Source organism: Staurois parvus, unplaced genomic scaffold, assembly GCF_062004578.1.
Source record: "Staurois parvus isolate SC_StPar_1 unplaced genomic scaffold, SC_StPar_1.0 ptg000965l, whole genome shotgun sequence".
NCBI classification, from domain to species: domain Eukaryota; kingdom Metazoa; phylum Chordata; class Amphibia; order Anura; family Ranidae; genus Staurois; species Staurois parvus.
The window spans coordinates 1,206,733-1,278,821 of record NW_028318761.1 but is presented as its reverse complement, the minus strand read 5'-3'; the positions used below and the strand labels follow the sequence as shown (position 1 = coordinate 1,278,821).

The 72,089-nt window shown below is 42.2% G+C and overlaps 2 protein-coding genes across 2 annotated transcripts; both read right to left on the bottom strand.

Annotated features, from left to right (window-relative positions):
- Window positions 1-26,355: 26,355 nt before the first annotated feature.
- On the bottom strand, window positions 26,356-38,522 carry LOC149441633 (uncharacterized). The gene is made up of 6 exons (XM_089657124.1): window positions 36,113-38,522; window positions 35,903-36,026; window positions 35,689-35,786; window positions 35,403-35,609; window positions 34,860-35,001; window positions 26,356-27,888 (listed from the first exon to the last, which is right to left on the bottom strand). The coding sequence occupies exons 2-6, from the start codon at window positions 35,985-35,987 to the stop codon at window positions 26,642-26,644; spliced, it is 1,779 nt and encodes a 592-aa protein (XP_089513250.1). The 5' UTR covers window positions 35,988-36,026; window positions 36,113-38,522; the 3' UTR covers window positions 26,356-26,641.
- A 4,019-nt stretch (window positions 38,523-42,541) lies between these two features.
- Window positions 42,542-49,506, bottom strand: LOC149441632 (uncharacterized). Its single transcript, XM_089657122.1, has 8 exons — window positions 49,432-49,506; window positions 48,038-48,179; window positions 46,850-47,647; window positions 46,670-46,756; window positions 46,515-46,583; window positions 44,065-44,129; window positions 43,905-43,970; window positions 42,542-43,354 (listed from the first exon to the last, which is right to left on the bottom strand). Exons 1-8 carry the CDS (start codon window positions 49,504-49,506, stop codon window positions 42,581-42,583), a joined length of 2,076 nt encoding a protein of 691 aa, XP_089513248.1. The 3' UTR covers window positions 42,542-42,580.
- Window positions 49,507-72,089: the final 22,583 nt, after the last annotated feature.

Sequence of the window (72,089 nt, the reverse complement as noted above, 5' to 3'; positions counted from 1 at the left end):
CCCTGACACAGTGATTGGGGTTGTTCTTGTGCGCCCTGGCAAACTGATGTGGTTATTGTGGCCCTGACATTTGCTGGGGTAATTTAGTAATGCTGCCACCAACACCAACAATGGGGCTTATTTTACTCCCACACTCTCTTCAGTGTACCCCAAGGACAAGCTGTTCAGTGTACCCCAAGGACAATCTCTTCAGTGTACCCCAAGGACAATCTCTTCAGTGTACCCCAAGGACAATCTCTTCAGTGTACCCCAAGGACAAGCTGTTCAGTGTACCCCAAGGACAATCTCTTCAGTGTACCCCAAGGACAATCTCTTCAGTGTACTCCAAGGACAATCTCTTCAGTATACCCCAAGGACAATCTGTTCAGTGTACTCCAAGGACAATCTCTTCAGTGTACCCCAGGGACAATCTCTTCAGTGTACCCCAAGGACAATCTGTTCAGTGTACTCCAAGGACAGTCTCTTCAGTGTACCTCAAGGACAATCTATTCAGTGTACCCCAAGGACAATCTCTTCAGTATACCCCAAGGACAATCTCTTCAGTATACCCCAAGGACAATCTCTTCAGTGTACCTCAAGGACAATCTATTCAGTGTACCTCAAGGACAATCTGTTCAGTGTACCCCAAGGACAATCTCTTCAGTGTACCCCAAGGACAATCTCTTCAGTGTACCCCAAGGACAATCTCTTCAGTGTACCCCAGAGACAATCTCTTCAGTGTGCCCCAAGGACAATCTCTTCAGTGTACCCCAAGGACAATCTCTTCAGTGTACCCCAAGGTCCTATTCCGCCTCTACCATAGCAATACACCAGAAGGGAAGGTGGCACCATACACACCATACCATGTGAAGCAACACCCAGTTTATTGACTATGGCCACTTTTTCAGTCATGCCCACAAGCATGTATAGGAAGCGTGCTATGCCAGCCAAATGTTTTCTTGCTAATACCTTACAAAGCAGTGGGCAGCAGCATGCATAGGGCACCACATTTCTCTTTCAGTTCCTTCAAGGCGTTGCTCTTGCACTTGGTGACCATCAATGTTAGGGATGCTTTAGACAACTGCCCTCGGTACACACCTAACAATATTCAAGAGGGACCGTCTTCTCATTGCACTGTGAATGGTTTCTACATAACATTGCTTTGTTCATTTCTGACTAAGCCTTTCCATGTATTCTCCAAGCACCAGCATAGCACCCCCCAAAAGATGCCTGGAGCCCCCCCCCACCATGCACAAGGCTCTATGCTGCAGGAATCAACTTACATTTCCTGATCTGGAAATTCCACAACAACCTGCCAAGCCCTTTCCATTGTCAGCAATGTGTACCTGTAAAGTGAGCCCCTCCCCCCTTCACCAATCAAACATTTATCCCAAAGGACTCCTATATTCTGTTCACTACACACCCTGAGAGAAACATGTGACCCCCCCCAGAGAGAAACATGTGACCCCCCCAGAGAGAAACGTGTGACCCCTATAGAGAAATGTGTGACCCCCCAGAGAGAAAAAATGTGACCCCCCAGAGAGAAACGTGTGACCCCCCCCAGAGAGAAACATGTGACCCCCCCGAGAGAAACGTGTGACCCCCCCAGAGAGAAACATGTGACCCCCCCCAGAGAGAATCGTGTGACCCCCCAGAGAGAAACATGTAACCCCCCCAGAGAGAAACATGTGACCCCTATAGAGAAATGTGTGACCCCCCCCAGAGAGAAACGTGTGACCCTCCCAGAGAGAAATGTGTGACCCCCCCCCAGAGAGAAACATGTGACCCCCCAGAGAGAAATGTGTGACCCCTAAAGAGAAATGTGTGACCCCTATAGAGAAATATGTGACCCCCCAGAGAGAAATGTGTGACCCCTATAGAGAAACTTGTGACCCCCCCAGAGAGAAACGTGTGACCCTTATAGAGAAATGTGTGACCCTGATAGAGAAATGTGTGACCCCTATAGAGAAATATGTGACCCCCCCATAGAGAAATGTGTGACCCTCCCAGAGAGAAATGTGTGACCCCTATAGAGAAACGTGTGACCCCCCAGAGAGAAACTTATGACCCCTATAGAGAAACGTGTGACCCCTATAGAGAAACGTGTGACCCCCCAGAGAGAAATGTGTGACCCCGATAGAGAAATGTGTGACCCCCCCCAGAGAGAAAGGTGTGACCCCTATAGAGAAACGTGTGACCCCCCAGAGAGAAATGTGTGACCCCTATAGAGAAACGTGTGACCCCGATAGAGAAACATGTGACCCCCCCCAGAGAGAAATGTGTGACCCCGAGAGCTTCACTACCACAAATCTTCATCTACAGAAATACTTCCAGAGATAAAGAGACTGAAAACCACAAACATTCTTCAGGTAATACTGATCTCTGAGCACAAATACAGTTATATATACATATACCAGAGCGCTGTACAGAGACCACTGAGCCAGAGGAGCTTACACTCTAATGTCCCCTCCCCCCAAATCATATCAATCTCTGTACCAGAGGAGCTTACACTCTAATGTCCCCTCCCCACAGTCACATCAGTCTCTGTACAGAGGAGCTTACACTCTAATGTCCCCTCCCCACAGTCACATCAGTCTCTATACCAGAGGAGCTTACACTCTAATGTCCCCTCTCCCACAGTGACATTACTCTCCATACCAGAAGAGCTTAAACTCTGATGTCCCCTCCCCCACAGTCACATCGGTCTCTGTATCAGAGGAGCTTACACTCTGCACCAGAGAGGTTGTGCTGCAGTTGCTCTCCCTCTCCAGGCACTAGGGGGCCAGGCCTGCTCGCCTGGCCCCAGAAACATGGCCTCTTCTGGGCTAGGCTCAGACCATGCTCCCCCTGAGGGACCCAGCTTGCCTTCCCATACTTTACCAGCACCTGAAGACCTTGGCTGTGGCCCTAAAAGTGGGGAATCCCTCCCTGTCTTTAGAGAGCGGGTTGCTGATTATCTGGTGAGAATCGCAAAGGAGGAGGAAAAGTTGGTGAGTCTGAAAACTGACTACAAGAAGAAGAAAGTTCTCCATGATAAGTCATGGAGCAGCAAGAGGCAGAGTCTGAAGCCGGAGATGAAGGGTTTGGAGGACGTCATGAAGCAGCAAGAGGCAGAGTATGAAGCCGGAGATGAAGGGTTTGGAGGACGTCATGGAGCAGCAAGAGGCAGAGTATGAAGCCGGAGATGAAGGGTTTGGAGGACGTCATGGAGCAGCAAGAGGCAGAGCATGAAGCCGGAGATGAAGGGTCTGGAGGTCGCCATTAAGAAGCAGCAGAATCTGGTAAAGACGCTGAAGGAGAAGAGTGGAGCTTTCAGAGAAAAGTTCCGGAATGAGGAAAGGTTCAGGAAGATGAAGGGAGACTCCGGTAAGGATTCAGCATCGGCGGTGGCAGTACGGGTGGAGAGCGAGGAGGGGGTCCTGGATGCTGCCCCTGCTATCCCATCCACCTCAGGATCTGCTTCCCTGGAGGAAATGTCAGCCTCTGCTTCCCTCCCTCCACAGCAAGCTGGAGGATCAGCACAGGAGGTAGAGGAATATGGCGGAGGGCTGCTGAAGTACATTGAGGAATTGGAGTCTTCCCTAATTGGAAGAACTTTCCGCTTTTCTGAGGACTCTGAGGATGAAGATGACGGTGAGGACTCTGTACCTGGTCCTGTAAAGGAGAAAAAAACAGAAAAGCCACGCTTTATTAAAAGTGCCAGTTTGGACTCCAGTGTGGACAGCCATGTGCACTGCAGTGTTTTGGAGGGAAATCCTCCTGTGTGTGCACAGAGCTCTGCAGGGAAGATGGCTGCTGTGCCTGCAGGACTGCACTCTGCTGGGACTGAGGACTCTGATACCAGGAACCCTGGGACTGTGGACTCTGCTGGGGGAAAGGTAAAGGGGGGATCTGACACACTTGCTGGACAATCCCTGCTGATGGCTGCAAATGCAGCAGAAAATGGTGGGAGGGAAATTGTCAGCAGCACTCTGAAAGGTGTTGCTGAAACCCAGGGGAGAGTGACCAGGAGTGGAAGGCTTTTACCTAAGAGGAGTATGTTGGGGGAGGGGGAGACAGGAGCATCTGGTGTGAGTGGGCCTGCTGGGAGCAGTAGTGCCACGAGTGAAAGGAAACATATGGATAAGAGTGCTTGCAATGCTGGAAAGGGGAATGCCTGTGTGTTGGTGGATGGAGTGACTGCTGCTGCCTCTAATGGTGGTTTGCAGAGCGGGGGCTCTGAGGTTCCTGCAACCAGTGGGCGGGGTGCAGCTTTAAGGTCCACTACATCTAATGCTGCAAATAAGACCTATGCTGGGGCTCTGGCTGGGAGGAGGGGGTCACATCATGTCAGCTCTGGGGGGAGGTCTGCTGCAGGTCTGCCATCTGCACCCCTGTCCTTCAGGAGGAGGAATTTGGTGCAGCTCAGATGGGAGGGTGGGGGTGCTCCCCCGGTCAGGATGTTGGTGGTGGACAGGATTTTGGAGATGGGGTTTAGGGCGGATGACATCTTCGCCTTGATCAGCCCTGTAGGATCCTATGAATATGATCTGTCCTTTGTGCGCCCCGAGTCTCTGGATATATTCTGGGAGAAGTATGAACACATGTATAAGGGTCTGCCGGAGTGGAAGGGACTCGTCCCAAAGGTTGTCTCACGCCAACCTCTAGTGAAGACGGTCACCATTCTAGTACGGAATGAGTCCATTCCTTCTGCTGACTTGGCTGTCTGGCTGAGGAGATTTGGGGAGCTACTTGCACCCCTGAAGAAGATTGTGGATGAGAGAGGGATATGGACTGGTGGGTGGTCGGTGCAGATGAGGTTGTATGTGTGTGGGAATGTGGTCCAGCATCTGCCCTCCTCAGCCTTCATTGGGAAGGACAGGATTGTGGTGTTCTACCCTGGACAGCCCAAGCTCTGCAATAAGTGCGGTTCTCGGGGTCACTTCGCCTCCTCATGCCCACAGATGAAGTGCTCCCTATGTCAGGATCTGGGGCACCTGGCTAAGGATTGTAACATCATCAGGTGCAATCTGTGTGATAAGGTTGGCCATTCGTACAACCGGTGCCCTGAGGCCATGCACAACCAGTCAGCTTTGGTGGAAGAGTTTTTTCGTCTGGACATGGAGGAGGCAGAGGAGAGGGAGACTGGGCCAGGGGTCCCCAATGTCTCTGTCCCTGTGGTCCCAGTGTCTGATGGTCCCTCTAATGTGTCATCTCCTTGTGTTGTGCCCCCTGAGTCAGTGTCCGTGGATGTTGTGTCTGATCCTCCTGTGTCAGTTTCCCCAGAGGTAGTGGGGGCTGTGGAGGGAACTGGACCAATGTGTATGGTTGCACCGACCCCCCCTCCCCGGCGTCGGAGGGTCAGAGCGCGTGAGGCGCTGGGGGGTGGAGTGAATGATGGTGGGGGTATTGGGGTGAAGGTTGGGGGGCCTGCTGTGGTGAGTGGAGAGAGTGGGGTGGATGATGTTGTTGGTGATGGTGGAAGGGAAGGGGAGGGGGCTTTGCGGTCCGGTTTATCAAATGATGATATGGAGTGGTTGGAGGCAAAAAGGAAGTCTGGGAAGAAGAAGCGGAAGAAGGATGTGCCTGTACCTGACCCTGGGAGGGTGGAGGTGTCAAACACATTTGATGTGTTATCTGAGGTGGAGGATGAGGGATCTTCAGGGGATGAGTCTCTGGTTTCCATGGAGGAGGAATCACAGAGGACTATGAAACGTGTAGGGTCTCCAAGTAGGGAGGGGGGTAAGCAGGCTAAGAAACGGGTACCTCGATCATCCTGATGGCGGTTCCCACTCCTTTGAAGGTGGCGACCATTAATGTCGCCAGCATAAAATCAGTAAGCGCTCGTAACATGGCCTTATTTTTGCTCAGCAGGTTTGATGCTGACATTTTCTTTTTGCAGGAGACCAGGTTGTCCAGTTTGGGGGATGTTCATATGGTGAAGAAGGAGTGGAGGCGCGGCCCCTCCTTCTGGTCTCTTGCGGCCGAGCCTTACACTGGAGTTGCGGTACTTTTTTCCGGCATGGTAACCTGTCGGCGGATTATTGAGGTAGAAATGGGGAGATGCATGGTCTTAGACGTCTCCATGGGGGGGCAGGACCTGCGCCTGATTAACATCTATGGGCCCCAGACAAAATGGGACAGGAAATGCCTCTTCATGAAGATCAAGCCTTTCCTTTTTACAGCCCAGCAAGTTGTCTTCGGTGGTGACTTTAACACCGTCACTAGGACTAAGGACAGGAGAGGGACCGGAGTCAGGCTGGACTGTGACGGGTTTTTTTTAAACAAAATAGCTAGAGAGGCAGGTCTGGTTGATGTGCACATTCATTGCTGCCCAGACGACACGGGATTCACTTTTCAGCGAGGTTCTAGTCAGAGTAGAATAGATAGGTTTTTTTTAAAGGGGAACTCCGCCTTCTCGGCACCAGTGTGTCAGGCGGTGGAGTTTTCCGATCACTGTATTCTGTCTGTGACTCTGAGTGGCCCCGATACACCACCTAAGGGGAGGGGTACCTGGAAGCTGAATTCGGCACTCCTGGACGATGAGAAGGTGAGTCAATCCTTTGAGGATTTTTTTCAGGCACAGGTATCAATCATGGACTTTTGCAGCAGTAAGTCCGAGTGGTGGGAGCTTACAAAACGAAGGATCGTTGGGTTTTTCAAGGCCATAGGAAGGAATAAACAGCTTGATAAGTATGTCACCTACCAGCGTCTGCGGAGGAAGCTCGATCGGCTTGTCTCGAATAATGGAGATCCAGAAGCGATCTCTGAGGTTAAACTCTTGCTCAGGCAGTGTCAATATGACAGGCATGCCTCTTTGGTTCTGGAGAGGGATTATGGGAAATATCACTCACCCGACCCTTACCAGAACTGCAAACAAGGTAGAGCAGTTAAGTCAGTTGTAGGCCTGGTTGACAGTACGGGTTCCCTGACAAAGTCCAAGATGGGGATCCTGGAAACCTCCAGGTCATATTATGCTGACCTCCTGGGTAGGAGGGACCTCGATCGGGCGAGCATGTTGGGTTTTCTGGACTCTACTCCAGGACTGGGAAATGGCAGTTCTCTTGTGAGTTTGACAGAGGACATCATGGCAGATGAGGTGGTGAAAGCTATTGATCAGCTTGCCATGAAGAAGTCGCCTGGGCCAGACGGATTGACAGCCGAGTTTTATAAGCACTTTAAGGTGACTCTGGCCCCATATTTGGTGGAGGTGTTTAATGGCTGTCTGAGAGAGGGTTCGCTCTCTCCCTCCATGCGACAATCTGCAGTGATTCTTCTGTCAAAGGGTAAGGATTCCTCGAGAATTGAGAATTGGCGGCCCATTAGCCTTCTCAATGTTGATAGGAAGATATTGGCAAAAATTATTTTCTGGCGTTTATCGTCTGTTGCGGGCAATTTACTTTCTCGCCATCAGCATTGTTCGGTTCAGGGAAGAAGCACTTTTTCAGCGGTGTTAGCTGTCCGGGAGGCCCTGGAGCGGTGCAGGGCTGCAGGCTGGGGAAAGTTCCTGCTGGCATTGGATCAGGCCAAAGCTTTTGATCGAGTCAATCATGAGTACCTATGGCTGCTTCTTGGCAAGTATGGCCTGGAGGGGGGCTTTATCGATTGGCTAAAGACCTTATACAGAGGGGCTGAAAGCTTCATGCTTGTGAATGGTTGGATTGGACGGCCCTTTGAGGTTGGCTCAGGTGTGCGTCAGGGGTGTCCTTTGAGTCCTCTGCTATATGCGTTTGTAATCGATCCCTTCATTCGGAGGTTAGAGAGCGGACCATTGTGTGGAGTTCCTTTGGGCATTCCTGGGGAGCCCCCTCTGAGGGTCGTGGCCTATGCTGATGACGTGTCTGTTTTCATCTCCGGGACGCAGGAGGCAGAGGAGGTGGTCTCGGTGATGGAACAGTATGCTGAGGCATCTGGCTCAAAGATCAATCAGGATAAGAGTGAGGTTTTCTGGATGGGAGAGGAAGGCGAAGGCTTTACCCTTCCGGACGCCTTCCCAGAGCCCCAGCAGGAAATTAAAGTTTTAGGCATCAGATTTGGTCCCGGTGATTACGGCCTTGCAAATTGGGTAAGCAGGCTACAAGATGCCGATGCCAAGGTGGCCAGCTGGAAGGATTGGAAACTCTCTTACAGGGAAAGGATTGACCTGATTAAAACTTACCTTATCCCGGTATTTCTGTACGTCAGCTTTGTCTGTGTTTTGCCAGTGTCTCTCTATGCGAGGATCTACAGTTGTTTCTTCCAGCTGTTATGGGGGCACAAACTAACGGATGGGTGGCCTAGGTATGGTCAACCCGGTGGTTTTCTTTTCTCTGATGTTTTTGAAACATAATTTTGGTAGCATGCTGGCAGAGGAACCGCCTGGGTGGGTTGGTATTTTTCAGTCCTGGTTTAGGCCTTTTCTACGGAGCTGGGAGAATGGTGGGCCAGTGAAAAGCCTGAGGGTCCACCATGGTAAGCTCCCGGCTTATGTTGCCCCTGTGGTGGTTTATGTAAGGATATATATTATTTATAAAGGGCGTGTCCCTTTCCCTTAGATGAAATATTACAGTGCCTCCAGCCGTTAAAATACGGCAAATATTTAGTAAACCAATAATTTGGACACCTTGATAATTTGATCACCACTTATTATTATACCTTGAATTCTTTTAGCCAATATGATTTCGTACCATACACACAAAATTTGCCTTATAATAGATAAATATAAAAATTTATTTATGTACAAAAATTATATATATATTAACACAAAACGTAAAAGACTGGTGATAAATGAATATTGGTACACACAATCAAAAATATATCCTACCAATGTAAGACACAATAATAAGGTTTCTAACTAATTACATCAATATCACAATTTTTAAATGATATGATTATTTATTAAATTTATTAATAATTAATAATTTCGAATACATCAAAGGTTATATTCTCACAAGCCGTGGCCATAGGATTGCAAGAAGCAAGCCCTTGATATATGATACTCTGGTTATTAATATTCAATAAATTTGAAATATGAAAAAAAAATTATAATATGGCAATAAACAATTTTTAACAGTAAAACAGGATCTCTCTACATATATCTAACTACCCAATATTGTTGTGATACACTAAGGTAATTTTATGATTCCACACAACGGAAAAAATAAGTAATACAAAATCAAATAAACATCTCACCACACCCGGAATTCAGACTAGGCAACTCTCCCGTGGATTTAGCTGGCAGTGGAACGCCTTTAGACTGATATTATAGGGCAAGTGATAGATTCAGTAGGGGAGAATGTAGGAAGTTATAAGGTTAGAGGTTTAGAAATTTAGTTAAAGTTTTAGGAAGTTTGAAAGTATGAAAGAGTAGTTATTCAGCAGAGATCTTCTTCAGATGTCAGGGTCTTCTTGTGATGAGGTCTCTTCTTGAGCTTTTTCTTGATGAGCTTCCTTTGTTAAAGGTACAAAGGCTTTTATATCCACTAATCCATTGTTCTAAGATACCTTCCCACCAGGCTTCTTGATTGGCTAGTTGAGAAATGTGTGTACATAAGCTATTTCTCACCTGCCCGCCAGGTGGCGGTCATGTATCACAGAACAATTTGAGTATTTGAGATGACTCATACCTTGGGTGGAATCTTAAGGTAATTTCAGGAATCAAATATACGTCTTTTTCCAGATATAAGTGATCATACCTATGATATTCTAAATAGGGACCATGGAATATAGGTGTATATTCAGTTATTCCTTCTTGAAATACCATCCTGTTTGTTTCCTGATAAGACATGTAACTAATGCTAGTTTATAATACATCTTACTTCCCATCATCTCAATACTCAAGTTAGTGATATATAGTTCCCATTTCTGAATATTTAGTGGTGTGTAAAATCCATAACATCTCATTTATAATATGTTTTTGTAATATATTTTTGTAATTATATACAGTCAACTTTTAGACTTTATATACAGTCAACTTTTAGACTTAAATGTCCTAAATTTCACCCCTTTGTTTTAGAATCAACATTTTCTCTGTGTAGGAAAAAAAAACTTTCTGTTTGCCTGGTCCTTGTATTGGACTCATGGTAAACAACTGTTAATGCTTTCACCCTTGGTGAACAATAGTATATTTCAGAGGTCTGTTGGTTCATCACACTCTGCACGTTTTGGTTAAGCTTTCAACCAGTTGAGTTCCCGTCTCATTATTGTTAAAATGTTTGAAAGTCGAAGTCCTATCTGGCTATTTGTTTGACTTTCTGTATCTGCATTCTTCTCAACCTCAATATACAAATAGTCCTTGTTGACAGTTCAAACAGTCTTATTGTCTTGGAAAAGTCTCACTTCCCCCCTTCTCCATTTCTTAACTAGAATCCTTGATGGTTCAACCAAGACAAAATTAACTCTTAGCATCCGGCTATACTGAGCTGTTTGCCATATAATATTATGTCTTGATAAAGTCATATTTTTGAGACATAATTCAAAAGGTCCACAACAAATCCCCCTTTTTTTTGGGGGTACAGGCACGTGTAGAGGGGTGTCTGTATTGAAAAACACGAGTGGGACTTTTGGTTAGAGTGGTCGTTCGTCTTCTCCGGTGAAGTGAATGAAATACAAAAGAAAAAATATATAATTTTTTTTTTTTTTTTTATAATAAAATAGCAGCGGTGATGCTGGTTGGTCCTCAACTTGACTCGGCGTCTTTAGATGGACACTCCTGATGACGATCCTGGTCTTGTGATGAGGCCGGCCTGGCCTGGCACATCCACCTTGGGGTCCATGGGTCCTCCGCACGACAGGTCTCTTAGACGGTCTCCTAGGCGGGTCTTTTCCTCTGGACTGGCCCTTGGTGGCCTGGGACATCAGGTTATCGTCTCCGGATCGATCTCTGGCATCTGGTCTTTCCCACAGGACATTATAGCTTCCTTCTAGGGTCTGGTCATTGACACCTCCGATCGCCGGTCTGATCATAGTCTGGGCCTTCCTTTCTAAATTATTAAAATGAACAGTTTAAGTATCGGATATACATAAAATTATATTACTGGATCCTGTAAGGCAAAAGATGAGTAATATGTTCAAAGGAAATTTAATAATGATCTCAATATCTCCAGATAGGAACTGGTGGGTTAGTCTTCCAACAACTGCAATTGAGACTTTGGATGGCAAGCACGTAATTGGTTGATGTGCACCCATCTATCACTGATTTCACCATACCGGGTAACCTGCAATTTAGAGAGATTTTATCAATGATAGAGAACGGACCTTTCCAAGATGGAAGGAATTTCCGTTCCTTGATCTGGTCTCTTGCAAAGTTGTATAGATAGACCTTGTCACCAATCTCATATTCCTTCTTAGAGGTTTTGAGATCATAGTATGTCTTAGCACTAGTTGCAGCTCTTTCCAAATTTCGCTGGGCAAAGGCAAAAGCATATTGCAGATGTTTACGTAGATCCTCTATGTACTGGTGTGTGGTGGTAGCATTGATCAAATTTTGATCTGTAGTGCGATACAATAAGTGCTGGGGCAGTACCATCCGTCTACCTGTCATCAGTTCAAAAGATGACATTTTTGTAACTGTATTCGGAGTAGCCCTCAACGCCATCAGGACCAGCGGGAGTTTGACATCCCAATCTTTGCCTGTTTCCTTAACAAATTTCTTAAGGACATTAACGATGGTCTGATTGTATCGTTCTACACCACCACTAGAGGCTGGCCGATAGGCGATATGCAATTTCCTTTTAACCCCCAAAATTTTCCACAATTTGGCCATCACTTCGCTAGTGAAGTGCGATCCTCTATCAGACTCTATCCTCTGTGGGAGACCAAAACGAGAAAATACATGATTTATTAGCAATGCAGCACATGTCTCGGAGCTATTATTTGGTGCTGGTATACATTCGACATACTTGGTGAATAAACATGTAACTGTTAACATATACCGATTTCCTCGTGAAGATTTTGTTACTGGCCCAATAAAATCCATCTGAAGGTCTGACCAAGGCATACATATCCCCCTCTTCTGGAGAGGTGCTCTGTGAGTTGGCTTGGTAGGTTGAAATTGGGGACATATTAGGCAACCTTGGCAGTACTCCTTCACATCACGTAACATATGAGGCCAGTAGGCATAATCCCGCAGGATCTCATACGTGATCTTCTCTCCACGATGACCGGAAGTGGGAGCATCATGGGCATGCTGTAGCATCAAACCTCTAAATTTAAGTGGGACGACCCATTGTTGTACGCCACCCTTTGAGGTTCGTATCAACAATCCCTGGTATAAAGAGAATTGGGATTTGGATTTCATTAAGATACGTAAATCCTCCTTCCCACTACATACTTCCTTATTTATGGGATTTTGGTTGGGATCTTCTATATGACTATAAAATAAGCCAATTATTGGGTCTTCTTTTTGGGCAGTAATTAAATCCTCACTAGGAGAATCGTGACTCCACTGTAATGCATTCGGATCACCAGCTGTTCTGGCCTGTTTCCTGGTGACAGCTTCAACCTGTACGGTACCTAAAAATTGGTCAATGTCTAACAGTTCACCGGTGATTGCCCCTTCCTTGGCTAGAGAATCGGCCAGATCGTTCCCTTCTTTCTCGGCACCTAGAACCTTGGAGTGGCCTTTGGTCTTCTTGAAGTGCAGGGTGAGATCATTTGACCTTACCAGTTCATCGATGTGACAAAAGAGCTTACCATGTTTCACGGGTTTGTGATTACTCTTGTTCATGTTGTTTCGCTTCCACCTAGGGAAATACTCCACAAAACTATTCCTGACATAATTGGAATCGGTTATGATGGCACACTCTCTGATGTTGAACTCTATAGCCATCTCAACTGCTCTAAGGATTGCAGTAAGTTCAGCAACCTGACTGCTTTTTGGTCCAAGTTTGTATCCCACAGAAATTGGGGTGACACCTTGGGTCCAAACGATTCCAATACCTGCCACTAGTTGGAGCTGTTCCCCATCCTTGTGATGAAAAGCACAACCATCCACATATACACACGGCAGCTGTTTACAGTATTCTTCATCGTAAACCTTGTAGGGAGAGAACAGTTGTTCTTCCAGAAAGTCAGTGTCCGGGGCCTCCATAGCAGGCGTAGTTGCGGAACAATCATGGAGCTCGGCTAGGCCCTGGGCTACTGGACTTTCCTTGTTCTGTTTGTACCGAATTTCAAGAGGCCACCCTTGCAAAGACAAAGTCCAAGCAGTGATGCGGCTATTAGACACATTTCCTCCCTTGATACGTTCACTCTTTAAATACTGTAAAGGCTGGTGTGCCGTTTCAACAATGATTCTCTCTCCCTGAATGTAACTGCAAAAATTCTGTAATGCCCACACGGTGGACAATAGAGCTTTTTCACAGTCACTGAACTTTACTTCAACCGGGGACAAAGTTTTACTGGCATAGGCAATCACCTTACTGACATCATCACGTTTCTGGTAAAGAACAGAACTCATACTTACCTGCGTAAACCCTGTCTCTAGATAGAAATTTTTACCCCCTTCGGGATATCCGAGACACGGGGCTTGTGTGAGACGTTCCTTTAATTCCTTCATGGCGTCCTCCTGTTTCTTACCCCACGACCATCCGACATCCTTCTTCAGTAGGTGAAGCAACGGCTTGCTTATCTCGGCGTAGTTATCAATAAATTTACGCGAGTAGTTTACCATACCTAGGAATGATCTCAATTCTTTAAGGTTAGTAGGGACTTTACAGTTCAGAACCGCCTCAACTTTCTTCTTTTGTGGGTTCAAACCTTCAGCAGTAACTTCATGGCCTAGGAAGTTTACCTTCGTGCGACACCACTGGGCTTTTTGTAAGGACAGTTTAACTCCTGCTGCTTTTAATTGGCCCAGGACATGCCGAAGTTCTGTAATATGCTTGGCCATATCAGTACTTTTGATCAGGATATCGTCCACATATGCCAACGTCCCCCTTTCGAAGGCGTCTGGCATGGCCTTGTGCATGAACACAGCAAATTCATGTCTGGAATTTATGAATCCGAAAGGCATTCGCACCCAACAATACTGTCGATTCCCAAAACTGAAAGCCAGTTTGTATTGGTCTTCCTCACTCACCTTAATGGTCCAATACCCCTGTGCACAATCCAAGGCTGTAAAAACTTGGGATCCTTGGAGCTGAGCGAGACATTGGTCTATGTATGGGACAGGCCATCCTGACATGTACACACGCTTGTTTAGCTGACGGAGGTCAGCGCACAAACGCCATTGTCCATTGGGTTTTAAAATACCCAGGATCGGGTGGTTATAGGAGCTGTGGATGGGCCTAATTATACCCCTTTCATGTAACTTCCTGATAATCTCAGCTAGAGATTCATAGGAAGCTAATGGCAACCTATACTGTCTTACGAATACTGGTGGGGCATCTGGATCTGTTTGGATCCTAGCGATGTGTAGGTCAGTAGTCCCACAATCGTAGGAATCCTTGGCAAAGATCTCTTGGAATTCAAGGAGAAGCTCTCGGAGCAATTGTCGGTCAAGATCACTGGAACACGCATCGGCGAGGGCCACCATCTCTTCCACTAACTCCTTGAATCCAGGAAAGCTTTCCGGCTGACCTATCTCATATGCCTCTTCAAGTTTTGTGCTGAGGTCATTGGGCATGTGATGTGTGTGTGTGTTCTCCTGCCATCCAGGTTCTTTGGGGTACTCTTGTTCTTTGATTGGGTGATCAAAGACAATGGATGTCTCTTCAATTCTACAGGTACCATCTTTAGAATCGAACGGATAAATGGACTCTACGGTGAAAATACCCTCTGGTAATGAATGGAATGTTTGTTCAATTAATTGTTCCTCCGACAAATATTCATCGGGGATGAGTCCAATCACCTGGTTAGTGACCCCAAAGGTGTAATATTCAGTCTCTACCGCTAGACCAATAAGGGTCTCCTTGGGTAAGACGATGTCCTGATTGGACAGATTATGTATGTAAATGTACATCGGGAATTGATGTGTGTTGACTAGGGGCGTGTGTGTAATGTTCAGTCCCTCCCCCTGCATTTTATGGGAGAGGCATACTAATGCATCTGACCCCTTCAGTCTATGTCCCTTTTTAACTTGGATGGGGAGTATGAAATTATTTATGCCCTTAGGAATTGTAATCTTTTGGGCTACCTGGACTTCAACAGCATAAGGCATCTGTTGCTGGGATTTTAAAGCTAAGTCCAGATTTTGGTATTTCTCGGGGTCCCCCTTTAGTCGACTCCATAAACAGTCATTAATTAGGTCGACTTGCACTGCAAAGCGATGTAATACATCATTGCCAAAATAAATTTTAGTTTGGGGATTATCCAAGACTAGGAACACATGGGTGGCTGTTTTGTTTCCTACAGTGACATTTAAGAGACACTTGGCTATTGAATTGTAATCATCAGAGTCATCAAGGGAGTCTGAAATCCAATGACGCTGAGGTGTGGAGAAACGGATCATTTCCATTTCGGTCAGGTGTTTTATCAGCCCATGGCTTACAAAGCTGTGTTCCTGTCTCAAATCTAGTTTGGCATATTTTGACCTATTAAGACCATTTATCCGGATGGGGATAAACAAGTCGCTGTTAACCCTTTCAATACCTGTCAAGAATTGGGTGTGATCTCCCCCTTTTCTTGGTTTATCCTCCTGATGAAAAGATATCGTAAGGATATAATCTTGGAGGGAAATATCTTTTATTTTATCTTGGGGAATTTTAAAAATGTGATCCTCATCTCTTCTGATAGGGTTATGGTCATCAGGTTGGATAACTGTGACTAGAGATGAGCGAATCGAACTTGGCAAAGTGGAATTCGTTTCGAATATTAGGAAAAATTTGATTCGCATCGAATCCGAATTTTAGCAAACTTCGGATGCACGAATCGAATTTTCCCCGATCAGCCGGCAAAAGTGTCACTGCAGAGAGCTCCGCTATTTCTGACAGTTCTCTGACAGTTCTGACAGTTCATTTACAGCGGTTGAAACATTGTATCTATTTGTTTCCATTTAGGATACAGATGTTTTTATTCGGAAATAAATAGATACAATGTTTCAACCGCTGTAAATGTGAAGGAACTGTCAGAGAACTGTCAGAAATAGCGGAGCTCTCTGCAGATACACTTTTTGCTGTACTGGAATTCTTCTTCTTTTCATTCTTCTTCTTCTTTTCATTCTTCTTCCTCTTCTTTTCATTCTTCTTCTTCTTTTCATTCTTCTTCTTTTTTTTCATTCTTCTTCTTTTCATTCTTCTTCTTCTTTTCATTCTTCTTCTTCTTTTCATTCTTCTTTTCATTCTTCTTCTTCTTCTTTTCATTCTTATTCTTCTTTTCATTCTTCTTTTCATTCTTCTCATTCTTCTTTTCATTCTTCTTCTCATTCTTCTTCTTTTCATTCTTCTTCTTCTTTTCATTCTTCTTTTCATTCTTCTTTTCATTCTTCTTTTCATTCTTCTTCTTCTTTTCATTCTTCTTCTTTTCATTCTTCTTCTTCTTCTTTTCATTCTTCTTCTTCTTCTTCTTTTCATTCTTCTTCTTCTTCTTTTCATTCTTCTTTTCATTCTTCTTCTTTTCATTCTTCTTCTTCTTCTTTTCATTCTTCTTCTTCTTCTTTTCATTCTTCTTCTTCTTCTTTTCATTCTTCTTTTCATTCTTCTCATTCTTCTTTTCATTCTTCTTCTCATTCTTCTTTTCATTCTTCTTCTTTTCATTCTTCTTCTTCTTTTCATTCTTCTTTTCATTCTTCTTCTTCTTCTTTTCATTCTTCTTCCTCTTCTTTTCATTCTTCTTCCTCTTCTTTTCATTCTTCTTCTTCTTTTCATTCTTCTTCTTCTTTTCATTCTTCTTCTTCTTTTCATTCTTCTTCTTCTTCTTTTCATTCTTCTTTTCATTCTTCTTCTTCTTCTTTTCATTCTTCTTCTCCTTCTTTTCATTCTTCTTTTCATTCTTCTTCTCCTTCTTTTCATTCTTCTTTTCATTCTCCTTCTTCTTCTTTTCATTCTTCTTTTCATTCTTCTTTTCATTCTTCTTCTCATTCTTCTTTTCATTCTTCTTCTTCTTCTTTTCATTCTTCTTCTTCTTCTTTTCATTCTTCTTCTTTTCATTCTTCTTTTCATTCTTCTTCTTCTTTTCATTCTTCTTCTTCTTCTTCTTTTCATTCTTCTTTTCATTCTTCTTTTCATTCTTCTTCTTCTTTTCATTCTTCTTCTTCTTCTTTTCATTCTTCTTCTTCTTCTTTTCATTCTTCTTCTTTTCATTCTTCTTCTTCTTCTTTTCATTCTTCTTTTCATTCTTCTCATTCTTCTTTTCATTCTTCTTCTCATTCTTCTTTTCATTCTTCTTCTTTTCATTCTTCTTCTTCTTTTCATTCTTCTTTTCATTCTTCTTCTTCTTCTTTTCATTCTTCTTCCTCTTCTTTTCATTCTTCTTCCTCTTCTTTTCATTCTTCTTCTTCTTCTTTTCATTCTTCTTCTTCTTTTCATTCTTCTTCTTCTTCTTTTCATTCTTCTTCTTCTTCTTTTCATTCTTCTTTTCATTCTTCTTCTTCTTTTCATTCTTCTTCTCCTTCTTTTCATTCTTCTTTTCATTCTTCTTCTCCTTCTTTTCATTCTTCTTTTCATTCTCCTTCTTCTTCTTTTCATTCTTCTTTTCATTCTTCTTTTCATTCTTCTTTTCATTCTTCTTTTCATTCTTCTTCTCATTCTTCTTTTCATTCTTCTTCTTCTTCTTTTCATTCTTCTTCTTCTTCTTTTCATTCTTCTTCTTTTCATTCTTCTTTTCATTCTTCTTCTTCTTTTCATTCTTCTTCTTCTTCTTCTTTTCATTCTTCTTTTCATTCTTCTTTTCATTCTTCTTCTCATTCTTCTTTTCATTCTTCTTCTTCTTCTTTTCATTCTTCTTCTTCTTCTTTTCATTCTTCTTCTTCTTTTCATTCTTCTTTTCATTCTTCTTCTTCTTTTCATTCTTCTTTTCATTCTTCTTCTTCTTTTCATTCTTTTCATTCTTCTTCTTCTTCTTCTTTTCATTCTTTTCATTCTTCTTTTCATTCTTCTTTTCATTCTTCTTCTTCTTCTTTTCATTCTTCTTCTCATTCTTCTTCTTTTCATTCTTCTCATTCTTCTTTTCATTCTTCTTCTCATTCTTCTTTTCATTCTTCTTCCTCTTCTTTTCATTCTTCTTCTTCTTCTTTTCATTCTTCTTCTTCTTTTCATTCTTCTTTTCATTCTTCTTCTTCTTCATCTTCTTCGTCGTGCCCCGTGACTGCCCAAATGAGTGAAGTGTGCGGTGATTCTAAGATCGACGGCACTCATCTGCATGTCATACTGACTGACAGTATTATTTCTCTTCCCCAGCAGACTCCAAGGGCATTTAAATTAAAGGTACAGTGTTCTGCACTAATATAAAGGTTCTCTGAAGCCTAGAAACCCTTTTAATAAGTTAAATTCGCGGCGAATAAATTCGCATCGAATCTAATTTCTCCCGCAAATTCGGCGAATCAGCCGAATCAAATTTTTGAATAATTCGCTCATCTCTAACTGTGACATCAGGAAGTTGCCTATTCCTGAAATGGATTTCCAAGGAACCAGGCCTTTCTTCCACCAGGTGGCAGTGTTGTCGGGAATGGGGAGTTTGAAGTTTCCCATATTTAATCGGGGTATTTACCTGTGACCACAGTACTTGGTTCACACAGTCAACTATTGTGTTCAGCCTTTTTAAAAAGTCCATCCCAATTATCATGTGGTGCTGGGAGATGCTGGCAATGATGATGGGGTGTCTCAGTTCCTTGTTACCCAGTTTAAGCTTTAGCCAGGCGGTGCCTGTGACTTGTAAAGGGTCTCCACCTACACCAATGAATGAGCTGTCAAAGCTTTTAAGTCTTGGCTTAGTGGGCATGACATTCGCCACTTTATTAAAATGTTCCTGTGACATGATGGTAGCCTGGGATCCAGTGTCTATTAGGCCGACAATAGAAAGATCACTGGCATCCTGCACCTGCACCGTGGCATAATATCTCCCATCAGATTCAGTCAGCTCACACATGAAATTGGTGTGGTTGAAGATCTGTGGGCCCTTCAATGACATATGACTGGCTCTTATCTCACCGCATGTGGTGGACGCATCACCCTTATCCTTCCTGGCGGGACTCTTGGAATGTTTCAAGACGGAAGCACAACTAGAAGTTGGCGTTCCGTCTGGCTTGTCAATCCCGACGACTTCCGACGCCGCGACTATATTAGGGAAAATAGATGGACACTGAAAAACAGGAGAGGAATTAATAACCAACAACTGGTCCCCCTTTGCCCGAGAACTAGATTCTCCATTAGTGGGCATGTCAGGGACGGGACACACATCTCCTGTCATTTTACTCAGTGTTCTCCCCTGTTGGTTTAAGGGTTGGTTGTTTATGAATTCTGTGACCCTTGGTTGGTCACAGAAGCTGCTCCTAAAAAAGGATTGGAAGAATGGTTAGTGACAAGCCTGTTCATTTGTTCAGCCATTTTGCTGATCTGCACCTCTATTTGCTCGATGCGCTTAGAGGAGGCATTCTGGTGATTCTCCCTTTTCCTGTACTTGCAGTTGTACTGCGGACGGGATTGGCTAGGAGACCCGGAGTCAGAATTGCTGCTCCGGTCCCGACGCCATGGCCTTGCTCCCTGAGGTTTCTGGTTCTCCCTGTAATTGAGGGGAATCTGGGGTACTGTATCCACCCTTTGAGCTTGAGGGTGTTCCTGGTGTTGAGGGAATCTTTGGAAGTCAGAGTTCCTATTAAAATTGGGGTTCCTATTGAAATTAGGGTTCCTATTAAAATTGTTGTTTCTATAAAAATTTCTCTGTTGGTTCTGGCGAGTATAGTAGAACCTCCGAGGATACCATTGACCCCTTTGGTTCTCATCACTATAGTGGGCATTTTCATACCTTTTATTCTTTTCACTTCCACTACCGTAGTTCCCTGGCTTTTGTCTATCCTTCCTCACCCACTGGGTTTGAGGGGCAAAGCTAGGGGCCTCCTTTACTTGCTGGGTTTGAGGTGCAAATCTAGGGGAACCATTGGGTTAACTCCAACGGACTACTTCCGCATACGATTTCTTCTCCGCCTGCAAATTTAGATTTGGAGGGGAAACGGTAGTGGCTGCCACTATCTTGGGACTATTCTTGTGCTCTCTTTTTATCCCGCCCTCACTGGACTGTTGGATTGAGAACAGATAGTCACTCTCTTTCACCAGCCAATCAAGAGAGCGTCCCTTTCTGTAATCCTGAGCAAGTCCCAATTTTATGTAAGCAGGTAATGCTTCATAAAATAGAGTCTTGAATTCTGGCTGGTCAGGATTGGGATCCTTCTCAGCCAGGATATATGCATTTATGAGGACGGCCAGAAATTCTGCAGGGCTTTGGTGAGGACCACACTTTAAATTGTAGGCCGCAGCCTTGGCAGAGGTAACAGTTCTATAAGGCCCAAATTCCATGTGGCACCTATGTTTTACCTCTCTCCAGGACTGATTGGAAAAGGCCTTCAAGGTATCAAAGAATTGCCGGTATTTTTCTTCAAACACCCATGGCAATAATTCAATTTTGGTGTGGTCATCCCTAATGCCTAGAATTTCTAACGCTTGTTCATATGTTTTCATATGTTCAGTAATTTCCAGGGACCCTTTCTTGGTGAAAATAGGAATGGTGTCTTTCAAAAATTGAATGACCTTTGGGGTGTCATATCTTCTGAATGACCCCCGGGACTTCCCTTCCTGCCTATATGAACCCTCATACTCTTCTTCTGCATGCTCTGGGGTATATCTTTGGAGCCTAGGGGGCGACCTATATTCCGTCTCTGTCTCACTATCAGGTACTTCACTGTGATATGGGTATTCCCGTTCATCAGCCTCCTGCTTAACTGGGTAGGTCCGGTTCTGGACTCTAGAATTTATTTGGGCAGTTAACCTGACAATCTGCTCCTCCAGTGCTTTTTGCTCAGACCTTACAAAAGCAACTTCTGATTGGTCATTCTTATCCCCTGGATGAACATTAATTTCAACAGGAGATATCCTTCCTGATCTAAAGAACTCTACTTCTTGTTTTAAATCCTGATATCTCTTTTTAAATTGTTTTAATTCCTGAAAACTTTCCTCATATAAGCCTTGAGCACATTGAATGTCTTTGACCAATCTAGCTTGATGCTCCTTGGATTCGTTGAGACGAACACATGTATGGTCAAGCTTCTCCCTCAAGGACTCAATTTCCTGATCTCTGTCTTTCAAAAGGTGGCGGGCTTCTGACAGGTCCTCCCTTAAAGCTGGTGTTTGCTGGGCAGCTTCACTGCTCATAAACCATAACATGGGCCAGGCTTCTAGAAGTCTGTCACGGCTTTTATTATTTTCTGCTTCAGCAAATGCAAAAAAAACCTGACAAACCGACCTTCTTCGTTAAACAGGTCCTCAGAGGTGCTCATAGCTTGCTTTTTCTCTTCTGCTACTAATTCCTCAATGTTATCCCCTAAATCTAATCCTAGATAATCTATTACCGTACATTCTGTATACCTTTGCAAAGCATCGCAGGATTTTCTAGCTCTCTTAGGAGTTTCCTCCTCAACATTCTGGACAGCTACCTTTTCCTTGCTATGCTTGGAAGAGGTGGATCCGTGGTTACTGGATGCCATTTTTATACAAAATATGTTTTTGACAATGGTATAATCACCAGTGCGTTTTGTATTATGGTACGATTTCTTTGGCTCTCAGCAGTGCCTCCAAATTTGTCCTGTGGTGATTTATGTAAGAATTTATTCTAAATACGTAGGGTGGTGTCCTCTCCCTTAAACAAAATATCGCAATGCCTCCAGCCGTTAAAATACGGCAAATATTTAATGAACCAATAATTTGGACACCTTAATAATTTGATCACCACTTAATAATATACCTTGAGTCCTTTTAGCCAGTATGATTTCGTACCATAGAAACAAAAATTGCCTTTTGATAAATAAATTTATTTATGTACAAAATTTATATATATATATTAATACAAACGCAAAAGACTGGTGATAAATGTATACTTGTACATACAATAAAAATATGACAGGCTAATTCTATATGATCCATAGATAATAGTAAATAGAGGAAAAATCTAATTTAGGTATAAGTTGTAACCTTATAGTGCTTCAGCAATTATTTAAAATTTCTCGTGGCCATAGAGAAAAAAGAAAAGTATCTCTGATAAATTGCACTACAACAAAACTACCGATCAGTGAAATATGAAATATATACACTCAATACCAAACTAAATACTTTTTAGTGATAATTATGTATATAATCTTAATATTCCTAAACACACAATACAAATGCTATAAGTCTTTGGAAAATTGGAAATATCAAATAAAATACAATATCCTAGCAGTCTCACCACTCCTAGAACCTTGATTTTGAGGACTCCCCAGTGGGATGCAGTTGGGCCTTCAAATGGTCCTCAAGACAAAATGGCAGCTGGACTCCTTCAGCAAAATGGCCGCAGGTAGCAGGTGAGAGATAGTGCAGTCTTGATTGTAGTGTTTAGAGTAGAGTGTAGATATTATATAAGGAAAGTAGATCAGAAGAAGTAGCTCAGTATAGTCATAGACGTGTCGATAAAAGTCTAGATCAGAAGTGTCATAGAAGAAGATTAGAAGTCTTGAAGTTTAGAAGATTGTTTTCAGATTTTTAAGTGTCAGATTTTCAGCTTGATTGAGTATGAGGTGTACGGCCTTTTTATACCATACAATCCTTTGTTTCAAGGGACCCTCCCAACTGGCTTGTTGATTGGCCGGTCGAGAAGTGTGCGTACCTAGAGATATTTCTCACCTGTCCACTGGGGACAGTCAGGCATCCAAGGAAATTTGTGTTTTAATGACTCATGCTTTGATTGAAACCAAAATGTCTTTAGGTATCAAATATATATGTCCTATTCAAGTATAGTTGATTTCAATACTAATTCTTGGATAAGGATCATAGAAAGATATACAGTTGTGACCAAAATTATTCAACCCCCAATGCTGTAAAGGGGTTTAGGGACTATAGTGTACATTTGGAATTGTATTCAGAATCAAATCCTACAAGGACGTTGTAACTACCCAAATGCAACTAAAATGACATCAATTGTTTATGTAATACAGTAGTAAATGGTTCTTATGTGGTTTCTTCATTGCCACAATTATTCAACCCCTTAAAGACTACCACTCTGAAGAACAGAGGTTCATACAGGTGCTTTCCATCAGGTATTGAAAACACCTGTGGATGTCACCGAGCAGCAATCAAGCATAATAAGCACCAATTAGGCAGCTTTAAAATGACTGTGATACTCAGCTCCTTCTAGACATTTACTGGTGTGGTTACAAACATGGTGAAGGCAAGAGAATGGTCCAGGAAGACAAGAGAAGAGGTGATTTCTCTTCACAGGAAGGGCAATGGCTATAAGAAGATTGCAAAGATGTTAAACATACCAAGAGACACCTTAGGAAGCATCATTCGCAAATTCAAGGCAAAGGGCACTGTTGAAACGCTACCTGGTCGTGGCAGAAAGAAGATGCTGACTTCGACTGCTGTGCGCTACCTGAAGCGTAGAGTGGAGAGAAGTCCCCGTGTGACTGCTGAGGAACTGAGAAAAGATTTGTCAGATGTGGGTACAGAAGTTTCAGCCCAGACAATAAGACGCACACTGCGTAATGAAGGCCTCCGTGCCAGAACTCCCAGGCGTACCCCCTTGCTGTCTCCAAAGAATAAGAAGAGTCGACTGCAGTATGCCAAAAGCCATGTGGACAAACCACAAAAGTTGTGGGATAGTGTTCTGTGGACTGATGAAACAAAATTAGAACTGTTTGGGCCCATGGATCAACGCTATGTTTGGAGGAGGAAGAACAAGGCCTATGATGAAAAGAACACCTTGCCTACTGTGAAGCATGGTGGAGGGTCAATCATGCTTTGGGGCTGTTTTGCTTCTGCAGGTACAGGGAAGCTTCAGCATGTGCAAGGTACCATGAATTCTCTTCAGTACCAGGAGATATTGGATGGAAACGTGATGCAGTCCGTCACACACCTGAGGCTTGGGAGACGTTGGACCTTTCAACAGGACAATGATCCCAAGCATACCTCCAAGTCCACTAGAGCATGGTTGCAGAGGAAAGGCTGGAACATTTTGGAGTGGCCATCGCAGTCACCAGACTTAAATCCGATTGAGAACCTCTGGTGGGACTTAAAGAAAGCAGTTGCAGTGCGCAAGCCTAAGAATGTGACTGAACTGGAGGCCTTTGCCCATGAAGAATGGGCGAAGATACCCGTAGATCGCTGCAAGACACTTGTGTCAAGCTATGCTTCACGTTTAAAAGCTGTTATAACTGTAAAAGGATGCTGTACTAAGTACTAAGATTGAATGTCACTTGGGGGTTGAATAAAACTGATAATGCTGTGAGCACAGAAAAGACATTTGTGGTTATTTCATTATAACTGTTATGTTATATTTGTCTGACCTACAAGTGCCTCTTTAATGTAAATGTAAGCAAGATGACTGAATGATCAAAAGCAATGTCAAACTGGCCAAAACACTCAATTTCAGTGGGGGTTGAATAATTTTGGTCACAACTGTATGTACATTCAGTTTCTCATTTCCCTGATATTTAAGCTGTTTTGAGATAGCTGATTTCTTTGGAAATGTACAATTGACACCAATTCATAAATCATCCTATTCTTTATCATTTCACACTTAATTGAGTGGTATGCAATACCCAACTTTGTTGAATATATTTTGGTGTGTGGAAACATACCCTTTATAAGATCCCATTGATATAAACCACATTTTTCTTTGTATCTTAGCTGACCCAGATTTTACCTTGGGCTGAATGTAGAGTTCATGGGAATGTGACGGAGAACCTTATCCATTGTTGAGTAATTAAGGTAAATAGACTGGCCTGGAGTTAAAACCTCAGTTCAATAGCATATTGTCACATTTCACGGTTTGTTCATCACACTTTCCAAGGTTTTGTGTGAGCTTTCAGACAATCAGGTTTGGTTCCCCTATTGTCACTTCCAGACCTCGTATATGTTCACCTGCAGAAGTCCAAATAGTGGTGTTTGACTCTATAATTAAGTTCCCTGCAGGTGACGTCTCCTGGCTTCCCATAGACAATGGTACTTGTTTAGATGACACTTTGCAAGGTCTTAGAAAAACCAGAATCAGATCCCACCATTGTCTTTTCTGGTACTCTTGTTTGATCACCTGTAGAAATTCAAATAGTAATATTGTGTCTTGAACAAGTCTCTTCCACTCATTGTGTGTGTGTGGTAACCTCTTGAAATATCCCTTGAAATTCAACCTAAAATGTTAACCCCTGACAGTCAGCTGGGATTCCCAAATTTGGGATAATATTATTTTTCTTAATAAACAGTCCCCCAAAAGTCACTACAATCCACATCTCCAGTATGTTCTTGGTAGGGCTTAAAGTCCATCCTGAAGATTCTTGTGGTTTCCCTTACCACAGGGACAGACACAGAGGTGGCTTCTCTGTTCTTTGTAGCCTCCCACTCTGTGTGTCTCTTTTGTGTCTTTTCAGTGACTGCAAGTTTCCTTTCTGTAGTGGCACCCTCCCCCAGAATGGCCATCTCTAGCACCAGATAACCCATGGGCTCTTACTGGATTTCCCAGGTAGCTCTGGTACATCCTCACCGGGTGGTGCCTGACCCATGTCGGTGCCCAACTCCTGTTGGCCAGCTTCCTCCAGTATTCGGACCAGCTGTTCTTTAGTAAGTCCCCTGTAGCTGAGACCCAACTCTCCAGCCTTTTCTTGTAGGCTGGGACGGTCAGAGACTGCAGACATACTACAGGAGATGGTCAGAGACTGCAGACATACTACAGGAGACGGTCAGAGACTGCAGACATACTACAGGAGACGGTCAGAGACTGCAGACATAGTACAGGAGATGGTCAGAGACTGCAGACATACTACAGGAGACGGTCAGAGACTGCAGACATACTACAGGAGACGGTCAGAGACTGCATACATACTACAGGAGACTGTCAGAGACTGCATACATACTACAGGAGATGGTCAGCAATAACAGACATACTACATGAACATAGCTACAAATTTTCAGAAACATTTCCAGGGACACCTTTTCTGATGAACATCCAGCAAGCCATTAAAGGTAGAGAATGTATTTCCTATTAAATCTATTCTGGAGAATGCCGGTCACATCCGTTCAACATTGTTCTCCATAGACCTCCAAGTGTTTGTGAAATCTCCCACCACAAAATGTACTCAGCCAATCACAGGGCAGGACTCTATTTTTATTCTTCTCCTGCCATCAATGGCCAACCCGGTCCCACACTTCATCCATGTCTTTGGGGGCCTCTGATCTCCTTATGAACTGTTCCTTCCATGATGAAGATCAGCCATGAGTTATACAGGTGAAACTGGAAAAATGAGACTATGGTGCAAAAGTTCATTTATTTCAGTTCAGCAACTTAAAAGGTGAAACTAATATATGAGACTCATTACATGCAAAGCAAGACAGTTCAAGCTGTGATTTGTCATCATTGTGTACCTGTATCTGAGATGTACATCAGGGTGTGCTTCTTCCCTACATGAGAGCTGGGATGTCCAGCAACATTCATCTAGCAGACATTTCCCGCACTCAAGGCACCAATACACCTCCAGGGTTGTGTGGGACCCCTGATGTACAGGAAGACAGGACTTCAATGATGAACATTTCCCTCACTCAGGACAGGAAAGTGGCTTCTCCCTCGTGTGAGATCTCTGATGTCTGTAAAGACTGGACTTCTGTGAAAAACATTTCCCACACTTAGGACAGGAATACGGCTTCTCCCCTGTGTGAGATCTTTGATGTGTGTAAAGATTGGACTTCACTGAAAAACATTTCCCACACTCAAGACAGGAATATGGCTTCTCCCCTGTGTGAGATCTCTGATGTGTGTAAAGACTGGACTTCACTGAAAAACATTTCCCGCACTCAGGACAAGAATGTGGCTTTTCTTCAGTGTGAGATCTCTGATGTGTGTAAAGACTGGACTTATCTAAAAAACATTTCCCACACTCAGGACAGGAATACGGCTTCTCCCCCGTGTGAGATCTCTGATGTTTATGAAGATTGGACTTCTCTAAAAAGCATTTTCCACACTCAGAACAGGAATACCGCTTCTCCCCCGTGTGAGATCTCTGATGTGTGTAAAGATTGGACTTCACTGAAAAACATTTCCCGCACTCAAGACAGGAATATGGCTTTTCCCCAGTGTGAGATCTCTGATGTGTGTAAAGACTGGACTTCACTGAAAAACATTTCCCACACTCAGGACAAGAATACGGCTTTTCTTCGGTGTGAGATCTCTGATGTCTGTAAAGACTAGACTTCACTGAAAAACATTTTCCACACTCAGAACAGGCATACGGCTTCTCCCCTGTGTGAGATCTCTGATGTTTATGAAGATTGGACTTCTCTGAAAAGCATTTTCCACACTCAGAACAGGAATACGGCTTCTCTCCCGTGTGACATCTCTGATGTGTGTAAAGACTGGACTTCTGTGAAAAACATTTCCCACACTCAGGACAGTAATGTGGCTTCTCCCCTGTGTGAGATCTCTCATGTCTGTAAAGATGGGACTTCTGTGAAAAACATTTCCCACACTCAGGACAGGAATGTGGCTTTTCCCCCATGTGAGATATCTGATGTTTATGAAGATTGGACTTCTCTGAAAAACATTTCCCACACTCAGGACAGGAGAAGCTCTTCCCTGTTGGAAGGCCGGCCCAGTCCCGCACAGTCTGAGGTTCCTCAGGATACGAGGAATCCGATGGTCCATCTACACTGGGTGGTGCCGGATGCACATTGGAGGGAGCCGGGTTTTCTCCTGGACTATACTGTGTGATATCCTCATCTTCTACTTTCCAGTCTGGAGACAAAGTGAGACAATCCTCGGAGGTTTTCCTCATCTCCCGGCCATGGACTAAAATACAAAGACAAAGAGGATTACTAGACAGGAGCTGATTGGTTCCCCCAAACCAGGACTCCACCCACATCAAGGCAGCTTGGTCTCTGAGGAGCTTACAATTCCACCCTCAAGGGAACTAGGAAATGGCTCCTCTGATCTCCTACCAGGTCATTTCTTTATTCATGGACCTTAGTCAGAGAGTGAGGAAACAACCACAACTGTCTTTTATAGGAGGGACAGTGATGAGGGGATTATAGGACGAGGGTCCCCACCCCCTCTATCACTCATCGCCATCTTCCCAACACAAGAAGTACTGCACTTCCTTATTTACTCCATGATTTAGTCATGAAGAACAGCGGGGCTGAGCCCCACCAGAGGTCAGAGAGTGAGGATGGGGGGAGAATAACCAAGATGAAGACTGGACTGATCCTGAAGACCACCATCATTGGGGTATTGACTCCTCCCTCATTATCACTTTCTGTTTAAGGGTCCAAAGTTGGAGGATGTTATCACATTATTATCACCATGTAAAAGTCTGTGCTCCAATCACATCATCCGATATAAAATGTCCAGCTGGGAGGAAATGGGGGGAACAAAAGAGAATCCATATTATGTGTTTATATAGCAGTGGGGGGAGGGGGGAGAGCAGAAGTCAGGACTATGGAATGTACAACATGGAGTATATAGTGCAGGGGTCAGGAGTATGTAATGTACAACATAGAGTATATAGTGCAGGGGTCAGGAGTATGTAATGTACAACATGGAGTATATAGTGCAGGGGTCAGGAGGATGTAATGTACAACATAGAGTATATAGTGCAGGAGTATGTAATGTACAACACAGAGTATATAGTGCAGGGGTCAGGAGAATGTAATGTACAACAGAGTATATAGTGCAGGGGTCAGGAGTATGTAATGTACAACATAGAGTATATAGTGCAGGGGTCAGGGGTATGTAATGTACAACATAGAGTATATAGTGCAGGGGTCAGGAGGATGTAATGTACAACATAGAGTATATAGCGCAGGGGTCAGGAGGATGTAATGTACAACATAGAGTATATAGCGCAGGGGTCAGGAGTATGTAATGTACAACAGAGTATATAGTGCAGGGGTCAGGAGTATGTAATGTACAACATAGAGTATATAGTGCAGGGGTCAGGAGTATGTAATGTACAACATAGAGTATATAGTGCAGGGGTCAGGAGTATGGAATGTACAACATAGAGTATATAGTGCAGGGGTCAGGAGTATGTAATGTACAACATAGAGTATATAGTGCAGGGGTCAGGAGTATGTAATGTACAACATAGAGTATATAGTGCAGGGGTCAGGAGGATGTAATTGTCCAAATAGAGTATATAGTGCAGGGGTCAGGAGTATGTAATGTACTACATACAGTGGATATAAAAAGTCTGCACACCCCGGTTAAAATGTCAGATTTCTGTAATGTAAAAAAATGAGACAAAGATAAATAATTTCAGAAGATTTTTCCACCTTTTCCATCGGGCAATATTTGCCCGATCTTTCTTGTAAAAACGCTCCAAATCTGTCAGATTGCGTGTCATCTCCTGCGCACAGCCCTCTTCAGATCACCCCACAGATTGTCCATCGGATTCAGGTCTGGGCTCTGGCTGGGCCATTCCAAATCTTCCATCTTCTTCTGGTGAAGCCATTCCTTTGTGGATTTGGATGGATGCTTTGGGTGGTCGTCATGCTGAAAGGTGAAGCTCCTCTTTGTTCAGCTTTCTAGCAGAAGCCGGAAGGTTTTGTGCCGATATTGACTGGTATTTGGACCTGTTCATAATTCCCTCTACCTTGACTAAGGCCCCAGTTCCAGCTGAAGAAAAACATCCCCATAGCATGATGCTGCCACCACCATGCTTCACAGTGGGTATGGTTTTCTTCTGGTGATGTGCAGTGTTGTTTTTGTGCCAAACATATTTTTTTTGAATTAAGGCCAAAGAGTCCAACCTTGGTTTCATCAGACCAGAACATCTCCCCACATGCTTCTGGGAGACTTCAGATGTGTTTTTGTAGAATGTAGCCGGGCTTGGATGGTTTTCTTCCTAAGAAAAGGCTTCTGTCTTCCACTCTACCCCATAGCCCAGACATATGAAGAACACGGAGATTGTTGTCACATGGATCACACAGCAGGACTTGTCAGATATTCCTGCAGCTCCTTTCATGTTGCTGTAGGCCTCTTAGCCGCCTCCCAGACCAGTTTTCTTCTCATCTTTTCATCCATTTTGGAGGGACGTCCAGTTCTTGGTGAGGTCACTGTTGGTGATGTCACTGTTGGTGATGTCAATGTTGGTGATGTCACTGCTGCACCATATTTTCTCCACTTGATGATGACTGTCTTCACTGTGTTCCATGGTACAGTTATGTTCAAAATAATAGCAGTGTGTTGAAAAAAGTGAATAAAGCTGAAAATCCTTCTAATAGCTTTTATTTCCATCCACACAAATGCATTGGGAACACGACACATTCTATTCCAAATCACAACATGAAGAAAAATACATCAAATTTGTGTTGTTCCTCTAAAAAAATGGAAGAAAAGTGAATATTAGACGGTTCAAAAAAAATGGCCGGGTTTGTATTCTTCTTTACAAACTCAAACATTCACTATATAAACTGAGAAATGTTTGAAGATTTTGCTTTCCTTTGAATGACTTCATGAATATTTGGTTGTAGTCGCACTGTTTCTGAGAACTGCTGTACATCTGTGTTGCATGGAGTCCCCCAACTTCTGGCCCCTGTGATCAGGTATTCCAGCCCAGGATGATTGGACCACATTCCACAGTTCTTCTCTATTTCTTGGTTTGGCCTCAGAAACGGCATTTTTGATGTCACCCCACAAGTTTTCTATTGGATGAAGATCCGGGGATTGGGCTGGCCACTCCATAACGTCCATCTTGTTGGTCTGGAACCAAGATGTTGCACGTTTACTGGTGTGTTTAGGGTCGTTGTCTTGTTGGAACACCCATTTCAAGGGCATTTCCTCTTCAGCATAAGGCAGCATGACCTCTTCAAGTATTCTGATGTATTCAAACTGATCCATGATCCCTGGTATGCGATAAATAGGCCCAACACCGTAGTATGAGGAACATCCCCATATCATGATGCTTGCACCACCATGCTTCACGGTCTTCACAGTGTACTGTGGCTTGAATTCAGTGTTTGGGGGTCGTCTGACAAACTGTCTCCGCCCACTAGACCCAAAAAGAACAATCTTACTTTCATCAGTCCACAAAATGTTGCGCCATTTCTCTTTAGGCCAGTCAATGTGCTCTTTGGCAGATTGTAACCTATTCAGCACACGTCTTTTTCCCAACAGTGGGACTTTGCGGGGACTTCTTGCAGATAGCTTGGCTTCACATAGGGGTCTTCTAATTGTAACAGTCCTCACAGGGAACGTCACACCTTCTTTCATCTTCCTGGAGCTGATTGTTGGCTGAGTCCTCACAGGGAACGTCACACCTTCTTTCATCTTCCTGGAGCTGATTGTTGGCTGAGTCCGCCCCATGTTGGCTATTCTTCTATCCATTCCAATGGTAGTTTTTCGCTTTCTTCCACGTCTTTCAGGTTTTGGTTGCCATTTTAAAGCATTTGCCATCATTTTAGCTGAGCAGCCGATCATTTTCTGCACTTCTTTATATGTTTTCCCCTCTCCAATCAACTTTTTAATCAAGGTACGCTGTTCTTCTGAACAATGTCTGGAAAGACCCATTTTCCTCAGATTTTCAGAGAGAAATGCACTGTAACCAGCATGTACAACATTTGCTGCCTTCCTTCCTTAAATAAGGGCAATAATTGCCACCTGTTTTTCAAAGAATGAATGACCTCACTAATAGAACTCCACACTGCTATTATTTTGAACACGCCCCTTTCAATGAGTGATTCAATGACACAGAATCAGCAGCATGCATGTCATGACTGTCGGGTCTGTTGGATTTCTATGACTCTACTACACCTGCTAGGAAATTATTTGCCATGTAGAAGTATCATTTCCACCAAAAACAGTGATTGATCCGGTTAGTGATGTCTGACTGCTAGTATTTTGAACATAACTGTATATCTAATGCCTTGGAAGTTCTTTTGTACCCTTCTCCTGACTGATACCTTTTAACAATGAGATCCCTCTGTCAAGGTCCTACCTTTTCCCAGAGACTGTGCGGCTTCATGTACTGGCGTCCATCTTGGGTTTCTGCAGAGCATGGTGGGAGTCTTTTATGCCTTCAGGTCTCTGAGGTCCATCCCCCAGAGGGGTGTGGCTGAGCACATATAATCCTGTGATCCGCACATGCTCTTTGCACTTGTGTCTTGTGTCTTTGTGTCGCTACAGCTCTGTTCATACTCTCGTGACTCTCCTGGAATCTGACTCGGCTTGTGACAAGACCATTCTCTGTGTTTTCCTTTGATCTGACCTTCCGTTGCTGAACCCGGCTCGTGACCTGTGATTCTCTGTCTACTGTTCTGTACCGTTTTGTCCTGTTGTTGTCGACCCGGCCTGACTGACTACGCTATTGTCATTCCTACCAGCTACACGCCATTGGCGGTGGCCATTACCGCAGCCGGGGTATCTCGGGGGCTGCGACCTGGTTCCTGGCTGTGTCAAGTCCATCCCCACCATCAGGGGCCCCGGTGAAGGGCAGCCTGGGACTTAGACTCCACCCCCTGAGGGACTTCGGTCTGTTGGTGGTGGTTGTCATCAGTCAGTGCGTTACCCTGCCACTAGGCCTACCTGTCCATTCCAAAGCCCTGCCCTGACACCCTCTGATGCTTTGGAAGCTCTCTGCAGACCATGGCTTTTGCTGTAGGATGTGACTAAGAAAATGTCAGAAAAGACCGACTAGAACAGCTGAACTTTATTTAGGGTTAATCAGAGGCACTTTAAATGATGGCGGGTGTGTACTGACTCCTAATTAACATGATTGTGAATGTGATTGCTTCATTCTGAACACAGCTACATCCCCCAATTATAAGAGGGTGTGCACACTTATGCAACCACATTATTTTAGCATTTTTTGTTGACTTCCCCTTAAAAGATTTCAGTTTGTTTTACAATTGAGTTGTACAGTTTATAGGTCACATTAAAGGTGGAAAAGTTTGGAAATGAGTTATCCTTGTCTCATTTTTTTACATCACAGAAACCTGACATTTTAACAGGGGTGTGTAGACTTTTTATATCCACTATAGAGTATATAGTGCAGGGGTCAGGAGTATGGAATGTACAACATAGAGTATATAGTGCAGGGGTCAGGAGTATGTAATGTACAACAGAGTATATAATGCAGGGGTCAGGAGTATGTAATGTACAACATAGAGTATATAGTGCAGGGGTCAGGAATATGTAATGTACAACATAGAGTACATAGTGCAGGGGTCAGGAGTATGTAATGTACAACATAGAGTATATAGTGCAGGGGTCAGGAGTATGTAATGTACAACATAGAGTACATAGTGCAGGGGTCAGGAGTATGTAATGTACAACATAGAGTATATAGTGCAGAGGTCAGGAGGATGTAATGTACAACAGAGTATATAGTGCAGGGGTCAGGAGTATGTAATGTACAACATAGAGTACATAGTGCAGGGGTCAGGAGTATGTAATGTACAACATAGAGTATATAGTGCAGAGGTCAGGAGGATGTAATGTACAACAGAGTATATAGTGCAGGGGTCAGGAGTATGTAATGTACAACAGAGTATATAGTGCAGGGGTCAGGAGTATGTAATGTACAACAGAGTATATAGTGCAGGGGTCAGGAGGATGTAATGTACAACATAGAGTATATAGTGCAGGGGTCAGGAGTATGTAATGTACAACATAGAGTACATAGTGCAGGGGTCAGGAGTATGTAATGTACAACATAGAGTATATAGTGCAGAGGTCAGGAGGATGTAATGTACAACAGAGTATATAGTGCAGGGGTCAGGAGTATGTAATGTACAACAGAGTATATAGTGCAGGGGTCAGGAGTATGTAATGTACAACAGAGTATATAGTGCAGGGGTCAGGAGTATGTAATGTACAACATAGAGTATATAGTGCAGGGGTCAGGAGTATGTAATGTACAACATAGAGTATATAGTGCAGGGGTCAGGAGTATGTAATGTACAACATAGAGTATATAGTGCAGGGGTCAGGAGTATGTAATGTACAACATAGAGTATATAGTGCAGGGGTCAGGAGTATGTAATGTACAACATAGAGTATATAGTGCAGGGGTCAGGAGTATGTAATGTACAACATAGAGTATATAGTGCAGGGGTCAGGAGTATGTAATGTACAACAGAGTATATAGTGCAGGGGTCAGGAGTATGTAATGTACAACATAGAGTATATAGTGCAGGGGTCAGGAGTATGTAATGTACAACAGAGTATATAGTGCAGGGGTCAGGAGTATGTAATGTACAACATAGAGTATATAGTGCAGGGGTCAGGAGGATGTAATGTACAATATAAATTATATAGTGTAATGGTCAGGATTCATAATATTGTTATTAAGTAATTAAAGGTCCTTAAAGGGTTGCTTGTCTCCCATCTCCTGAGACTGCACTCAGTGACTTGGGTCTGAGACACTACAGACATATCCCTCCACCCGGCACAGCCAGCAGACCACAGAGCAAGGAACCCTGGGAGAAATGTTCTGTCATAGATCTTACTAGACCCGGACATGGGGAAGAATACCCAAATCACATGTCTCAGGGGCCTAAGTAGAGCAATGTCTATGGTGAAAATGAACATTTTGCTGCCAGCTGAACCCCAGAACCTCCATAAATCCAGTCTAGATACATAAATTGTGTCTGCAGCACAGAGAAGGAAGATTATCCGAGAGAAATCCAGGAATACAGGACGGGGAACACAGCTCAGGAAAGTGACCAGGGGATTACAGGCTGATATCACCCAGTCCCCGCCCTACTCTGGACCAATCAGTGAGCAGTATGGGTGGAGGAATGGATTTAGTGTTCATGACCCACCTGTGCTGATCTCTGTAGGAGTGTCCTCCTCTATAAATGTCCCCGTTATTCCATCCTCCTCCATAGACTGCTGATCATCCCTCACATACGCCTCTTCTTCTTCTGCTTTCACCTCAAATTCTATATCGATTGGATCTCCACTCTAAATCAAGGAAATTGGAAAAAATATCATCTGTAAAATGTAAGGTCACATAAAAAATCTACACATTGTCATTGTCTACACATTGCAAGTCCATCAGATGCTCCATCCCACCAACCTTGTAATAGTGAGGGATGGTGTGACCTTCCTGTGTGGAATCCCGGGAATACAGAGGATGGGGACATCTCTCTGGTGGGTTCCTGGTATTAGGTGTCTCCATCATATCCTTGTGTCCTTCTGAAAACTCCTCCATCACTCCATACTCCTCATCCTCCTCTTTATACTCTTCTTTAACATCAATATTCTCATCCCCGAGGATTCCACTCTGAAAGATATAATAAAACATTCATTGTAACAAACATGCTGTGTATAAATCACAACTACCAATAATTGTCATCATCTACCTGATGATGGTGAGGGATGGTGTGACCTTCCTGTGTGGAATCCCGGGAATACAGAGGACGGGGACATCTCTCTGGTGGGTTCCTGGTATTAGGTGGCTCCATCATCTCCTTGTGTCCTTCTGAAAACTCCTCCATCACTCCATACTCCTCATCCTCCTCTTTATACTCTTCTTTAACATCAATATTATCATCCCCGAGGATTCCACTCTGAAAGATATAATAAAACATTCATTGTAACAAACATGCTGTGTATAAATCACAACTACCAATAATTGTCATCATCTACCTGATGATGGTGAGGGATGGTGTGACCTTCCTGTGTGGAATCCCGGGAATACAGAGGACGGGGACATCTCTCGGGTGGGTTCCCATGACTGGATCCATCTGTAGGAAACACACACACTGACTGAATCCATTGTTTCTATGTGTTTATCAGATGATGGGGGATCTAGGTGGATCCTCCGTACTGCTCTCTCCTTTACAATAAAGTCTCCTCTTACCCGGTGATGTGAGGGGCGGCTGATTGTCCATCATGACGTCCTTGTAGAGATCCTTGTGTCCTTCTAAATACTCCCACTCCTCCATGGAGAAATAGACAGTGACACCCTGACACCTTATAGGAACCTGACACACACAATGATACAGTCACCATCCAGACACATCCCTTGTCTGTTACTGGAGAATGTCCCAGAATTCCCGGCACCGCTCACCTCTCCTGTCAGCAGCTCAGTGATCTCTCTGGTGACTTCTAGAATCTTCTTCTTCTTTCTCTCTTCTATCAGGGAGGGAGGTGGAGGCAATGTGATGTCATATGATCTCCAGACTTCACAGGAGGAAAGCTCTACATCTGAACACAAATAGTCACATCAAATGATATTCCCAGAATCCTCCTCACCTCTCCATTCAGGTCTCCATTTTATTAAAGCCCCACTTCAGGCTGAGGTATAATTCCCCCCCACAGGACCCCCACACTACGCAGGGTATAGGCTTGCTGCAGCATTCTGATGTCATTACATACAACGCAGGACCAACAGTCCCACTTTACATGTGAGGATACCAAGGGGCCCCACATCCTAAGAGCATCAGAAAAAATCAGATGGAGGGACATTGGGAGGAGGAGCTGTGAGGTCAGTGTGATGTCATAGGATTCTCTGACTCTGGATGGAGGGACATTGGGAGGAGGAGCTGTGAGGTCGGTGTGATGTCATAGGATTCTCTGACTTTGGATGGAGGGACATTGGGAGGAGGAGCTGTGAGGTCAGTGTGATGTCATTGGATTCTCTGACTCTGAATGGAGGGACATTAGGAGGAGGGGCTGTGAGGTCAGTGTGATGTCATAGGATTCTCTGACTCCGGATGGAGGGACATTGGGAGGAGGAGCTGTGAGGTCAGTGTGATGTCATTGGATTCTCTGACTCTGGATGGAGGGACATTAGGAGGAGGGGCTGTGAGGTCAGTGTGATGTCATAGGATTCTCTGACTCTGGATGGAGGGACATTGGGAGGAGGAGCTGTGAGGTCAGTGTGATGTCATAGGATTCTCTGACTCTGGATGGAGGGACATTGGGAGGAGGAGCTGTTAGGTCAGCGTGATGTCATAGGATTCTCTGACTCTGGATGGAGGGACATTGGGAGGAGGAGCTGTGAGGTCAGTGTGATGTCATTGGATTCTCTGACTCTGAATGGAGGGACATTGGGAGGAGGAGCTGTGAGGTCAGTGTGATGTCATAGGACATATAGACTTTAGATGGAGATTTGAGGGGTCCTCTATATGAGGCTTCCATATAAACCAAATCCTTGTTCCTGGGTGTGTCTCCTAAACTGAAGAGTGACCTTTGACCTTTACCATCCAGAAATCTGTCCGGAATCTGTGGAAGTAAGCTGTCATGTGATCAGGTGACGTGCGGAGGAACGGAGTGTAAATAGCAGACAATTGTCTCCAGAGCCCCTAATGGTGGGGATGGATTTGGCGGCGTGCTGGTGCCAAGTTTCCTCCCCCCAGGGTCACTGCAGGTGTGGAGAAAAGCTGTGTAAGAGGATATGGAGGAGAGATGAGGAGGAGATCCAGGAATCAGGAGAAAGGTCAGGGCAAGCAACAGACGAGCGCATCCAAGAGACCAAGCTGGGGTCACTACACAGAAAATCAATCCAAGGAAACAACAGGCAGGACGAGGAATAGCAAGAAGGAGCTGAGAGACAAATGAGAATATTGCTCAGCCAATGGGAGATGATCTCAGCATGACTTCCATCATGAAGGAGATGAGGGGGAGGGGAGGAAGTCACTGAAGGTGACCATAGATCCATGGAAATTCAGCTGGTTCAGCAGGGATCGCTCACATTTCCATCCATGTGTGGCCACTGCCGGATAAAAGCCACTCCCCCAGCGGCTGCAGCCAACAGCTCCAGTGCTGATCCGTGTATTCTGAGAGCGGAGGAGTCCCCCCATTGTCAGAATACAAGCGTGCAGCGGGGAGGATTCCCCCATCCACCTCCAATGTGTGGATGGGGGAATCACTTCAGTTTTTATGGTCATCCCGCTGGCTGAACGATACAACTGAACCATGTAGGCCAGCTTTGGGAGCAAATATATTATCATCAACTCCTCCCCCTGAAGGGATTCATCTACGTATTACCTCCTCTGCTGCCAGATCCAGGAATGTCAACTCTCCGCTTCCTCATTCATAGAACTTCCTGTCTGTACCTGACATCACTTCCTGTCTGTACCTGACATCACCTCCTGTCTGTACCTGACATCACTTCCTGTCTGTCTTCCATAGAGACTTCCTGTCTGGGTAGAAGTGAGATCACCACCTTGTGGAGCTCAGAGGAACTGCAGCCCGAGAAGCGTCTGGTAGTGTGACCCCGGCCTTGTGCTGGGTGTGTATGGACTGTAGATCCTTATAGAGGGGTCACCTCCACTCCCACCAAGGGGGACAGAAATATATGACTCCTCGGGGGAGGGGTTTTGGCCCCTTTGATTTTGCAGTAACATTGATTGCAGATTTAGTCCTGTAGAACATCTGGTATATGGATACAAAGCCCCCCAGCTGGGAGTAAAGGGTGGAAATGGCTGGTGACCCCCAGATTTGGGCAATGATGTCATCACTATAAATGGATAAAACCCGCGCTATGTGTAACAACTCCAAACCTACAAAAACCTTCTAGCGGACTGCTGCTGTAACAAAGGGAAGGATTCCCTGTCATCTAGAAGAGCATTATGTGTCACAGCGCTGTCCTATTGTGTGTGCACAGAAATCATCACAAATACACTACAAATATGTGGAGACATTCAGAGATAAAGAGCTCGGGGCTCCAAATCCTATTCTCTGCACATCCACTGCTTCCACTTTACACCCACTTCATTGGTCTTATGGGGTTTATCAATAAATGAAGGAAACTGAACCGTGTGCAAATCCATCCACAACATAAAGTGCTTTGTGCTCAAGATGCTGCTCCCTGCACATCCACTGCTTCCACTTTACACCCACTTCATTCATCTCATCAGATTTGCTGCTATAGGAAATCATTTATAATGATGTCCCATCTCGCTGCTCGTAAAAACAATTCTGCAGCTAATTGGCCACTAGGATTACTTTTACATGAAAGCCGACCACCAGCTAATAAACCAGCACTAGAATGATGCCTGTAGCTGCAAGCATCCTCCCGGTATAACCACTCCAAGTCCAGCGACGTTCCAGTACATTGCTGGTCCATGTTGGACATATATGTACCAGCAGAGAACACGGACATACGATGAATCGGGTCTGCGGACCAATATGACTGCAATTCATTCTTTTCTGTAATGTCCATGTTGGGGGTTCGGCCCAATAAGTTTTACATTCATAAACGGTGATAGAGTTCCATGTGAATTGTGTGACAAGAGCTGAATTTGGGGGGCGGCCATGTATTGTGGTGTATAAATTGCCTTGGCCCACAATTGGTACAAATCTTCTGTGAAGAACAGTGGAGGGGCTGAACACTAGTGCTGGCAGTGACCGGGCCGATCCGGCTAACACTGAGTATTGGGGACACTATACAAAGCCGGCACTAGTATAGTTCTGTTCATGATCAATATATTGATCCGTACAAACACTATACTAGTAATGGCGGTGATCAGCGACCTATAGCGTGAGTGCGACAGTGTGCGGCCAATCTAACGCCAGCTGACCCTGGCTGGGAGGGGCTTACTGACCCTGACACTATCTGATGTCACTAGTGGCAGGAATACAGAGATCAGTGAAACATTCTATATACTGACACTGTACTAATGGCACTGGCTGGGTGACGGGGACATCAAAAGGTTAAATGTGCTAATCTAACGTGTGTGTACAATGTAGTGGTGATTTTACTCGGTGCCGTGTTCTCTCTTCTCTCCCTGGACCGACCGAGAGGGCAGTGGGGGGGGCGCAGGCGCATTGACACCCCAAAACAGGAAGCGATGCAGATTACGCCACTTTGCCAAGAGCTGCTGTTCGCCCACAAAATGCAGGTAAGTGGTTGGCAAGTAGTTTAAAAAAAAACCTTAAAAATATGTAAAACAAATTTCTCAATATGGTATTTAATTTTATTTTTTAATACTTGTATCAGAATAGTAGGATGTTACCATAGTAACCATTGTACTACTGTGGGGGGGGAGGGGGGTGATCAGGGATTTTGTTTCCCACACTTTTCTTTACAGGAGAAATAATGGTCATTTCTCCTGCAATGCAAAGCTTGCTGTCAGAACCAAACTCATTCATCAACTGTCATCAGTGAGTTAGATTTTTGACAGCTCACGATAATGATCTGTGATTGGCTGGAGCTGGTCACATGGTACAGGGTGCTGTGATTGGCCCCATGTATCATGTGACAGCTGTGGGCCAATCACAGCTCACTAGGAGGAGAAGCAGAGCTGTTATGAATGAGATTGATTCATAATAACTGCTTACATTGGGATCACTTAGAGATCACATGATCACCGGGTCACAATCACTGGGATCTTCATTCCGCTGTATCCACCAGACACAGCAGTCGGGGGAGGGGAGCGCCGTGTGCCGGCTCGGGTGTGTGATGTGCCTCCTGTGTTAGTACAGCCAGAGTGACGTACAAGTACATTGCTTTGCCTGTAGCTGCCGCCTGGCCACAGTACATTGCGGGTGGGAAGCGGGTAATCTAGGACTAAGGATTCCAAGCTCACTCCTTGGGCCATGATATCATCCAGGCAAGAAATGTAAGTTCTGTGTTCCAATTATGAGGTGACAACAGCATAGAGTGCTTTCAGGATAATGGACAAAGGTAGACAAGCATTGCATGCTGTTGTTGTGTGAAGCAAGTCTGTCTCCTTTTTTATTACAGATAATACATTTTGTTTGGCTTTTTCTACATTGTTCCCCGATCCTGACATTCGTGGCCTCCTGGGCTGGATGTGCCACTGGATCCAGGCCCTGGAGCAAGCCCTGGAGGTGGAACCAGACGAGGACCAGCCCAGCCTTGGAGCCTATTTCAGGCAGCAATTTTAGTTTAGTTACAATTTTTTATGATGTTTTATAGTTTTCTATTGATTGTTGGTAATAAATGTTCTATTTCTCTTGGACAGTGCCCTGTGTTGTGTCTTCTTCAGCCTTTGCAGGTCGGCAATCTTCTTCATTGCAGTTGGAGCTGATCTGCATGTCCCTAAAGCATTGCAGGACTCTGCTAGCTCCAGCTGCACTGGACAATCTTGCTTACCTGGAATTTCTGGTAATGTCCAAACGAAGTCTTTCTGGCAAGTCCAGCTTTAGGACTGTAGCAGATAGGATTGCATGTTTCCGAGAGGTAAACCAGCTCCTTCAATCCTAAGCTGGGATACATAAAGATTGAAGTTGTCTGCTTGCTGTCTGCAGCTACTCCCAATCTTGGTTTGCTTCCTCTTGTGAAATGCTGCAACAGTTTACACAGAACACTCCATTCACGTTACATTGTTCACGTTTGGAGTAGCTCTTCATTCCATCCAGGGACTTCTACATAGCTTGGTGGAGTGTAGTTGTGCAGACTGACAAAAGGGGGGTGCAGCCAAGTAGACAATGTGTGGGGGGATCCTGTGGCCCAACTCTGTCAAGATGTCTCCCATCACCTCATCTCTAGTTGGGATTGGCATTACACAGAAGTCACATGACTTGAAAGCTGCTCTTGGATGGACTATCAGTTATGGATGAGACCAGTTACATGCAATGTCCCCCAGAAAAGAAGGGGCCCTAATGGGCAAATTGTCTATCTGCTCCACACATACCACTTGGATCCAACTTGTTGCTCATTCACATGTCAGTGTTTTGACAACAAGAGGTGGGGAGGGAATGAAGTGAGGAACAAGTGTCCACTGGGCACATAAATTCCATAGGCACACACGTCTAGAATCAGGCAGCTAAAGATCCTATGCTCCCCAACCAATCTCAGGGCAAGATGTTACACGGGGTGTAAAGCAAACTTAGTCTGGGTCCAGTTAGTCCAGCATAATGATAGTCCAAACAACAGAAGGCCTTCTTCTTATCTCCCAACTTTTCTGTGTCTCTAGCATTCCTTGGCAGGTTACTGTGTGTAAGTTGTGTCCTGGTGTCACGCCTGGTGTCCTGGATATTACACACTTCTTGTATAGTGTGTGTCAATGAAGTAGCACAGGGAACATATTTGGACAGCAGTGTCAGTCTCTGGGGGAGGTGAGTGTTCCATGCAGGAGTCTTGGCCAAAATCAGCACCCCAAAAAGACAAAAGCTAGCCGACACTTAGAGAACAAGCTGCAATATTGTGTGTTCCCATATTGGGGAACGTTAGCCTTGCCCACAGAGTCCACTGAGAATTCTAAGCTCCCTTGGGGCAGCCAAATGGTTAGCAGATAATGGCCAACCGCTACATGTGCCAGAGAACTTGTGTGATGGGGAACAGCTAAAACCATTTGCAGGACAGACCACCAGGTGAAAGCAGCAGAAAGGCCAAAGAGTCTAACCCCCAATGCCTCTGGAAGGGTCACCTTTTAGTTTTCTTTCTGAAGTGCTGCTTTTTTAGTGTTCGCTATTTGGAATTATTGGTAGCCATACTCAGAAAAGCGCCTGTGTTGGATTCCCTACATGACCAAGCCTCCATTATTACCCCAAATGCATTTCTGACAATTTGAAAGACACGTTCTGCTACTTTCCAAATAATGTTTATTATAAAAAAAATACAAAATTAATGGGGAGGAGGAGGCTGCTGCTGCAGAGGGGGTGGGTGTGAGGGTTGGGGAGGTACAGTGTGTGGAGGGGCTTGGAAAGAGTGGTGGGGAGGGAGGGCTGGGGGAGAGGTTGAATGGGGGGAATGGAAGACAGGGAGAATGTGGGGAGGGGCATTTGAGGGCTGAGGAGAGTGGGCAGGACGTGGAAGGTAAGGGTGGAAACGGGATTGAGAGGAGGGGCATGTAGAAACAAGGGGAGGGGGTGTGAAAGTGGGGGTGTGGTCAAGGGGCAAAGTGGAGTGTGAGGAAGGTGTAGAAGAGGGATCCATGGGGAAGGAGGCATACTGGTCTTCGGGTGGGGTTTCTTGAGGGGGCTGCTCCAGAGTGGGTAGTTCCAGATTCGGCACCTCCAAGGCTTGTTCCTCTGCTGCTTCCCTGGCACTTTCAACAGGGAAACTCTGTGGCAACCTTGGCATTGGCCCCAAACTACTACTGCACAAGGGTTGGGAGCCTCTGGCTGAAGATGTATTTTGTTCAGCCCCTTCTTGACAGAAGGCCCGGATATCATGACTAAGGTCCTGCAATGCTGTAGTCTGCTCCCTGACCGAGGTGACAAGTCCAAGCAGGGTTTCATGTTGGAGCCCCAGTAACCTTTCTATATTACTGGATGCATTAGAAAGCCTCCTTTGCTCCCATAATCTCTCCATGTTGAACGACAGCCTTTCCCCAAGCTTGCGAAGGGGGCTGGGTCCAGGTGGACGGGGTCCTGAACCAGCTGGATCCAATGTTGGCTGCAAGGAGAAACAAACAAAAAAAAGAAAGCGTGTTTAACACACAGCATGACAGGGGGCTCGTTTGACACCAAACCTGGGGCGGACTGACCATTGGGGAACTCGGGCACTGCCGGGGTCAGTAGGGGGCCCCATGAAATGTCCCTGGTACCTTTCATAGGCTTTTTTGGGTGTGGTTTGAGGGTGAGCGAGCACACAGGGGCCCCATGATCCCCTATTGACCCGGGGCCCCATGAGTTTCAGTCCGCCCCTGCACCAAACACTAGTTCATGTTCTTGTCCCACCCCTAGGACCAGGTATTGGTGAATGCCTTTCCCTGACACATTACACTGGATCAGCATTTGACTGAAATGAATGGTTTGGCATCTTTCCCCAGACTGATACCTTCCTGCTGATTTGTCACATGCACATCACTCCCTCCAGCTCCTGACTAAGCAATGATTCGAAAAACGTAAGTTACAGATCACGTTGCCAAATCCTGCCCAGCCAGGAACGGAGTTATACTCTAAATGGGTGACTCTTTAGGGAGAACATCTTTAGCATCTCTTACCGGATGTTCAGGCAACTCAGGTGGAGGTGACGGCATTTCACACAAGTTTGGAGTGCCTGAACTTCCCTGCACCACAAAACAAAAAAAAATGCATGACATTTCCCAAATACACATGTAACATGCATTTGTACATCCCCACCCATTACAGCAGTTCCCGTACCCCAACATCAGATGCAGATTCCTCTCCCACTCCAACAGCTGGGGCCTCCAGGGGCAAAAGATGATCTGCAAATAGAGTTCAAGATGATGATTAGTAACAGATACTAGTTAGGCTGTGTGACGGACAGCAGAAATATTCTTTTATTTTTGTGTTTTGTTTGTGGAAAAACAGTTAGCTTGTCTGCTTTGTCTACAATTTGGAGTTCTTGTGCCCCGCAGGAGGTGGGAAATGGGATTGATCTCAGCAGGGAGTGCAGACAGCATGGTCTTTTGTGGCTGTGAAAGGCCCGACCAGACCAGACCAGTTCTCACTGGGAGTTTGGGGCTTGGACAATTGAAAGGGCCATGCAATCTCTTGATGAATGAGAGAGCTAGAGAGAGGATGTCAGAGCCCCTCCTGGCCGTGCCCTAACTAGGAGATGCATTGAACTGTGCTTTGCTTTGTGCACTGCTGGGACTTGTGGTCCTATATTGCCTGTGTAGAGATTCTCGGTGGATAAGTCTGACAAAGGAATAGATCTTCCTGCTAGTCATGTGATGTGCAAAACAAAGCAGTCTAATTATTGGCCCCATGTTTACATAAGAGGCTCAAATCTTTAGTTAGGTTCCAGTTTTTTTGGGGGGTGGAGGGGCACTGTAAAATGATTTGACCCTTTTCCTGGAATCAGGAAAATTAAATTCTTTGTGTTATATTATTTGGATCTGGCTGGGTTTTTGGGCTTTGGGAAAATGGCCCCAAGAATACTCAGTCTTGGTATGTATTTGATTTGGCCTCTACATTTGGAGCAATAGGAGAATGGTCGCTGTCACTTGGAACTTGAGAATTGGGTGAGCAGCTACATTTCTTGATGTTGATCTCAAGTTTCCTATGCTGAAGTCCCAGATCACATGATGAAACCAGTCAGGAGAGGGGCCCACTAGACATCACTGCCTGCAGTGTCAGCACGGCTTTTATAACCACTTGCCTACCCGGCACTTAGACCCCCTTCTTGCCCCGGACAATTTTCACCTTTCAGCGCTGTCACACTTTGAATGACAATTGCGGTCATGCAACACTGTACCCATATGACATTGTTATCATTTTATCTCTGATGGGTGGTTTGTTTTTTGTGCTATAAACAAAAAAAGAGCTAAAAATCTGAAATTAAAAAGTTTTTGTCTTTGTTTCTCTTTTTCAAACAGGTAATTTTTTTCCTTCACTGATGTGTGTCGATGAGGTGGCATGGATAGGCAGCACTGATGGGCACTGATAGGCAGCACTGATCTGCACCAATGATGGGCACTGACTGGCAGCACTGCTGGGCTCTGATAATCAGTGCCCTGGTGATCGGTGCTGATCTGTTCTCTGCCAATTGTCGGTTATCTGCAGTACTTTCCTCCCACTGTGACAGCATGAGGAAAGTGCAGCTGATAACCAGCAACTGCATTTACCGGTGATCTGCCGTGATCACGTGGTAAAAGGCTGCTGTGATTGGCCTTTTACCACATCATGTGATCAGCTGTGTCCGTAGGACACAGCGACCCCTGAGATGGCTGGGTGTGCACCCCCAGGGGCCTGTGGGAGGGCGTGCTCTGGGAGGATGTTGTATGACGCCCTCCCCAGACTGTAGCCAAATGACAGCTACAGTGCGGGTGACAAGTGGTTAAACACTACTCCAGAAATCAGCATCCTTAAGGGGGCCAATAAACTCATTGAATGGAAATGTAAACAATCATGAGCTCTTCTGGGCTTTAATTTTAACAAGGATTTGCCTGGAGACCTTAAAATGAGACTTACTGATTCCAAGTGAAGTGGAGGAATGTTGCCAGTTCTGCCACCCATAGTGGTGACCAAAGTGTGTTTGACCTTCCCTTTGTGTGGCTCAAACCTGAAGGTGAGCGGCACGATTGGGAGGTGATGGGTCCCTGTAGTGGATCATTTCCTGTATATTGAGCAGGCATGATATATGATGTCACTAAACACCAAACACATTGGATATTCTGGGACTGTCAGAGTTGAGCATGTTGACGTTGGTCAGATGACGTGTATGTGTTTACATGCGTGGAATGTTTTTGTGTCTGGGAGAAGTTGTGAAGTTGGGAGGACGAGTCTGATTTGGAACGCTCAGGAGATGTCAGCTAGTTAGTGATGTTTGGAACTTTATTGCTCTCATCAGTTAGTTCCCCCATTTGGTTTGGTGGGGTTACCTGCTTTTCTTGGTCCGGGGAAACTGGTCCCAGGACATTTGGCAGGGATTAGACACATTTCTGTGTGGTAACAGTTTTCACACGGATTTCTCTAGGGGTTTGAGTGCAATACAGTGAGGAACCCCAAAGAAATGCAGCGTGTTGTGGAGATATATTTGTGTTCACACAGAGTTTAGCATTGGTTTGTTCTGCATTCCTAAGAGGATGCTCATTGGCTGATCCTGAGTGATTATGATTGTTGTAGACAAGCACATTAATACATACCCAGATCTTCCTCCAGGCCTGACTGCAGTGGGGGGAGCCGCTCCTCCTCCTCCTCCTGCTGATGTTGTGCTGTGAATAGGACATTGACATGTGAGATGTTTGATGTTCTAGCAGCCTGTTCAACATTACGGGGTGCATTCCCAATGAGTGCTTACCAGGAGGGAACATCTCTTCATCAGCGTATGTGTGATCTGGCTTGTCCTCTGATGGGCTGGCTGGGGCTGCCCCTGCCTCGGGACTGGCTACAACACAAGACAAAATGAACAACAAATGTTAAATGTTAAAAAGATAACACAACTTTGAAGACACAATATGGACATGTGTAGTGTACTTACCACTCTGCCAGTCATCAGTATCTTCATGAGCCGTCACCCCAAAAATCGTGTTGAGACCAATGATTGGCAGAAGTGCCCATTCTGCCTGAGACAGTTCCTGCAGATGGTCAGGGTCCACCCCTCGCCTTGTAACATGTCCCTGCCGAGCCCACAGAGTCAGCTTCTCCTTTAAATTCCACCTCAGATCACGCATATGCTTCTTCACATTCTTGGGGTACCGGCGTACCATCCTGCCCACTGCATTTACGGCCACCGTGATTTCCTTCCACAGACGGTCCTTTGCTGCCTTACCGCTGCGGTAGGACCTGGGCCCCGAGATGCATTCAGCCCGTTCTACATAAGCAACCACCATGGCCCAGATCTCATCATGGGAGAAGGGTGGAAAATTGGGCTGGGATTGGGCCTGGGCCTGGGACCTTCTGCCTCCCCTTGATGTCCCTTCTCCTGGGCTCAAAGGGGATACAGCAGCCCCAGGTGAGGTCCTCAACTTAGCTTCCGCCTTTTTTCTGAAGGAAGACTGGCCCCTTCTGCCACCAGTTTGTGACCCCTTCACACCACAGTCAGACCTCTGGTCCACCCTAGCCCTAATGGACCCCTGGGCCCCAGTAGCTCCCCTGGCATCATGGCCAAGGTGTGGCCCAGTGTCCCCCCTGGCACCATGGCTCCCCCTGGAAGCCTGGCCTTTTTGCCCCCTTGGGGGTGCCATGGGAGGAAACGTGGGTAGGGAGTCTGGCTGGATGCTGTTTGCAGCAGCAGTGGGTCCTAAGTGGTGGGATGTCCGTGTGTTAGTGTGGAAATCTGCAACAGAAAAAGGGACATAAGGGCAAGGGTCAGTTGTCTGGGTCAAAAGACTGGAAGAATTGCTCTGTCAGAGATTTTGCAAGACCAGGGCATGGGAAAGAAGGTCCAAGACCCAAATGCCAAGTCAAGCAACGTCTATGGTGAAAATGAACATTTTGCTGCCAGCTGAACCCCAGAACCTCCATAAATCCAGTCTAGATACATAAATTGTGTCTGCAGCACAGAGAAGGAAGATTATCCGAGAGAAATCCAGGAATACAGGACGGGGAACACAGCTCAGGAAAGTGACCAGGGGATTACAGGCTGATATCACCCAGTCCCCGCCCTACTCTGGACCAATCAGTGAGCAGTATGGGTGGAGGAATGGATTTAGTGTTCATGACCCACCTGTGCTGATCTCTGTAGGAGTGTCCTCCTCTATAAATGTCCCCGTTATTCCATCCTCCTCCATAGACTGCTGATCATCCCTCACATACGCCTCTTCTTCTTCTGCTTTCACCTCAAATTCTATATCGATTGGATCTCCACTCTAAATCAAGGAAATGAGAGAAAATATCATCTGTAATTTATAAACTCACATTAAAAAATCCACAAATTGTCTTCATCAGTCCGAGTTCTAGATGCTCCATCCCACCGACCTTGTAATAGTGAGGGATGGTGTGACCTTCCTGTGTGGAATCCCGGGAATACAGAGGACGGGGACATCTCTCTGGTGGGTTCCTGGTATTAGGTGGCTCCATCATATCCTTGTGTCCTTCTGAAAACTCCTCCATCACTCCATACTCCTCATCCTCCTCTTTATACTCTTCTTTACCATCAATATTATCATCCCCGAGGATTCCACTCTGAAAGATATAATAAAACATTCATTGTAACAAACATGCTGTGTATAAATCACAACTACCAATAATTGTCATCATCTACCTGATGATGGTGAGGGATGGTGTGACCTTCCTGTGTGGAATCCCGGGAATACAGAGGACGGGGACATCTCTCTGGTGGGTTCCTGTAGCTGGATGACTCCACCATGGTGTCCTGGTACAGATATTTGTGTTCTCTTAGAAACTCTGACTTCTCCATCCCCCCATCCTCATCCTCCTCCTCTTTTATCTCTTTGTTAACCTCAACTTTAGGATCTCTCAGGTTTCCACTCTGAATATATAATAAAAATGACATCAATGGTAACAATGCAGATAATATACAGATCCTAATGATACTATCAGTGATTGTTCCTCATCTACCTGATGATGGTGAGGGATGGTGTGACCTTCCTGTGTGGAATCCCGGGAATACAGAGGACGGGGACATCTCTCTGGTGGGTTCCTGGTATTAGGTGGCTCCATCATATCCTTGTGTCCTTCTGAAAACTCCTCCATCACTCCATACTCCTCATCCTCCTCTTTATACTCTTCTTTAACATCAATATTATCATCCCCGAGGATTCCACTCTGAAAGATATAATAAAACATTCATTGTAACAAACATGCTGTGTATAAATCACAACTACCAATAATTGTCAACCTGATGATGGTGAGGGATGGTGTGACCTTCCTGTGTGGAATCCCGGGAATACAGAGGACGGGGACATCTCTCTGGTGGGTTCCCATGACTGGATCCATCTGTAGGAAACACACACACTGACTGAATCCATTGTTTCTATGTGTTTATCAGATGATGGGGGATCTAGGTGGATCCTCCGTACTGCTCTCTCCTTTACAATAAAGTCTCCTCTTACCCGGTGATGTGAGGGGTGGCTGATTGCAAGTCCCTGATGAAGTCACATGACAGTGACGTAACGCGTAGGTCGGAGAACGGAATGTGGTGACGTCATTTCTGACATGAACGGCCACAGCCATATTGGTACACCCAGTACACCCATATCAGCACATGTGATTGGTGCGTTGTTTGATCTGTTCCCATGTAAGTCCTCATTTGTCTTTACAATAAATATGATTCATTTATAACATCACACTATGGAAGGACTTGTTCTTGTCTCACTGGGAGTGCTGTGAGCCGGCTGTTTTTTCTGGTCCAACAATCCCCTGGAAGGAGTTCTGTGCGCTGGTGGATTTCCGTGTCCAAAGGTGAAAGATCTATTACCACCGCTGAGCAGTATGGTCCATCAGTGAGGGGATATCATCCCTACATCGCCATTTGGGATTCCACTTAAAGGGCCCCTGCAGGGAGTGTCCTGAAAGCCTTTTGGCCCCTTGGGGTCTGGGCACAGAGGTGAGGAGGCAATGTAGCCAGTGTGGGATTCAACAATCATTTACCTATCCACGTTGTGGTTTGTTTTTTTATGTGTTTTTGTTGGACATTTTTGCACATGGACTTTATGTCTTTTTTACAAATTTTTTTAGTCACGTTATTTATTTCTTCATTGTGGTATTGTATTTGCGGTGCTCAGTAATCCATTCATTTGGTGTCGCTGTGCGTTTATATCACCACTTCCTCTTTTATACTAGCCGCACTCTATATATGTTTGCCACATTTATTGATGATATTTCTATGGTCACTTATTAGTCGGTTTATGTCACATGGCCTTTGTTGCACATTGTGGTGACTCTTTAGTCGCACGGTCACAATGTTTGGCCGCGCTGTGCGTTGTTATTGTCATTCTTCTGTGATAAGTGGTTTGTCCACTTTTCATATTAAGCTCTTCATTTTGTATTTTTCACATTTTGCTCCACTTTCTCATCAGTTGTATTCACGTTATGTCATGTATGTTGTGACGGACTCCATGTCCCACTATTACTGGGATTTAGTTCATATTTTATTTCTCCCGGATCATTTCCGTGCGTTTTGCCCGCGGTCACGATTTATTGTCTGTTACACCCTGTGGTCCTCATTTTGGACTTCTATGATTTCACCTTTCCCTTCTCTCCCATATTCCTTCCATTTACTGATGATGTTCTGGTGTATTCTCTGTTGTCTTCTCATCTGATGATTTGTATTGGAATATCTGCGGCATTATTGTGATTAGCGCTGCATCAATGTTCTGTCTGTTGTCTGTTACTAGTGGTATAGCCGGGTGTGCGCTGCGTCCCAATAGTCCCATCTTTTCTAGTAGCAGCGAAAAACGTTTGTTACATATTTCTTACCCCCCATAACATTACTGTGTATATCTTTGACTCCTGACAACTATCCAAAAAAAGAAGGAGAAAAGGGAGGGGGAGGGGAAGAAAGTAACACAACACCTCCCTAGAGTAGTCACTTGTATCATAACATCAACTACAATGACATCCCAGCTATGAGGAGATGACTCCCAGTCACCATAGAGCCACAGGATAATACACCTGGGCCAGCCCGTCAAATACTTTGGGGGTATCAAAAAAGTAGGCCCAGCCATTCATTGGAAGGCAGGTCTAAGGGTGTAAATATAGATAAAACAATCTAATATCTTATTCATCCCAACAATTTCAAAAAGGTATCTTACCAAAAACTGTTTATATTGGTGCTTAATTGATGGAACAAACGCACTTGTCCGGTGAGGAGACGACCACAACCGCAAAAGGGCATGATATAAGGATTGTGCCACGAGGATCATAAATCTGATAACCTGTACGGATTAACAGCCCTGGAAGAATGGCACTGGGCGGCTGTGAACCGAGGCCTATGTAGTGTCCAGGCGAGGCACGTCTGTGTCGTGACGCGTGACGTCACTGCGTACGGCCATCAGTGATGATACCGGCGTGCTATGGCCATTCATGCTACGTCACAGGCCTGCACAGGGAGGGACAGAAGGTCCCTACCAAGCCACGGAAGATTGGACCCTAGCAAGGATACACAAGGGACACCACGGGCACCGTGCTGCACATCAGGCCCAACCAAACGGCCCATCAGCCCAGTGAAAAAACAAAGGAGCAATAGCAGGTCCAGTCCCCAGAGGCCAGGAGGGGAAACAGCAGCAGGATGCATACACATATAAAGATTGATGATCATACAGCAATGTGCTGCAACAGCGTAGTATACAGAGATATCAACAAAATAAATATCATAATAAAGGTTACAAAATGGACATAAGTTATAGCAAGGCTGGGAACTACATCAGTAGCGGAAGTAGCACACACAGCTGCAATGATTCCCACAGTATAGGCACTGTATTTAAACAGAAATTTACAGAAATATAAAGAGTTCACGGAAAGGACAGAATTATAAAGGGATCACGGAAATGACAGAATTATAAAGGGATGACGGAAATGACAGAATTATAAAGAGATCACGGAAATGACAGAATTATAAAGGGATGATGGAAATGACAGAATTATAAAGGGATCACGGAAATGACAGAATTATAAAGGAATCACGGAAATGACAGAATTATAAAGGGATCACAGAAATGACAGAATTATAAAGGGTTCACGGAAAGGACAGAATTATAAACGGATCACGGAAAGGACAGAATTATAAAGGGTTCCTGGAAATGACAGAATTATAAAGGGATGACGGAAATGACAGAATTATAAAGGGATGATGGAAATGACAGAATTATAAAGGGATGACGGAAATGACAGAATTATAAAGGGTTCACGGAGATGACAGAATTATAAAGGGATCACGGAAATGACAGAATTATAAAGGGATGACAGAAATGACAGAATTATAAAGGGATGACGGAAATGACAGAATTATAAAGGGATAACGGAAATGACAGAATTATAAAGGGATGACGGAAATGACAGAATTATAAAGGGATGACGGAAATGACAGAATTATAAAGGGATCACGGAAATGACAGAATTATAAAGGGATGACGGAAATGACAGAATTATAAAGGGATGACGGAAATGACAGAATTATAAAGGGATCACGGAAATGACAGAATTATAAAGGAATCATGGAAATGACAGAATTATAAAGGGATCACAGAAATGACAGAATTATAAAGGGTTCACGGAAAGGACAGAATTATAAAGGGATCACGGAAATGACAGAATTATAAAGGGATCACGGAAAGGACAGAATTATAAAGGGATCACGGAAAGGACAGAATTATAAAGGGATCACAGAAATGACAGAATTATAAAGGGATCACGGAAAGGACAGAATTATAAAGGGATCACGGAAATGACAGAATTATAAAGGGATGACAGAAATGACAGAATTATAAAGGGATGACGGAAATGACAGAATTATAAAGGGATGACGGAAATGACAGAATTATAAAGGGATCACGGAAATGACAGAATTATAAAGGGATGACGGAAATGACAGAATTATAAAGGGATGACGGAAATGACAGAATTATAAAGGGATCACGGAAATGACAGAATTATAAAGGGATGACGGAAATGACAGAATTATAAAGGGATCACGGAGATGACAGAATTATAAAGGGATGATGGAAATGACAGAATTATAAAGGGATCACAGAAATGACAGAATTATAAAGGGATCACAGAAATGACAGAATTATAAAGGGATGACAGAAATGACAGAATTATAAAGGGATGACGGAAATGACAGAATTATAAAGGGATGACGGAAATGACAGAATTATAAAGGGATGACGGAAATGACAGAATTATAAAGGGATGACGGAAATGACAGAATTATAAAGGGATGACGGAAATGACAGAATTATAAAGGGATCATGGAAATGACAGAATTATAAAGGGATCACGGAAATGACAGAATTATAAAGGGATGACGGAAATGACAGAATTATAAAGGGATGACGGAAATGACAGAATTATAAAGGGATCACGGAAATGACAGAATTATAAAGGGATGACGGAAATGACAGAATTATAAAGGGATCACGGAGATGACAGAATTATAAAGGGATGACGGAAATGACAGAATTATAAAGGGATGACAGAAATGACAGAATTATAAAGGGATGACGGAAATGACAGAATTATAAAGGGATGACGGAAATGACAGAATTATAAAGGGATGACGGAAATGACAGAATTATAAAGGGATGACGGAAATGACAGAATTATAAAGGGATGACGGAAATGACAGAATTATAAAGGGATCACGGAAATGACAGAATTATAAAGGGATGACGGAAATGACAGAATTATAAACGGATCACGGAAATGACAGAATTATAAAGGGATGACGGAAATGACAGAATTATAAAGGGATCACGGAGATGACAGAATTATAAAGGGATGACGGAAATGACAGAATTATAAAGGGATGACAGAAATGACAGAATTATAAAGGGATGACGGAAATGACAGAATTATAAAGGGATGACGGAAATGACAGAATTATAAAGGGATGACGGAAATGACAGAATTATAAAGGGATGACGGAAATGACAGAATTATAAAGGGATGACGGAAATGACAGAATTATAAAGGGATGACGGAAATGACAGAATTATAAAGGGATGACGGAAATGACAGAATTATAAAGGGATCACGGAGATGACAGAATTATAAAGGGATGACGGAAATGACAGAATTATAAAGGGATGATGGAAATGACAGAATTATAAAGGGATCACGGAAATGACAGAATTATAAAGGGATCACAGAAATGACAGAATTATAAAGGGATCACAGAAATGACAGAATTATGAAGGGATGACGGAAATGACAGAATTATAAAGGGATGACGGAAATTACAGAATTATAAAGGGATGACGGAAATGACAGAATTATAAAGGGATGACGGAAATGACAGAATTATAAAGAGATCACGGAAATGACAGAATTATAAAGGGATGACGGAAATGACAGAATTATAAAGGGATGACGGAAATGACAGAATTATAAAGGGATGACGGAAATGACAGAATTATAAAGGGATGACGGAAATGACAGAATTATAAAGGGATCACGGAGATGACAGAATTATAAAGGGATGACGGAAATGACAGAATTATAAAGGGATGATGGAAATGACAGAATTATAAAGGGATCACGGAAATGACAGAATTATAAAGGGATCACAGAAATGACAGAATTATAAAGGGATCACAGAAATGACAGAATTATAAAGGGATCACGGAGATGACAGAATTATAAAGGGTTCACGGAAACGACAGAATTATAAAGGGATGACGGAAATGACAGAATTATAAAGGGATGACGGAAATGACAGAATTATAAAGGGATGACAGAAATGACAGAATTATAAAGGGATGACGGAAATGACAGAATTATAAAGGGATGACGGAAATTACAGAATTATAAAGGGATGACGGAAATGACAGAATTATAAAGGGATGACGGAAATGACAGAATTATAAAGGGATCACGGAAATGACAGAATTATAAAGGGATGACGGAAATGACAGAATTATAAAGGGATGACGGAAATGACAGAATTATAAAGGGATGACGGAAATGACAGAATTATAAAGGGATGACGGAAATGACAGAATTATAAAGGGATCACGGAGATGACAGAATTATAAAGGGATGACGGAAATGACAGAATTATAAAGGGATGATGGAAATGACAGAATTATAAAGGGATCACGGAAATGACAGAATTATAAAGGGATCACAGAAATGACAGAATTATAAAGGGATCACAGAAATGACAGAATTATAAAGGGATCACGGAGATGACAGAATTATAAAGGGTTCACGGAAACGACAGAATTATAAAGGGATGACGGAAATGACAGAATTATAAAGGGATCACAGAAATGACAGAATTATAAAGGGATCACAGAAATGACAGAATTATAAAGGGATCACGGAGATGACAGAATTATAAAGGGATGACAAAAATGACAGAATTATAAAGGGATGACGGAAATGACAGAATTATAAAGGGATGACGGAAATGACAGAATTATAAAGGGTACATGGAAATGACAGAATTATAAAGGGTACACGGAAATGACAGAATTATAAAGGGTTCACGGAAATGACAGAATTATAAAGGGATCACGGAAATGATAGAATTATAAAGGGATGATGGAAATGACAGAATTATAAAGGGATCACGGAGATGACAGAATTATAAAGGGATGACGGAAATGACAGAATTATAAAGGGATGACGGAAATGACAGAATTATAAAGGGATGACGGAAATGACAGAATTATAAAGGGATCACGGAAATTACAGAATTATAAAGGGATCACAGAAATGACAGAATTATAAAGGGATCACAGAAATGACAGAATTATAAAGGGATCACGGAAATGACAGAATTATAAAGGGATCACGGAAATGACAGAATTATAAAGGGTTCACGGAAACGACAGAATTATAAAGGGATGACGGAAATGACAGAATTATAAAGGGATCACGGAAATGACAGAATTATAAAGGGATGACGGAAATGACAGAATTATAAAGGGATGACGGAAATGACAGAATTATAAAGGGATGACGGAAATGACAGAATTATAAAGGGATCACAGAAATGACAGAATTATAAAGGGATCACAGAAATGACAGAATTATAAAGGGATGACGGAAATGACAGAATTATAAAGGGATGACGGAAATGACAGAATTATAAAGGGATGACGGAAATGACAGAATTATAAAGGGATCACGGAGATGACAGAATTATAAAGGGATGACGGAAATGACAGAATTATAAAGGGATGACGGAAATGACAGAATTATAAAGGGTTCAGGGAAATGGCAGAATTATAAAGGGATCACGGAAATGACAGAATTATAAAGGGATCACGGAAATGACAGAATTATAAAGGGATCACGGAAATGACAGAATTATAAAGGGATCACGGAAATGGCAGAATTATAAAGTGATCACGGAAATTACAGAATTATAAAGGGATCACGGAAATGACAGAATTATAAAGGGATCACGGAAATGACAGAATTATAAAGGGTCCGCGGAGATGACAGAATTATAAAGGGATGACGGAAATGACAGAATTATAAAGGGATGACGGAAATGACAGAATTATAAAGGGATCACGGAAATGACAGAATTATAAAGGGATCACGGAAATGACAGAATTATAAAGGGATCACGGAGATGACAGAATTATAAAGGGTTCACGGAGATGACAGAATTATAAAGGGTTCCTGGAAAGGACAGAATTATAAAGGGATGACGGAAATGATAGAATTATAAAGGGATGACGGAAATGACAGAATTATAAAGGGATCACGGAAATGACAGAATTATAAAGGGTTCCTGGAAATGACAGAATTATAAAGGGATGACGTAAATGATAGAATTATAAAGGGATGACGGAAATGACAGAATTATAAAGGGTTCACGGAAATGACAGAATTATAAAGGGATGACGGAAATGATAGAATTATAAAGGGATGACGGAAATGACAGAATTATAAAGGGATGACGGAAATGACAGAATTATAAAGGGATGACGGAAATGACAGAATTATAAAGGGTTCAGGGAAATGACAGAATTATAAAGGGATCACGGAAATGACAGAATTATAAAGGGATCACGGAAATGACAGAATTATAAAGGGATGACGGAAATAACAGAATTATAAAGGGATCACGGAAATGACAGAATTATAAAGGGTTCACGGAAATGACAGAATTATAAAGGGTTCACGGAAATGACAGAATTATAAAGGGATCACGGAAATGACAGAATTATAAAGGGATCACGGAAATGACAGAATTATAAAGGGTTCACGGAAATGACAGAATTATAAAGGGTTCACGGAAATGACAGAATTATAAAGGGATCACGGAAATGACAGAATTATAAAGGGATCACGGAAATGACAGAATTATAAAGGGATGACGGAAATGACAGAATTATAAAGGGATCACGGAAATGACAGAATTATAAAGGGATCAAGGAGATGACAGAATTATAAAGGGATAACGGAGATGACAGAATTATAAAGGGTTCACGGAGATGACAGAATTATAAAGGGATAACGGAGATGACAGAATTATAAAGGGTTCACGGAGATGACAGAATTATAAAGGGTTCCTGGAAATGACAGAATTATAAAGGGATGACGGAAATGATAGAATTATAAAGGGATGACGGAAATGACAGAATTATAAAGGGATCACGGAAATGACAGAATTATAAAGGGTTCCTGGAAATGACAGAATTATAAAGGGATGACGTAAATGATAGAATTATAAAGGGATGACGGAAATGACAGAATTATAAAGGGTTCACGGAAATGACAGAATTATAAAGGGATGACGGAAATGATAGAATTATAAAGGGATGACGGAAATGACAGAATTATAAAGGGATGACGGAAATGACAGAATTATAAAGGGATGACAGAAATGACAGAATTATAAAGGGATGACGGAAATGACAGAATTATAAAGGGATCATGGAAATGACAGAATTATAAAGGGATGACGGAAATGACAGAATTATAAAGGGATCACGGAGATGACAGAATTATAAAGGGATGACGGAAATGACAGAATTATAAAGGGTTCAGGGAAATGACAGAATTATAAAGGGATCACGGAAATGACAGAATTATAAAGGGATCACGGAAATGACAGAATTATAAAGGGATGACGGAAATCACAGAATTATAAAGGGATCACGGAAATGACAGAATTATAAAGGGTTCACGGAAATGACAGAATTATAAAGGGATCACGGAAATGACAGAATTATAAAGGGAACACGGAAATTACAGAATTATAAAGGGATCACGGAAATGACAGAATTATAAAGGGATCACAGAAATTACAGAATTATAAAGGGATCACGGAAATGACAGAATTATAAAGGGATCACGGAAATGACAGAATTATAAAGGGATCACAGAAATTACAGAATTATAAAGGGATCACGGAAATGACAGAATTATAAAGGGATCACGGAAATGACAGAATTATAAAGGGATGACAGAAATGACAGAATTATAAAGGGATCACGGAAATGACAGAATTATAAAGGGATCACGGAAATGACAGAATTATAAAGGGATGAGGGAAATGACAGAATTATAAAGGGATGACGGAAATGACAGAATTATAAAGGGATGACGGAAATGACAGAATTATAAAGGGATCACGGAAATGACAGAATTATAAAGGAATCATGGAAATGACAGAATTATAAAGGGATCACAGAAATGACAGAATTATAAAGGGTTCACGGAAAGGACAGAATTATAAAGGGATCACGGAAATGACAGAATTATAAAGGGATGACGGAAATGACAGAATTATAAAGGGATGACGGAAATGACAGAATTATAAAGGGATCACGGAAATGACAGAATTATAAAGGGATCACGGAAATGACAGAATTATAAAGGGTTCCTGGAAATGACAGAATTATAAAGGGATGACGGAAATGACAGAATTATAAAGGGTTCACGGAAACGACAGAATTATAAAGGGATGACGGAAATGACAGAATTATAAAGGGATCACAGAAATGACAGAATTATAAAGGGATCACGGAAATGACAGAATTATAAAGGGATCACAGAAATGACAGAATTATAAAGGGATCACAGAAATGACAGAATTATAAAGGGATCACGGAGATGACAGAATTATAAAGGGATGACGGAAATGACAGAATTATAAAGGGATGACGGAAATGACAGAATTATAAAGGGATGACGGAAATGACAGAATTATAAAGGGTACATGGAAATGACAGAATTATAAAGGGTACACGGAAATGACAGAATTATAAAGGGTTCACGGAAATGACAGAATTATAAAGGGATCACGGAAATGATAGAATTATAAAGGGATGACGGAAATGACAGAATTATAAAGGGATGACGGAAATGACAGAATTGTAAAGGGATCACGGAGATGACAGAATTATAAAGGGATCACGGAAATGACAGAATTATAAAGGGATGACGGAAATGACAGAATTATAAAGGGATGACGGAAATGACAGAATTATAAAGGGATGACGGAAATGACAGAATTATAAAGGGATCACAGAAATGACAGAATTATAAAGGGATCACAGAAATGACAGAATTATAAAGGGATGACGGAAATGACAGAATTATAAAGGGATGACGGAAATGACAGAATTATAAAGGGATGACGGAAATGACAGAATTATAAAGGGATCACGGAGATGACAGAATTATAAAGGGATGACGGAAATGACAGAATTATAAAGGGATGACGGAAATGACAGAATTATAAAGGGTTCAGGGAAATGGCAGAATTATAAAGGGATCACGGAAATGACAGAATTATAAAGGGATCACGGAAATGACAGAATTATAAAGGGATCACGGAAATGACAGAATTATAAAGGGATCACGGAAATGACAGAATTATAAAGGGATCACGGAAATGACAGAATTATAAAGGGTCCGCGGAGATGACAGAATTATAAAGGGATGACGGAAATGACAGAATTATAAAGGGATGACGGAAATGACAGAATTATAAAGGGATCACGGAAATGACAGAATTATAAAGGGATCACGGAGATGACAGAATTATAAAGGGATCACGGAGATGACAGAATTATAAAGGGTTCACGGAGATGACAGAATTATAAAGGGTTCCTGGAAATGACAGAATTATAAAGGGATGACGGAAATGATAGAATTATAAAGGGATGACGGAAATGACAGAATTATAAAGGGATGACGGAAATGACAGAATTATAAAGGGTTCCTGGAAATGACAGAATTATAAAGGGATGACGTAAATGATAGAATTATAAAGGGATGACGGAAATGACAGAATTATAAAGGGTTCACGGAAATGACAGAATTATAAAGGGATGACGGAAATGATAGAATTATAAAGGGATGACGGAAATGACAGAATTATAAAGGGATGACGGAAATGACAGAATTATAAAGGGATGACGGAAATGACAGAATTATAAAGGGATGACGGAAATGACAGAATTATAAAGGGATCATGGAAATGACAGAATTATAAAGGGATGACGGAAATGACAGAATTATAAAGGGATCACGGAGATGACAGAATTATAAAGGGATGACGGAAATGACAGAATTATAAAGGGTTCAGGGAAATGACAGAATTATAAAGGGATCACGGAAATGACAGAATTATAAAGGGATCACGGAAATGACAGAATTATAAAGGGATGACGGAAATAACAGAATTATAAAGGGATCACGGAAATGACAGAATTATAAAGGGTTCACGGAAATGACAGAATTATAAAGGGATCACGGAAATGACAGAATTATAAAGGGAACACGGAAATTACAGAATTATAAAGGGATCACGGAAATGACAGAATTATAAAGGGATCACGGAGATGACAGAATTATAAAGGGTTCACGGAAATGACAGAATTATAAAGGGATCACGGAAATGACAGAATTATAAAGGGTTCACGGAAATGACAGAATTATAAAGGGTTCACGGAAATGACAGAATTATAAAGGGATCACGGAAATGACAGAATTATAAAGGGATCACGGAAATGACAGAATTATAAAGGGATCACGGAAATGACAGAATTATAAAGGGATCACGGAAATGACAGAATTATAAAGGGTTCACGGAAATGACAGAATTATAAAGGGTTCACGGAAATGACAGAATTATAAAGGGATCACGGAAATGACAGAATTATAAAGGGATCACGGAAATGACAGAATTATAAAGGGATGACGGAAATGACAGAATTATAAAGGGATCACGGAAATGACAGAATTATAAAGGGATCACGGAGATGACAGAATTATAAAGGGTTCACGGAGATGACAGAATTATAAAGGGATAACGGAGATGACAGAATTATAAAGGGTTCACGGAGATGACAGAATTATAAAGGGTTCACGGAAATGACAGAATTATAAAGGGTTCACGGAAATGACAGAATTATAAAGGGATCACGGAAATGACAGAATTATAAAGGGATCACGGAAATGACAGAATTATAAAGGGTTCCTGGAAATGACAGAATTATAAAGGGATCACAGAAATGACAGAATTATAAAGGGATCACGGAAAGGACAGAATTATAAAGGGATCACGGAAATGACAGAATTATAAAGGGATCACGGAAATGACAGAATTATAAAGGGATCACGGAAATGACAGAATTATAAAGGGATCACGGAAATGACAGAATTATAAAGGGTTCACGGAAATGACAGAATTATAAAGGGATCACGGAGATGACAGAATTATAAAGGGATCACGGAAATGACAGAATTATAAAGGGATCACGGAGATGACAGAATTATAAAGGGATCACGGAAATGACAGAATTATAAAGGGATGACAGAAATGACAGAATTATAAAGGGATGACGGAAATGACAGAATTATAAAGGGATGACGGAAATGACAGAATTATAAAGGGATCACGGAAATGACAGAATTATAAAGGGATGACGGAAATGACAGAATTATAAAGGGATGACGGAAATGACAGAATTATAAAGGGATGACGGAAATGACAGAATTATAAAGGGATGACGGAAATGACAGAATTATAAAGGGATGACGGAAATGACAGAATTATAAAGTGATGACGGAAATGACAGAATTATAAAGGGATGACGGAAATGACAGAATTATAAAGGGATCACGGAAATGACAGAATTATAAAGGGAACACGGAAATTACAGAATTATAAAGGGATCACGGAAATGACAGAATTATAAAGGGATCACAGAAATTACAGAATTATAAAGGGATCACGGAAATGACAGAATTATAAAGGGATCACGGAAATGACAGAATTATAAAGGGATCACAGAAATTACAGAATTATAAAGGGATCACGGAAATGACAGAATTATAAAGGGATCACGGAAATGACAGAATTATAAAGGGATGACAGAAATGACAGAATTATAAAGGGATCATGGAAATGACAGAATTATAAAGGGATCACGGAAATGACAGAATTATAAAGGGATGAGGGAAATGACAGAATTATAAAGGGATGACGGAAATGACAGAATTATAAAGGGATGACGGAAATGACAGAATTATAAAGGGATCACGGAAATGACAGAATTATAAAGGAATCATGGAAATGACAGAATTATAAAGGGATCACAGAAATGACAGAATTATAAAGGGTTCACGGAAAGGACAGAATTATAAAGGGATCACGGAAATGACAGAATTATAAAGGGATGACGGAAATGACAGAATTATAAAGGGATGACTGAAATGACAGAATTATAAAGGGATCACGGAAATGACAGAATTATAAAGGGATCACGGAAATGACAGAATTATAAAGGGTTCCTGGAAATGACAGAATTATAAAGGGATGACGGAAATGACAGAATTATAAAGGGTTCACGGAAACGACAGAATTATAAAGGGATGACGGAAATGACAGAATTATAAAGGGATCACAGAAATGACAGAATTATAAAGGGATCACGGAAATGACAGAATTATAAAGGGATCACAGAAATGACAGAATTATAAAGGGATCACAGAAATGACAGAATTATAAAGGGATCACGGAGATGACAGAATTATAAAGGGATGACGGAAATGACAGAATTATAAAGGGATGACGGAAATGACAGAATTATAAAGGGATGACGGAAATGACAGAATTATAAAGGGTACATGGAAATGACAGAATTATAAAGGGTACACGGAAATGACAGAATTATAAAGGGTTCACGGAAATGACAGAATTATAAAGGGATCACGGAAATGATAGAATTATAAAGGGATGACGGAAATGACAGAATTATAAAGGGATGACGGAAATGACAGAATTGTAAAGGGATCACGGAGATGACAGAATTATAAAGGGATCACGGAAATGACAGAATTATAAAGGGATGACGGAAATGACAGAATTATAAAGGGATGACGGAAATGACAGAATTATAAAGGGATGACGGAAATGACAGAATTATAAAGGGATCACAGAAATGACAGAATTATAAAGGGATCACAGAAATGACAGAATTATAAAGGGATGACGGAAATGACAGAATTATAAAGGGATGACGGAAATGACAGAATTATAAAGGGATGACGGAAATGACAGAATTATAAAGGGATCACGGAGATGACAGAATTATAAAGGGATGACGGAAATGACAGAATTATAAAGGGATGACGGAAATGACAGAATTATAAAGGGTTCAGGGAAATGGCAGAATTATAAAGGGATCACGGAAATGACAGAATTATAAAGGGATCACGGAAATGACAGAATTATAAAGGGATCACGGAAATGACAGAATTATAAAGGGATCACGGAAATGACAGAATTATAAAGGGATCACGGAAATGACAGAATTATAAAGGGTCCGCGGAGATGACAGAATTATAAAGGGATGACGGAAATGACAGAATTATAAAGGGATGACGGAAATGACAGAATTATAAAGGGATCACGGAAATGACAGAATTATAAAGGGATCACGGAGATGACAGAATTATAAAGGGATCACGGAGATGACAGAATTATAAAGGGTTCACGGAGATGACAGAATTATAAAGGGTTCCTGGAAATGACAGAATTATAAAGGGATGACGGAAATGATAGAATTATAAAGGGATGACGGAAATGACAGAATTATAAAGGGATGACGGAAATGACAGAATTATAAAGGGTTCCTGGAAATGACAGAATTATAAAGGGATGACGTAAATGATAGAATTATAAAGGGATGACGGAAATGACAGAATTATAAAGGGTTCACGGAAATGACAGAATTATAAAGGGATGACGGAAATGATAGAATTATAAAGGGATGACGGAAATGACAGAATTATAAAGGGATGACGGAAATGACAGAATTATAAAGGGATGACGGAAATGACAGAATTATAAAGGGATGACGGAAATGACAGAATTATAAAGGGATCATGGAAATGACAGAATTATAAAGGGATGACGGAAATGACAGAATTATAAAGGGATCACGGAGATGACAGAATTATAAAGGGATGACGGAAATGACAGAATTATAAAGGGTTCAGGGAAATGACAGAATTATAAAGGGATCACGGAAATGACAGAATTATAAAGGGATCACGGAAATGACAGAATTATAAAGGGATGACGGAAATAACAGAATTATAAAGGGATCACGGAAATGACAGAATTATAAAGGGTTCACGGAAATGACAGAATTATAAAGGGATCACGGAAATGACAGAATTATAAAGGGAACACGGAAATTACAGAATTATAAAGGGATCACGGAAATGACAGAATTATAAAGGGATCACGGAGATGACAGAATTATAAAGGGTTCACGGAAATGACAGAATTATAAAGGGATCACGGAAATGACAGAATTATAAAGGGTTCACGGAAATGACAGAATTATAAAGGGTTCACGGAAATGACAGAATTATAAAGGGATCACGGAAATGACAGAATTATAAAGGGATCACGGAAATGACAGAATTATAAAGGGATCACGGAAATGACAGAATTATAAAGGGATCACGGAAATGACAGAATTATAAAGGGTTCACGGAAATGACAGAATTATAAAGGGTTCACGGAAATGACAGAATTATAAAGGGATCACGGAAATGACAGAATTATAAAGGGATCACGGAAATGACAGAATTATAAAGGGATGACGGAAATGACAGAATTATAAAGGGATCACGGAAATGACAGAATTATAAAGGGATCACGGAGATGACAGAATTATAAAGGGTTCACGGAGATGACAGAATTATAAAGGGATAACGGAGATGACAGAATTATAAAGGGTTCACGGAGATGACAGAATTATAAAGGGTTCACGGAAATGACAGAATTATAAAGGGTTCACGGAAATGACAGAATTATAAAGGGATCACGGAAATGACAGAATTATAAAGGGATCACGGAAATGACAGAATTATAAAGGGTTCCTGGAAATGACAGAATTATAAAGGGATCACAGAAATGACAGAATTATAAAGGGATCACGGAAAGGACAGAATTATAAAGGGATCACGGAAATGACAGAATTATAAAGGGATCACGGAAATGACAGAATTATAAAGGGATCACGGAAATGACAGAATTATAAAGGGATCACGGAAATGACAGAATTATAAAGGGTTCACGGAAATGACAGAATTATAAAGGGATCACGGAGATGACAGAATTATAAAGGGATCACGGAAATGACAGAATTATAAAGGGATCACGGAGATGACAGAATTATAAAGGGATCACGGAAATGACAGAATTATAAAGGGATGACAGAAATGACAGAATTATAAAGGGATGACGGAAATGACAGAATTATAAAGGGATGACGGAAATGACAGAATTATAAAGGGATCACGGAAATGACAGAATTATAAAGGGATGACGGAAATGACAGAATTATAAAGGGATGACGGAAATGACAGAATTATAAAGGGATGACGGAAATGACAGAATTATAAAGGGATGACGGAAATGACAGAATTATAAAGGGATGACGGAAATGACAGAATTATAAAGTGATGACGGAAATGACAGAATTATAAAGGGATGACGGAAATGACAGAATTATAAAGGGATCACGGAAATGACAGAATTATAAAGGAATCATGGAAATGACAGAATTATAAAGGGATCACAGAAATGACAGAATTATAAAGGGTTCACGGAAAGGACAGAATTATAAAGGGATCACGGAAATGACAGAATTATAAAGGGATCACGGAAAGGACAGAATTATAAAGGGATCACGGAAAGGACAGAATTATAAAGGGATCACAGAAATGACAGAATTATAAAGGGATCACGGAAAGGACAGAATTATAAAGGGATCACGGAAATGACAGAATTATAAAGGGATGACAGAAATGACAGAATTATAAAGGGATGACGGAAATGACAGAATTATAAAGGGATGACGGAAATGACAGAATTATAAAGGGATGACGGAAATGACAGAATTATAAAGGGATGACGGAAATGACAGAATTATAAAGGGATGACGGAAATGACAGAATTATAAAGGGATGACGGAAATGACAGAATTATAAAGGGATGACGGAAATGACAGAATTATAAAGGGATCACGGAGATGACAGAATTATAAAGGGATGATGGAAATGACAGAATTATAAAGGGATCACAGAAATGACAGAATTATAAAGGGATCACAGAAATGACAGAATTATAAAGGGATGACAGAAATGACAGAATTATAAAGGGATGACGGAAATGACAGAATTATAAAGGGATGACGGAAATGACAGAATTATAAAGGGATGACGGAAATGACAGAATTATAAAGGGATGACGGAAATGACAGAATTATAAAGGGATCATGGAAATGACAGAATTATAAAGGGATCACGGAAATGACAGAATTATAAAGGGATGACGGAAATGACAGAATTATAAAGGGATGACGGAAATGACAGAATTATAAAGGGATGACGGAAATGACAGAATTATAAAGGGATCACGGAAATGACAGAATTATAAAGGGATGACAGAAATGACAGAATTATAAAGGGATGACGGAAATGACAGAATTATAAAGGGATGACGGAAATGACAGAATTATAAAGGGATGACGGAAATGACAGAATTATAAAGGGATCACGGAAATGACAGAATTATAAAGGGATGACGGAAATGACAGAATTATAAAGGGATGACGGAAATGACAGAATTATAAAGGGATCACGGAAATGACAGAATTATAAAGGAATCATGGAAATGACAGAATTATAAAGGGATCACAGAAATGACAGAATTATAAAGGGTTCACGGAAAGGACAGAATTATAAAGGGATCACGGAAATGACAGAATTATAAAGGGATCACGGAAAGGACAGAATTATAAAGGGATCACGGAAAGGACAGAATTATAAAGGGATCACAGAAATGACAGAATTATAAAGGGATCACGGAAATGACAGAATTATAAAGGGATGACGGAAATGACAGAATTATAAAGGGATCACGGAAATGACAGAATTATAAAGGGATGACGGAAATGACAGAATTATAAAGGGATGACGGAAATGACAGAATTATAAAGGGATCACGGAAATGACAGAATTATAAAGGGATGACGGAAATGACAGAATTATAAAGGGATCACGGAGATGACAGAATTATAAAGGGATGATGGAAATGACAGAATTATAAAGGGATCACAGAAATGACAGAATTATAAAGGGATCACAGAAATGACAGAATTATAAAGGGATGACAGAAATGACAGAATTATAAAGGGATGACGGAAATGACAGAATTATAAAGGGATGACGGAAATGACAGAATTATAAAGGGATGACGGAAATGACAGAATTATAAAGGGATGACGGAAATGACAGAATTATAAAGGGATCACGGAAATGACAGAATTATAAAGGGATCACGGAAATGACAGAATTATAAAGGGATGACGGAAATGACAGAATTATAAAGGGATGACGGAAATGACAGAATTATAAAGGGATCACGGAAATGACAGAATTATAAAGGGATGACGGAAATGACAGAATTATAAAGGGATCACGGAAATGACAGAATTATAAAGGGATGACGGAAATGACAGAATTATAAAGGGATCACGGAAATGACAGAATTATAAAGGGATGACGGAAATGACAGAATTATAAAGGGATCACGGAGATGACAGAATTATAAAGGGATGACGGAAATGACAGAATTATAAAGGGATGATGGAAATGACAGAATTATAAAGGGATCACGGAAATGACAGAATTATATAGGGATCACGGAAATGACAGAATTATAAAGGGATCACGGAAATGACAGAATTATAAAGGGATGACGGAAATGACAGAATTATAAAGGGATCACAGAAATGACAGAATTATAAAGGGATCACAGAAATGACAGAATTATAAAGGGATGACGGAAATGACAGAATTATAAAGGGATGACGGAAATGACAGAATTATAAAGGGATGACGGAAATGACAGAATTATAAAGGGATGACGGAAATGACAGAATTATAAAGGGATCACGGAAATGACAGAATTATAAAGGGATGACGGAAATGACAGAATTATAACGGGATGACGGAAATGACAGAATTATAAAGGGATCACGGAAATGACAGAATTATAAAGGGATGACGGAAATGACAGAATTATAAACGGATCACGGAGATGACAGAATTATAAAGGGATGACGGAAATGACAGAATTATAAAGGGATGATGGAAATGACAGAATTATAAAGGGATCACGGAAATGACAGAATTATAAAGGGATCACAGAAATGACAGAATTATAAAGGGATCACGGAAATGACAGAATTATATAGGGATCACGGAAATGACAGAATTATAAAGGGATCACGGAAATGACAGAATTATAAAGGGATGACGGAAATGACAGAATTATAAAGGGATCACAGAAATGACAGAATTATAAAGGGATCACAGAAATGACAGAATTATAAAGGGATGACGGAAATGACAGAATTATAAAGGGATGACGGAAATGACAGAATTATAAAGGGATGACGGAAATGACAGAATTATAAAGGGATGACGGAAATGACAGAATTATAAAGGGATCACGGAAATGACAGAATTATAAAGGGATGACGGAAATGACAGAATTATAACGGGATGACGGAAATGACAGAATTATAAAGGGATCACGGAAATGACAGAATTATAAAGGGATGACGGAAATGACAGAATTATAAACGGATCACGGAGATGACAGAATTATAAAGGGATGACGGAAATGACAGAATTATAAAGGGATGATGGAAATGACAGAATTATAAAGGGATCACGGAAATGACAGAATTATAAAGGGATCACAGAAATGACAGAATTATAAAGGGATCACAGAAATGACAGAATTATAAAGGGATCACGGAGATGACAGAATTATAAAGGGTTCACGGAAACGACAGAATTATAAAGGGATGACGGAAATGACAGAATTATAAAGGGATCACAGAAATGACAGAATTATAAAGGGATCACGGAAATGACAGAATTATAAAGGGATCACAGAAATGACAGAATTATAAAGGGATCACAGAAATGACAGAATTATAAAGGGATCACGGAGATGACAGAATTATAAAGGGATGACGGAAATGACAGAATTATAAAGGGATGACGGAAATGACAGAATTATAAAGGGATGACGGAAATGACAGAATTATAAAGGGTACATGGAAATGACAGAATTATAAAGGGTACACGGAAATGACAGAATTATACAGGGTTCACGGAAATGACAGAATTATAAAGGGATCACGGAAATGATAGAATTATAAAGGGATGATGGAAATGACAGAATTATAAAGGGATCACGGAGATGACAGAATTATAAAGGGATGACGGAAATGACAGAATTATAAAGGGATGACGGAAATGACAGAATTATAAAGGGATGACGGAAATGACAGAATTATAAAGGGATCACGGAAATTACAGAATTATAAAGGGATCACAGAAATGACAGAATTATAAAGGGATCACAGAAATGACAGAATTATAAAGGGATCACGGAAATTACAGAATTATAAAGGGATCACGGAAATGACAGAATTATAAAGGGTTCACGGAAACGACAGAATTATAAAGGGATGATGGAAATGACAGAATTATAAAGGGATCACGGAAATGACAGAATTATAAAGGGATGACGGAAATGACAGAATTATAAAGGGATCACAGAAATGACAGAATTATAAAGGGATGACGGAAATGACAGAATTATAAAGGGATGACGGAAATGACAGAATTATAAAGGGATGACGGAAATGACAGAATTGTAAAGGGATCACGGAGATGACAGAATTATAAAGGGATCACGGAAATGACAGAATTATAAAGGGATCACGGAAATGACAGAATTATAAAGGGATGACGGAAATGACAGAATTATAAAGGGATGACGGAAATGACAGAATTATAAAGGGATCACAGAAATGACAGAATTATAAAGGGATCACAGAAATGACAGAATTATAAAGGGATGACGGAAATGACAGAATTATAAAGGGATGACGGAAATGACAGAATTATAAAGGGATGACGGAAATGACAGAATTATAAAGGGATCACGGAGATGACAGAATTATAAAGGGATGACGGAAATGACAGAATTATAAAGGGATGACGGAAATGACAGAATTATAAAGGGTTCAGGGAAATGGCAGAATTATAAAGGGATCACGGAAATGACAGAATTATAAAGGGATCACGGAAATGACAGAATTATAAAGGGATCACGGAAATGACAGAATTATAAAGGGATCACGGAAATGGCAGAATTATAAAGGGATCACGGAAATGACAGAATTATAAAGGGATCACGGAAATGACAGAATTATAAAGGGATCACGGAAATGACAGAATTATAAAGGGTCCGCGGAGATGACAGAATTATAAAGGGATGACGGAAATGACAGAATTATAAAGGGATGACGGAAATGACAGAATTATAAAGGGATCACGGAAATGACAGAATTATAAAGGGATCACGGAGATGACAGAATTATAAAGGGATCACAGAAATGACAGAATTATAAAGGGTTCACGGAGATGACAGAATTATAAAGGGTTCACGGAGATGACAGAATTATAAAGGGTTCCTGGAAATGACAGAATTATAAAGGGATGACGGAAATGATAGAATTATAAAGGGATGACGGAAATGACAGAATTATAAAGGGATCACGGAAATGACAGAATTATAAAGGGTTCCTGGAAATGACAGAATTATAAAGGGATGACGTAAATGATAGAATTATAAAGGGATGACGGAAATGACAGAATTATAAAGGGTTCACGGAAATGACAGAATTATAAAGGGATGACGGAAATGATAGAATTATAAAGGGATGACGGAAATGACAGAATTATAAAGGGATGACGGAAATGACAGAATTATAAAGGGATGACGGAAATGACAGAATTATAAAGGGATGACGGAAATGACAGAATTATAAAGGGATCATGGAAATGACAGAATTATAAAGGGATGACGGAAATGACAGAATTATAAAGGGATCACGGAGATGACAGAATTATAAAGGGATGACGGAAATGACAGAATTATAAAGGGTTCAGGGAAATGACAGAATTATAAAGGGATCACGGAAATGACAGAATTATAAAGGGATCACGGAAATGACAGAATTATAAAGGGATGACGGAAATAACAGAATTATAAAGGGATCACGGAAATGACAGAATTATAAAGGGTTCCTGGAAATGACAGAATAATAAAGGGATGATGGAAATGACAGAATTATAAAGGGATCACGGAAATGACAGAATTTTAAAGGGATCACGGAAATGACAGAATTATAAAGGGATCACGGAAATGACAGAATTATAAAGGGTTCACGGAAATGACAGAATTATAAAGGGTTCACGGAAATGACAGAATTATAAAGGGATCACGGAAATGACAGAATTATAAAGGGATCACGGAAATGACAGAATTATAAAGGGATGACGGAAATGACAGAATTATAAAGGGATCACGGAAATGACAGAATTATAAAGGGATCACGGAGATGACAGAATTATAAAGGGTTCACGGAGATGACAGAATTATAAAGGGATAACGGAGATGACAGAATTATAAAGGGATGACGGAAATGACAGAATTATAAAGGGATCAC

Bases quoted from the DNA above. Each gene is read 5' to 3' on its own strand.
- LOC149441633 (XM_089657124.1), bottom strand. From the start codon at position 35,987: ATGGAGGAGTGGGAGTATTTAGAAGGACACAAGGATCTCTACAAGGAC. The intron at 35,610-35,688 runs GTAGATGATGAC...TATATCTTTCAG, and splicing joins CCATCCCTCACCATCATCAG to AGTGGAATCCTCGGGGATGA. The intron at 35,002-35,402 runs GTAGATGATGAC...TCCTTGATTTAG, and splicing joins CCATCCCTCACCATCATCAG to AGTGGAGATCCAATCGATAT.
- LOC149441632 (XM_089657122.1), bottom strand. From the start codon at position 49,506: ATGGCTGTGGCCGTTCATGTCAGAAATGACGTCACCACATTCCGTTCT. The intron at 48,180-49,431 runs GTGACTTCATCA...TCCTTGATTTAG, and splicing joins ACGCGTTACGTCACTGTCAT to AGTGGAGATCCAATCGATAT. The intron at 46,584-46,669 runs GTAAGCACTCAT...TCCTATTCACAG, and splicing joins TGAAGAGATGTTCCCTCCTG to CACAACATCAGCAGGAGGAG.